Genomic DNA, 61,949 nt, shown 5'->3' with positions numbered 1-61,949 from the left:
TTGGTTGTTGAGAGCTCTCTCTCTCTCTCTCTCTCTATATATATATAGTGTGTTTGTTTTGAGACAGTCTCCCTTTGTCACCCAGGCTGGAGCACAGTGGCTCAGTCTTGGCTCACTGCAACCTCTGTCTCCAGGGTTCAAGTGATTCTCCTGTCTCAGTCTCCGGAGTAGCTGGGATTACAGGTGTGCGCCACCATACCTGGCTAATTTTTTGTATTTTTAGTAGAAACGGGGTTTCACTATGTTGGCCAGGCTGGTCTCGAACTCCTGACCTCAGGTGATCTGCCTGCCTCGGCCTCCCAAAGTGCTGGGATTACAGGCATGAGCCACTGCGCCCGGCTGGGAGCTATATTGATTTCGGAGGATAAAAACCAAGTGTACAGGTTCCAGTCCAGTTGGCTGGTAAACATAGTAGGAACTGGTGCTGCACAGGCAAAAGGCTCCTTGTTTTTCAAGACAAAAATTGTTTTCCATGGTGAACATGTGGGTTAGCTTGTTGTTTTCACTTTCCCAAGTGGTTAAGGTTCCTGCTAAAGTGGCCAAGGGAAAATGTGAACCCAGCTAGTGGGCCCACCTTCGCAGTACTTAGACTGTGTATCCTTTAAAGTGCCCTTAACTAGGATTGGTTTCCATGAAAAGCATACAGGTTTTCTAAATGATGCAGTTTGGTTAACTGCATAGCCTACATGATTGTGTGAGGGTTAATTTCTAGGGTGTGGTTGCACTGATGACTTCAAGTTCCCAGGACCTGAACAGAATTTTGGCTTCTTTCAATACAAAGTGGCATCTGGAATTTTAGCTCTGCGTATGTTGATGTTGGGCCCCTAATGGGTTTCTGTGGGAATGCACCCTCAAAACGTTGCTCTGATAGGACTGGAGAGGGTTTACTGCTCATCCTGTCATTTTAACCTTTGTCATTTCCATAATTTTGAAGTCTTATAAGTCGTCCAGATTCATTAATTCAAAGGGAGTTCCTCCCTGGTAGTTGGAATGATAGGTCATTTTTTTAAGGACCCAAGATGGGGCTGGGATTGGGATGGCAGTATATCTGGATGAAGATGGGAGATAAACAAAGCCAACAGTCCTTTGCCAGAGCTGAGCTGGTGGTATTTAACAGTCTTTGCATTAAATTTAATGTTCTCAATAAATACCCAGAATCTATTAATTGCTAGAGGGGTAAAGCGAAGCTCTGTTGGAAAATGAAGCTGATTCCCAGTATGCATGGTCCCTGTGTATACTGGGTATATACTGGGTTTCCCTGTGTATACTGGGTGACCATTATAGAACAAAAAAATACTTATTTGCTATTTTGTTCTATAGAATGGGAACTTCAGGGAGTGGACACCTATGCTGTCAGGAATGCTAGTTAGAAAAATGAATTAAAACACTTCACATATTACAAAGGAAGTGATTCCATCTATTTGGACGAAAGCAGTTAAACTGCAAAAATATAAAAAATGGCAACTATTATCCAGTCTACAGTAACTATGCAACAAAGACACCAAGGAAAGTTGGTAGACATTTACGTATCTCACTTAAAACAAGTCTATAAAGTGGTTTATGGTTTATTTTAAGAAGGGTACATTTTAAGAAGGGTAAAATCAAAAGCTTGAACAAGTGTTGGATGAGCTGATGAGTTTGTGGCAATTTACTTTGTGAATACTGTGAGAGTTTGTCCAACTCGCTGTGCTTAGGTACTAGATGGTGAGGATTTAAAAGGTCAATGCAGTAACAGCAGACCAGCACTCAAACATATTTCTCTTCTATTTCCTACTTTTGAATAAAAATGTCAGAAGTGGGCGGTGGGAAAGGAACAAGCAAAGGAGTAATTATTTGAATAAATTTTTGGCAAAACGTGGGTGTCTGACGGGGAGGCTGTGCGGTGGTGACCAACGCACCCATTCGCTGGGTTTCACAGAGGCAGACTGAAGTCCAGGCTCTGCTGCAGATTAACTGGGTGGCCGCCAGCAAGTCAAGTGACTTGCTCTTCTGTGCACTGCACCTACATCTACTTGGGTTCCTCTCACAGGTATTCCTGTTTTTCTTCTTTCTTGCTCCAGGTTACATCTTGTGGCGCGGCGCTCTCGGGTAGTCTGTGGAGTGGCCCTGTGTCCCTCCCTGACCCCTGGAGGATTCCCTAAGGTCACAGTCATCGCCTCCATCCCATAATTGCCATCTCTTCAGGCTAATGCATAACAATTATCAAAATTTACAGAAGCCCCACGCTCTGAAGAGCTTCTGGAGGGGATACTACTCAAGCGGAGGAAGGCAAGACAAGGACCTCCTCCCGTCATCCCCTCTTCCCGGGCCTCTTCTGATAAGGAATATTTGTAGGTGGGTAAGAAGGGCAGCGGGGGGGCGTGAAGGCAAAGACAAGCTTTTTTTCTCGTAGGAACACAAATCTTCTGGTCTGGCTGTGTTTCCGGAGGCATTTCCAGAGGACCTAGCGAGGACCAACTTCCGGCTGCGACTTCCGCGTCTTCCGAGTTTCGAGACCTGCTGCTTCCGCCCGGAGTTGCTGTGGGCTCCAGCAGTGAGTAGCCACTTCCGCCAGGAGTCCCTAGCGAACAGGGCGTGGAAGCGGGTCCTGAAGTGGCCTCCTCCTACTGCCCTCCGCTTGCCCACGCGGGACCCGGAGCCCAGCGGCAGCGGCGGTCCTTGGGCCTGTGGAGAGGGGTTCTCTGTGGCCCAGTCCTGGGCCTGGGGAACCGGGAGGTGCGGGAGAGGCGCTTGGGCCTAGCCCAGCCCCAGCCCCAGCCCCTGTCTCCCCGCGGCCGGTGCCGGCGGCTGTAGGCCTCGCCGCGCCCACCCAGCCTGGGGCGGGCCCAGCCTCACCGCCCGGCCCGCCCCCGCCCCCCGGGCCAGCCCCGCGCCGGGTGTTTCCGCTACTCTCCCTGCGGCGGGGTAACCGCCTCGCACCTCCCGGGCTCGGTTCCCTGGCTCCGGCCGCGGGGGGAGCATGGAGTTTGCGGAGCTGATTAAGACCCCGCGGGTGGACAATGTGGTGCTGCACCGGCCTTTCTACCCGGCTGTCGAGGGCACCCTGTGCCTGACGGGCCACCACTTGATCCTGTCCTCCCGGCAGGACAACACGGAGGAGCTGTGGCTCCTCCATTCAAACATCGACGCCATCGACAAGCGGTGAGTGCCTGCCCCACCCCAGCTCCGCAGGGAGCCGGGGGTCCCCTGTGGGCGCCCCGGGAAACACTTCCTGGCGTTTTCCGCGCAGCCTGCCGCCCAGCTGGCAGGCAATGTGAGCCCTCTGTGGCCTAGAATCAGGATTTACCAAGCTGAAACCCGTCCAGATGGAGGACCCGGTTTCCATTAAACCTGGATGGAGTTCTCAGGGTTATCGTGTGGCTGGTACCATCCTGATGATCATTTCTGGTTCGTAACACCATGTGGGTGGATTTTCGGCATTGTCTTTATAAATTGCTGCTGCTTCTTGCCCCATCGTATTCCTTGAATCGGTATTGTCAATCACAGTTCATGAAGTTGTGATTGGATGTGATTTAGGTAAAGTCTTTACCATTTTTGAGGAAAACTAAACAGATTATAAAGTTATGAGTGTCTACATGCCACAGAACCATTTTTTTATTTCTGAAAAATGTTCACTTTATCGTATTTCTTATTTCTTACCTTCTGGGTCATCAATTTAATTCTCACTAAGGGAGATTCTGATGTCTTCTCTTCATCTTTACTCAATTCTGCTTGCTGAAAGAACAGGGTTGGCTCTCAAGGAAAGGCATGGACCAATTAACCTCTTTTTTCTTTTTGTACTCCAGACTTTATCTTTCCAAGGCAGTGCCTCGAAGTCAAAAAGTTAAACTTTCATCTGCATTCAAAATTCCCGTCTCCTTAGTGGCTTCTCGCTAGCCAGGAGAGGGCAAACTGATTATCCGTTTTACACAGAAGTATAAATGAATGACGACAACATTTTCTATTGCCTCACAGGATAATTTGGATATTAGGAAGATTCCTAGAGAGGATATGCCTTAAAATAATAATTTCTTTCTTTCTTTCTTTCTTTTTTTTTGAGACGAAATCTCACTGTGTTGCCCAGACTGGAGTGCAGTGGCCAATCTCGGCTCACTGCAACCTCCACCTCCCAGGTTCTAGCGATTCTTCTGTCTCAGCCTCGCGAGTAGCTGGGATTACAGGCGCTCGCCACCACACCGGGCTAATTTTTGTATTTTTTGGTAGAGATGGGGTTTCACCATATTGACCAGGCTGGTCTTGAACTCCTGACCTCGCAGTCCTCCTGCCTCGGCCTCCCACAGTTCTGGGGTTACAGGCGTGAGCCACTGCGCCTGGCCTAAAATAATAATTTCTAGTGGTAGAATTGCAGGCAATTTGGGTGAAGCAGTGGTAGATTGATTGATATGAGCAGGGGGCTCTTATTAGTCTTCTCAAGCCACGTTTTGCTGTATAAAGTCTTCAGTGGGCCGGGCACGGTGGCTCACGCCTGTAATCCCAGCACTTTGGGAGGCCGAGGTGAGCGGATCACCTGAGATCAGGAGTTTGAGACCAGCCTGACCAACATGATGAAACCCCGTCTCTACTAAAAATACAAAAAATTAACCGGGCGTGGTGGCAGGTGCCTGTAATCCCAGCTACTCAGGAGGCTGAGGCTGAAGAATCGCTTGAACCTTGAAGGCAGAGGTTGCAGTGAGCAGAGATCGGGCCACTGCACTCCTTCCTTTGCAACAAGAACAAAACTCCATCTCAAAAAAAAACAAAAGTCTTCAGTGGTCTCTCATTGAAAATCTAAACCCCTCAGTCATTCATGGCATTCTGTGTCCCGGACCTAGCCTACTTTCTCACTTTATTTCTTGCCGTTTCTTTTAACGAGCCCTTCTTGCACTTCCTTTCATGAACGCTTTTTACCAGCCAGTCCTCACCATTTGCTGGTGCTGGTATATGTCCTGTATTCTGTCATCTGTGTATTTTATTGACTTCTTCCTTCTGCTGGAATGCCTTGCCTCTCTCAAGTTTGTTAAACATTTGCCAAGTGCCTTTATGTTCTGGACATTTTATGAGGCATTTAAGACACCAAGATAAATAAAATATATTACAGTTCTTGTCTTTCAGGAGTTCACAGGCAATGAGCCTGTTACCCATCTATGAGTATTCAGTTTAACCATTTCGACTGCTATCTCCTTCACAGATTCTTCTGTTAATTCCACAACTGGAATTCATTTTTATCTCCTTCGAAACGCCTAACTGTGGCTTGGGCATATAGACGCCTAGGAAATAAAAGAAGGATTGACCGCTGAATGGTCAGTGATGCCGTTGAATACAAATGAGTAGTTTTCTCCATGAGCATCAACTGCCTTTCCTTTCTTATTTACCTTTTATCGTGGTTACTTTGCGCTCATTCGTTTCCTCCTGTGTACCTTGCATTTACAAGGTGCTGTGCTTTGTAGTAGATGAAGAAGAAGCAGATAAACCATGGACCTTTGAATCTGTTAAGAGAGAATGACGAACTGTCCACACATTTTCCTGGGAAGCAGCGTGGTGTAGTGGAAAGAGCGTAGGGGAGGCATCAGATCAGAGTTTGTTAAATTGCTGCTTTCAAGAAATCATTACATCCACCTGTTTTCCATGTGCACTGTCTGAGCTGTGTGGCTGCAGTGGTGACTAAGACAAGGTGCTTAGGTACTAGCCAGGGAGATGGACAATCAAGGAAGTCCAGAAATAAATATATATAATAAATATATATATTTATTTCTTGCCATTTCTTTCAACAAGCCCTTCTTGCACTTCCTTTCATGAACACTTTTTACCAGCCAGTCCTCACCATTTACTGGTGCTGGTATATGTCCTGTATTCTGTCATATTTATTATATATATTTATATTTATTATATATAATATATTATATATTTATTTTTTATATATATATATGTAAAGTGATGTCAGGTAATAAGTGCCAGGAAGGAAAATAACGGAAGAAGAGAGGATAAAGAGCACCGAGAGGCAGTTTCTTTAGAAAGGATTTCAGAGAAGGCAGGTGACATCTGACTGGAGACGGGAATGAAATGAGGAAGCTAGACATGTGAGTATCTGGGGGAAGAGCATTCCAGCCAGATGGAACAGCGAATACAAAGACTTGAGACAGGGAACGTGCTTGGCATGTGCAGAGAAGAGCGAAGAGGCCAGTGTGGCTGCAGGGCAGGGAACAGAGGGTACAGAAAGTCGATGGTAGAGACTGGCTGGAGGGATAAGCAGTGGGGTCGATGGTAGAGACTGGCTGGAGGGATAAGCAGTGGGGTCGATGGTAGAGACTGGCTGGAGGGATAAGCAGTGGCCAGACCGTGGAGGGCCTGCAGGCCACTGTAATGGTTTTCATGGGCGCCCTTGGAGAGGTGAAAGCTAGGAAGCAGCAGCTGATAGACGTTTCAGAAGGCAATTCTGGCTGCTGGCAGAAAATAAACTGTACAGGGGCAAGACTGGAAGCAGCAGGCCCAGCTAGGAGAGTAGAGTAGTTCACATAAAAGGTGATGGTAGGCTGGGCACGGTGGCTCACGCCTGTAATCCCAGCACTTTGGGAGGCCGAGGCGGGCAGATCACCTGAGGTCAGGAGTTTGTCACCAGCCTGGCCAGTATGGTGAAACCTCATCTCTACTGAAAATACAGAAAATAGCTGGGTTTGGTGGCTCACATCTCTGATCCCAGCTACTCAGGAGGCTGAGGCAGGAGAATCACTTCACCCTGGGAGGCTGAGGTTGCAGTGAACCGAGATTGTGCCACTGAACTCCAGCCTGGGTGACAGAGTGAGACTCTGTCTCAAAACAAACAAACAAACAAAAAACAGTAGTGTAGTCATAAGGAATCTGATTTGGGATGTGTTTTTGAAAGTGGAGCTGCCTTGCCTTGCTAGTGAATTGTAAATGAGGTGAGAAAGTCGTTAAGGATGACTCCTTCGGTTCTGCGTCTTACTAGACAAGTGCCTTTGGGCAAACTACTTAACCTCGTAGAAACTTATGTTTGAATAATGCCTTACAAGTCTGTGGAATACTTTCATATATATCGCTTACATCATTTTATTTGATCCTTTCAACATGCAGGGTTGTATACAAGTTTTACAGTTATACCTGTTTTTTTTTAATGGACCTCAGAAAATTGAGTTAATACTACTCAGTTGATGAGTCATCATTTTCATGATTGATTCCTTAAAAGGTTTCCTCTGTTGTTGATTTTCTTCGTCCTAATTTTCACTCCCATTTCCCGCCTCATCCACAATCCCTGTAGGCAACCATCTTAGTTGTTGCGATAAAATAGATAACACTGTTGTGTGTGGCTCTGTGCACACATTCATGTGTGAGTTTAATTTGCCTAACCTTGATTATGTTGTAGATCTTGTTCTGCTTCTTAATATTTTGACGCAATACTCTTTCAAGATCTCTTCATATTGCTGTGCGTACAACCATTTCACTGCTTCTGACAGCAGCATAGAATTCTAAAGTATCTACAAGAGCTTCCTTAACAGACCTTTTAGGTAACTTCCAACTCCCAGCTATCACAACCAACTATGGTAAACATACTCATTCATGTCCCTTTATATAGTCTTGTGCCATAATTCCTCTGAGACTGCCCCTAGGATGGGATGGAGCCGTAAAGTAGGTGCGTATCTCATTTCACAAACTAATTGCTTTCCAGAATGACAATTGCAGATTGCCTTCCCATGATGGTGCAGGAGAGGGTACCTCTTCTCCACTTTCTTACCAACATTTGGTATTGTCTTTCTAATTTTTCCAGTCTGAAGATTGTGAAAGTTATTGCTTTGTTTTAATTTGAATTTCATTAATTATTAGTGAGTTTAATTATCTTTGTATATGCTTGTGGGCAATATACTTAAATTTTTTTTTCCTTTCTGTGAATTGCCTAATTTCTGTGGTCTACTTTTAAACATTGGGTTTGTTGTCTTTCTCATGTTGATTTGCATGGGTTCCTTGTATACTTTGTGGGTATTCATTCTTCATTTAGGCATTATGAATGTTTTCTAGTGTGTCACCCATCTGTTATTTTTTTCTGTGGTGTCCTTTGTTGAATAGAAATCTTTACTTTTAATGCAAAACTTGCCAATGTTTTGCTTTATGGTGTGTGGCTTGTCTTAAGAACTCCTTTCCTGTCCCCAAATCACCAGGATGTTCTCCTGCATTTTCTTCCATAATAGCTTCATAGTTTTACTGTTCATTTTTAGGTCTTTAATTTGGTTTCTATCTTTGTTTCAAGTGTGATAAGAACCTATTTTTCTCCATAGAGCAAGCCAGTTTTCTTAATCCCATCACCTGACAACCCAGCCTTGGCTGGTTTATGTCAAGTTATCCTATATATATGGGTCTATTTCTGAGCTCTCTGTCGTAATCCATTGGTTCATTAATCTGTTCTTTTGTCATCATCATATTCTCTTTCCTTCTGTGGCTTTGTGATGTGTCCGAAAATCAGATAGTGCTGGTTGCCCCGCTTTCTTTTTTTTTTTTTTTTTAAAGTTGACAACTATGTTTTGACCTTTATATTTCCATGCAATTTTGGAAAACTTGCTATATTCATGGGATTTTTAAAAGTCTTTAATAATAATTGAAGACTCACAGGCAGTTGCAAAAATTGCACATAGAGGTTTTAGAATCGTCCACTCAGCTTCCCCTGGCGTTGACATGTTTTATAACTGTAGTGTAATCAAAATGAGGACAAAATTAGGACATTGACACTGGTGCAGTACTATTAACTAGACCACAGACTTTATACAATTTTCGTAGGATTTTTAAAAAATGAATTGTTTTGGATTTATAGATTAATTGGAGTCAAATTGACATCTTGACATCCATGAACAATATTACATTATTTATTCAAATCTTCCTTTAAGTCCCTTAGTGGAACTTTAAGAAGGTGTATATGCTAGGTGCTGTACTAGGAACTGAGGATATAGAAATTAATCAAATATGGCTTCTACCTGAAAAATCTACGAACCATTATAAGAAATAACCATATAAACTAGAAAGTTTAATAAAGCATTTTAAATGCTATAATAGGGATGTATACAGGGTATGGATGGGAAAATAAAAAGAAAATGATAAAATATAACTGAATCTCACAATTGATGTGAATTATAGGAATTTTGTGGAGCTCTTATGCTTTTAAAACATGTTTTTCTTGGCCCACTGTTCTATAAGTAACTGACTAGAAACATTGAATAAATGAATGGAGAATACCTTAATAGTTTATAGCATATTTATTCTGACATAAAGTAACAATTATTTTCAACTCCTTTAGTCATTCATTATACTTTATAGCAACTAAATAAAACCTGCCAGATTAACAAAACAAAATTCACCTTACAAAATGAGTTAGTATGACAAGCATAGATGATATGGAAATTTACAAGAGAATAACCATATGTCTTGTATATTTTTTTTTGTTTTTTTACTGACAATTTGGTTGTTGTGTGTCTTTCACTTCCAGCTGAAGCAGAATGACAGTGATTTTTAAAACAGCTTTATTGAGGTACAGTCGACATATAACACACTATATATATTTGAAGTGTAAACTTTGATGTGTGTTGATGTATGTACACACCCTGAAACTGTCACCATAAGTTCAAGATAATGAATTTATCACCCCCATAAGTTTTCTGGTGCCCTTTCATAATCCCTTCTTTCTTTTCTTTTCCAAGTAGTCACAGATGAGTTTGCATTATCTAGAAATTTATGTCAGTACATCATAAATCATGCAGTACTCTCTTTTGAGATTTGTCCATGTTGTATATATCAATAGTTCATTCTTTTTATCGCTGAGTACCAAGTGTCCATTGTGTAGTATTCCATAGTTCATTTATTCACCTGGTGATGGAAATGTGGGTTTCCAATTTGAGGCTATTAAATAAAGTTGTTATTAATATTCTTATGCAAGTCTTTGAATGAACATGTGTTTTCTTTTCTCTTGGGTGGCAAGCCATTTACTTTCCAGTGGAATGGCTGGATCAGATGTAGGTATTTTACTTTTTAAGAAGCTGCCCCAACTGTTTTCCAAAGTGCTTGTACCTACAGTTCTACATTCCTATGAGCAGTGTGTGAGAGTTCTAGTTCCTCCACATTCTTGTCAGCATTTGCTATGGTCTGTCTTAAATTTTAGCAATTCCAATAGATGTTAAGTGGTGTCTTATTGTGGCTTAAATTTGCATTTCCCTTATGACTATTGGTGTAGGGCATCTTTTCATATGCTTATTTGCCATCCCTATGTCTTTTTTTTGCTAAGTGACCATCCATATATTTTGCCCATTTGTAATGGATTATTTGCTTTCTTATTGAGTTTTGAGAGTGTATGTTTGTATATACATACACAGTCATGTGATTTATTATATATGTGATGGTAGTCCCATAAGATTATAATGGACCTGAAAAGTTTCTCTTGCCCAGTGACATTGTGTTTGTGGTGATGCCGGTATAAACAACAAATCTGGGCTGCCAGTTACACAACAACATAGGACATACAATTGCATACATCACATAATATTTATAAATGATCATAAACGACTTTGTTACTGGTTTGTGTATTTACTATATGATACTTGTTATTGTTATTTTAGAGTATACTCCTTTTACTTCTAAAAAGAATGTTAACTGTAAAACAGCCTCCGGCAAGTCCTTCAAGAATTATCCAGAAGAAGGCATTATCATCATAGGAAATGACAGGTTCATGTATGTTATTAATATTTCCCCTGAAGACCTTCCAGTGGGGCAAGATGTGGAGATGGAAGACAGTGACATTGATGATCCCGACCCTGTGTAGGCCTAGGCTAGTGTGTGTGTTTGTTTCTTAGGTTTTAACAAGAAAGTTTACCAAAAAAAATTTTTTAATCGGAAAAAGCTTATAGAATGAGGATATAAAGAAGGAAAATATTTTTGTACAGCTGTATGGTGTGTTTGTATTTTCAGCTTAGTGTTATTACAAAAGAGGCAAAACGTTAGAGATTAAAAAGTTTATAAAGTAAAAAAGTTACAGTAAGGTGAGGTTAATTTATTGTTGAAGAAAGAAACATTTTAACAATAAATTTAGTGTAGCCTGTTGATGAAGTCCTCAACAGCCTACAGGAATGCCCCGTGGCTTACCTTTTCAGCTCTTTAACCCTGTGTTTCAAAGAGCAGACATTTTACATTTTGAACATGTCCAATTTGTCAGTTTGTTCTTTTATAGATTGGGATTTTAGTGTCTTATCTAAGAAACCATTGCCTCACCTAAGGTCACAAATATTTTCTGTCATGTTTTCTTCTAGCAGTTTTATAGCTTTAGGTTTTACATTTAGGTAAAAGATCCCATTTTGAGTTAGTTTTCGTGTATGGTTCGTGATTAGAGATTCAAATTCTTTAAAAAAAAAAAGCTATCCATTTGTTCCAGCACCATTTGTTGAAAAGACTGACCTGTCTTCAATTGAATTGTCTTTGTGTCTTTTTCACGTGTAAGTGGATCTATTTCTGGACTCTTTTTTTCTGTTCAGTTGATCTGTTTATCATCATGTCATTTTCACACTGTCTTAATTACTGTAGCTTTATAGTAAGCCTTGAAATTATGTAGTGTTAGCCATACCACTTTGTTCTTATTCAAAGTTGTTTTGGCTGTTTGAAGACATTTGCATTTCCATATGAATTTTAGAATCACCTTTTCAGTTTCTACATAAAATTCTGCTGTGATTTTGTTTGGAATTATGTTGTATCACTGGGTGAATTTGGGGAAGAATTGACAATAAAAAGAAAATTCTGGGTACATTTACACAATCGTCATCTGCAAATAAAGGTAGTTTTACTTCTTTTTTAATCTTTTTTTATTCTTTTTACCTTACTGCACTAGTTATAACCTTGAGTGCAATGTTGAAAAGAAGTAGTGAGAGTGAACATCTTTGTGTTATTCATGATTTTAGAGAGAAATAGTTCAATCCTTTACTGTTAAGTGTGCTATTAGATTTAGGGGTTTTTCTGTGGGGTTTTTTGTAAATGCCCTTATCAGGTTGAGGAAGTTCCCTTCTGTTTGAAGTTTGCTGAGAAATTTTTGGTTTTTCATGTTTTTAAATCAGAAATGGATGTTAGATTTTGTTAAATACTTTCACTTTTTTTTTTTTTTTTTGAGACAGAGTCTCAACTCTGTCACCCAGGCTGGAGTGCAGTGGCTCAGTCTCGGCTCACTGCAACCTCTGTCTCCCGGGTTCAAGCAATTCTCTTGCCTCAGCCTCCTGAGTAGCTGCGTGCCACTACGCCCAGCTAATTTTTTGTATTTTTAACAGAGACAGAATTTCACTGTGTTAGCCAGGATGGTCTCGATCTCCTGACCTCGTGATCCACCCGCCTTGGCCTCCCGAAGTGCTGGGATTACAGGCGTGAGCCACGGCACCCAGCCCTTTTGCTTTTTATAAATTGATACATAATATGTATCACTTGGAAGTAAGGGAAATCTGAAGTGAACTGTTTTCCTATGTTCCAGAAATATCTCTCTACAAACACTTAACACATTAGTTACAGATCTTTTCCCTATTCTTTGAAATAAGGCCCCAAATAATCTCCATCGAAACAGCTTAATGTGAATTACTTTATATATTTGAAATTAAAAAAAGACATATATTGTAAGTAATGTATGGCTCACATTTTAATGATGCAGCCTTGCTTCTTCCTTAATTAGACTAATTGAGGAGAAACAAGTTAATATAGATGGTAACTACAACTATATTCTCTTTTGAAAGAAATAATGTATTTAAAGTTAGTAATGTATGTGTTCCTAAACATGATTTGCAATTTCTTACAGATTTGTGGGATCACTGGGTACCATCATCATAAAATGTAAAGATTTTCGAATTATTCAGTTGGATATTCCTGGAATGGAGGAATGCTTGAATATAGCCAGTTCCATTGAGGTAAGTATTTTGGAAGCAAAATCTAATGAGACATAATTTTATATTATGACTCAGTGTAGCTCTTCCATTTCTTCGTTAGATAATTTAGTCATGTTCTCTGACTCAAATACTGAGGACTGATAGGAAAAGCCTCACCCTGGTTCGTTGTTATATGAGTGTAATGGGACTTTCTTGACTTCCAGCAGTGTCTGGTGTTACTCATTTTATGAGTAGCTCAATTCCATGAGTTGCTTGGAATTCCATGGAATTGCATTTCCGATGGCTTTATGGAATTTCCACGAGTTCATATTGGTTAAATAACAGATACTGTTTCACTTGAGTGTGTATGAGTTCTTATTTGGGGAAACCATTAGAAGAGGTTCTTGGGAGAAATTTTAAAGTTTTGCTTGATATTTTATGTTCACTATACAAATCTCTGTGCCAAAGACTGTAAACTTCTTTTTCTTTCCTTTACTTGAGGTTTGTTCAAGTAAAATCTTATATGGAATTGTAAACCAATAAAATAGATACAGTTAGAATTGCTTTTAGTCACATTACAGTGAGTAGGTAGAGATTGGGGGGACCTAGAAGCCCTCATTGACTCGACTATTCCCACCTGCCCTCTACAGAGTTCCTTAGAGACACTGCAGACCACTAGTGAGTTAACCAGTGCACTGTTCACTTCTCTACCAGGTTAGCAGCTAGAAGTGAAATTGTTTCTTCTTGAATATACTAGTATATCTTTTGTAATAAATACAGTTCTAAAAATTTGAATAGAAATATTAATTACAATATTATTTTACCATATTATTACATATATATATATATACATTATTACATGTATTAGTATATTATTGAACAATAGCACAGTTTGATTCTTGATTTTACCACATGGTAGCTTGTGACCATTGGTAAAGTACTTAACATCTCTCTGATTTGTTTTCTACTTTTTATAAATCAAGGATAATAGTACCTATCTTTTAGGGCTGTTGTGAGAATTTTATTAGTTGATGTGTGTAGAATGCTTAGTATAATACTTGGTAAATAGCAGCCACCATTTGAGGGTCCTCTATCATTACTTACTATAATTTTATGGTGATGCTTTTTTAAAAAAATTGTGGTTAGAAAACACCTAACATAAGATTTACAGTCTTAACCGTTTTTAAGTGTACAGTTTAGTAGGGTATAAAACTTTATTCACATTGTTGTGCAGCAGATCTCCAGGACTTTTTCATCTTGCAAAATCGAAACTCTGTGTTAAACAACAACCCATTTTCCCCTCTCTCCAGCTCCTGAGAACCCCCATTCTACTTTCTGTTTCTCTGAATTTGACTACTATAGGTATCTCATATAAGTAGAATCATAGCACATAGTATTTGTCTTTTTGTGACTGGTTTTTTTCGCTTAGCATAATATCCTCACAGTTCATCTGTGTTGTAAATTCTGACTTTTTAAGGCTCAGTAATATTCCATTGTTATGGATGTATGTGGTAAGACTTTTAAAAAGTTATTTCTTTTCTAAAGCAAGTAACTATCACCAGTGATTATAGTTTTTTGTTTGTTTTTAGTAATCTGAATTTTCACGTATCAATTAGCTTAAGACAGGGTGTGTTTGCTTTATATAAACAATATTGAATATTGGTTCAGATTACAAATAATAGAAATTTTACTTGGTTAGTTTAAATGGAAGAGCTCACACTGTTTTCTTTCCATTCTAACCAACTATTTTGATGTACACTGAAATTTTAAATTGCCTTATTTTAAATTATTGCCACTAAATTATATCAATTAATTTTAGGTTTATAGTACTTTCTAGACTACTATAGGAACATTGATTTTTTTTTCCATGTTTGTGTAACTAATCTGGACTTTGTGTCCAAAAAATGCTATCAGCTTAGCTATTAAAAATGGGTAGAAAGTCTTAAAAATCTAGAAGTAGGATTTTAGTGATTTTTAAAACAGGAATAGAGAAATAGAGGAAAAACTGTTATAGTGCTAAGTAAATGGTACATAACACATTTCTTCCTGCCTTTGTTGAATTTTACTTAAGGAAATGAGAAGATGAACTGAACTGTTTGTCTTACACATCCGTCATTTGGAAGTCATGCATGATGTTGATTTGATGTAATTTGTTAAGTTGAATGAGAATGCATGTAGTTTATAGACTGTTAAATTGAAATAATGTCCCACTATTTGGGCATTTGGGCAGAGGAACATTACCCACTTCCTTTGAGCATGTGTGTGTTTGTGGGTTTTGTGTTTTTTTTTTTTCAGTTAAGAGATTGGATTTTCACCGACCAGTCTTCGTTTTTCTTATTCCTTTATGACAATTGATCTGTAAGATGACTGGCTGGTTGGTGTCAGAGATGCTGCCTGTGGTGAGGCACAGTGGTGAAGAGAAAGGGGAAGTGTGCTACCCACTTACTGACACTGATCAGTTGTTTAAGTAGCTGTATATATTTTAAAGCTCTTTAGAAACTGACTCATTATATAGAAGCCCTTAGGACTGAAAAGAAGCCATAAATTATGAGCTCATTTGACCTCAGAAAATGAATGCTCTGTTAAATGTTCTTACAGCACAGTAATTAACATAGCGAACCTGTCCTCTGTCCTTTTCCTGGCACACAATCCCTCCTGCTAGCCCTCCACCCTTCCCCGAATACATCTGGACACGATTTATGAGTAATAATTGAATTTTTCATATAGCATAGCTGAGCTGTCCTTTGTAATTAGGAGTCCATATACTCAAATATATTCTGCTGCCACACGTAGAATCCCATTGGAAGAATAGCTGGCAAGTGCTCCATTCTCTAAATTGTAGCAATAAGTTGGTGAAGCTTTTTTTCTGTGTTTCACCTGCCTTTGGAACTGAAATGTTTTCAGTTCTCTCGGCATTAATGTGTTTAAAGGAAAAGACCTCTTTCTAGTGACATAAGATCTCAAGATGAAATATGAGTGCTTATTGCCTGTCAGAGTGGTTGCTGACTTGCATTTAAAATAGTGGTGGTTCTGATTGATGGTAGCCCTGAGTTATGTCAGACATGGACACTGGCTGTTTTGCTTCTGTTTGATGTGATTGGCAGCCAAAGACAATATAGATGTAGGAAAAAAATATATGTATATTTATATGGATAATGGATTATTCAGCCATGCTTCTCTATATTTTGTTTTATGAGGTAGGAGAGAAGGTTTCATGATTTATAGATGGATAGAAAAATAACTTTGGATGGAGATGTTTTTGCTAAACTGCTGAGCTATATGTCCAGTCTACTATTGAGTAGTCATGGGCCTATCCTTTTGCATGCCTGATCTTCCTCTGACCTGGAGGGAGATAAATGCATTCTGAGCATTGCTGTTGGGCCTCCTTCTCCTGTCCAGGTGAATGTCTCCATCATTCCTGCAGTTTGAATTATGCTAATTGATATGGTATCCTTTCCCCGCCGCCCTGCCCCCCCCCCCCCCCACCAACCTCCACTCATAGAAATACTTTTTTCCATAATCCCCCTGTCAGAAGGGTGAATCTGCCCGGTGATAGAGACTGTTCTTCTGTCTGTTCCTGCCATCTACTCAGGTTTTCCTATGTCTGTTTTCCAGGATTCAAGTGCTCCAGGTAAATATAGGCCCATTTGGGGATGATAGAGTTATTGCCCCCATTTGAGAATGGATCCCTGCAGCATGAAAATATGATGATACATGACCAAATGGCATATACCAGTCTAGGATGAGAGGAAATGAACATTGATGGAATTTCTACATATGTAGAGCATGTCATAGCTGAAATTGGCCAGGTGTGGTGGCTCACGCCTGTAATCCCAGCACTTTGAGGGGCTGAGGCAGGCAGATCACCTGAGGTCAGGAGTTCAAGACCGGCCTGGCCAACATGGTGAAACCCCATCTCTACTAAAAATACAAAAAAATTAGCTGGGTGTGGTGGCAGGCACCTGTACTCAGGTACCTGAGTAACCCAGTACCTTATTTGACTTGTGAAAATGATCACTTCTTTTGAAGAGTAATAGGGTGAAGTTGACTTATCCATTCCTAATCTTAATATATTTAAAAGGATTGAAGCCATACAGAATATGATCTCTGATCACAAAGGAATTAGATTAATAATCTGTAATACTAATCCCAGCTACTCAGGAGGCTGAGGAAGGAGAATCGCTTGAACCCGGGAGGCGGAGGCTGCAGTGAGCCGAGATCGCACCATTCTAGCCTGGGTGACAAGAGCAAAACTCTGTCTCAAAAAAAAAGCGGGAATTACTTTAGATTTTATTATGTGCCAGACACTGTTCTAAGCCTATTACACACATTATCTCTCTTAATGCTTCAACAACGCTATGAAGTAGGTATGTTATTTCCCCCATTTTACAGTTGAGGAAACAGGCATAGAGTGGTTACATGACTTTCCTACTGCACTGCTAGGATTTGGAATTTCAGTCCGGCATTCTGATTCCCACCTGACTGTAGACCTCTAAGCTGTATCATCCTTTTTTACAGTTACTAACCCACCCTGATTTCAAATAATTTACATAAGTTTATTTAGGTAATAACTGGATTTTGAGCCAAGACCTTACTGACTAGCCAAAAACTGATCCCCAGAAATACTTAGACCTTTTTATTAAGCTTTATTAAGTGATGTCAAGAGGTATTATTTGATTTTTCTTCTAGAATTGGTATGCACATTTTTTTGTTTTTTTTTTTCATCCTGTCAACACTTTTGAGTATGTGTTATGTGTCAGATGCCTTGTTAGATACTAGAAGCAAAGAAATCAGCTTCCATAAGACTCTAATTGTATCTAGTGATAAACACAATGTTAGAGAAACATACTGGATGCCCATCATTATTAGACCATGTTTGCTTAATACTAATTTGTCAGTTAGAATATGTTTCCAATTGTGGGTGTTTCTTTTTTGTCTTTCTTTTCTTTTGTCTCCAGGCATTGTCTACTCTGGACTCCATCACTCTGATGTACCCTTTCTTTTACCGTCCTATGTTTGAAGTGATAGAAGATGGCTGGCATTCCTTCCTTCCTGAGCAAGAATTTGAACTCTTTTCCTCAGCTGTGAGTTAACTTTTGAGAACTGTGGATTATGAGAAGTAACCCAATACCTTATTTGACTTGTGAAAATGATCACTTCTTTTGAAGAGTAATAAGGTGAAGTTGACTTATCCATTCCTAATCTTAATATATTTAAAAGGATTGAAGCCATACAGAGTATGATCTCTGATCACAAAGGAATTAGATTAATAATCAGTAATACTAAGATATCTAGGAATACCCCCAAGTATTTCTAAATTAAACAGAACACTTGTAAATAATTTGCGTGTCAAAGAAATTGGAAAACATTTTGAACTGAATGATAATGGTAATGTAACATATTGAAATTTGTGGAATACAGATAGCTAAGGCAGTGTTTAGAGATAAACTTACAGCTTTAAAATTTTTACTAGAAAAGAAAGAAAAGTCTAAAATTATTGACCTAAGCACCAATTTAAGAAGCTAGAAAAAAAAAGCAAAGTAACTAGAAAGAAAAAATAATAAAAATAAGAGCAGAAAGCAATAAAATAACTAGAATAAGTAAGTTTGGCAAAGTTGGTTGATATAAGATCAGTATACAAAAACAAATTGAATTGGCACCAACCAATCTGACAATGAATAAAATATTTAGGAATAAATTTAACAAAAGAAATTCAAGATCTGTACACCGAAAGACACAAAACATTGTTGGAAGAAGTTGCAAGAGATCTAAATAAAAGGAGAAATATACTGTGTACATCTGTTGGAAGACAATATGGTTAAGGTTAGTGGTTGGCTGACTTTTGTGAAAGACCATTAGATAGTAGATATTTTAAGCTTTGCAGGTCATGTGGTCTCTATTGTAACTACTGAACTCTGCTGTTGTTGCATGAAAAAAGCAATCAGATGAGACATCAATGAATGGGTGGTGCTATGTTCTAATAAACTTTATTTGCAGAAACAAGCAGCAGGCTGGATTTGGCTCATTAAAGTGGCAGTTCTCCCTAAATTGATCTGTAGAGTCAGTGCAATCCCTGTTAAAATTCTAATAGATGTTTTTGTAGAAATGGACAAAATGATACAAATTTTATGGAAATGCAAATTTAAATATATAAGTTTATATGGAAAGTCAAAACAGCTTTGAGAAAACACTTGATTACTGTAAAGCCACAGTAATCAAGAGAGTATGGTATTGCTGTAAGGAAAGACATACAGACCAATGGAACAGAATACAGGGTACAGAAATAAACCTTCCCCTTAATGGTCAGTTGATTGTTGACGAAAGTACCAATACAATTCAATTGGGAAAGGATAGCTTTTTCAACCAATAGTATTGGAACAATTGGATATCCATATGTAAAAAAGATAAACCTAGACCCTTACCTCATATCATCCACAAAAATTAACTAAAATGTATTATAGAACTAAACATGAGAACTAAAACTATCAAACCTCTTTAAGAAAGCACAGGAGAAAATCTTTATGACCTTCAGTTAGGCAGAGATTTCTTAGATATGACACCAAAAGTGACTGAAAGCAGGTTAGTGATTTCCTAGTATTGGGTGTTACACAGGTGTATATAACCGTCAAGACCCATGAAATTGGGTAGTCAAAATGGATTCAGTTTATTTTTTATAAGTTTTGTCTCAATAAAGTTGACTAAGAAGAAGATAAAAGAATAATCTAATGCAAAGGTTAAGTAGCTGATTAGAAACAGCTAAGGAGAAAATAAGTGATTTGGAATATAGATCTGAAATAATTACTCAGAATACGGAACAGAGAAGGAAGATGGAAAAACAGAGGTTAGACACGTGCATGCATAATAAAGGAAGAAGATCCAATATTTATTACATGGGAGTTTAGGATAAAAGATGATAGGGGCTGGGTATGGTGGTTCACAACTATAATCCTAGCACTTCAGGAGGCTGAGGCAGGCAGGTCACTTGAGCTCAGAGAGTTTGAGACCAGCCTAGGCAACATGGCGAAACCCCATCTCTGTGAAAAAATTTAGCTAGGTGTGATGTCGTGTGTCTGTGGTCCCAGTTACTTGGGGGTCTGAGGTGGGAGAATTGCTTGAGCCCAGAAGGTTGAGGTTGCAGTGAGCAGTGATCATGCCGCTGCACTCCAGCCTGGGTGAGAGAGCAAGACCCTGTCTCCAAAAAAAAAAAAAAAAAAAAGAAGAAGAAGACCAAAAAAAAAAAAAATGATGATAGAAGAAAGAAAGACAATATTCAAATTCAAATACATAATGGTTGATAATTCTCCAGAATCAATAAAAGTTATTGAACCCTTAAGTTGACGTATCCCAGCAAATACCATACAAGATAATAAAAAAATCTTTAGACATGTTGTTGTTCAGCTACTGAACAATAAAGCAAAGAAAATACCACAAAGTTAAAAGACAAATGACCTGCATGGTGTTAGATTAACAGAGGAAAAAAATTTGATCAATATCTATTCATGATAAAAGCTCTTAGAGTTGGATTTGAAGGAAACTTATTTAATCTTATAAAGGGGGGCTACCAAAACCAAAAACATAACGAAAGCAAATCTTGTATCATTCTAAGTTCAAGAATGAGGCAAGGATGTCCATTATCACTACTCCTAGTCAGCTCAATAAGACAAGAAGGAAAAATACAGGGTATAGGGATTGAAATGAAGGTAGAAAAATTGTCAATATTTATTGATTATATGCTTGTCTACATAGGAAAAGGAAAGAATCTTGAGATCATAGGCATTTCTCTACACCAAACACAATTTTGAAGAGATGCAGTTAAAATGCAACAAAGATTATTGGGTTTCTAGGAATATATCTAAGAAAAGATAGTAAGACCTTTATTGAGAGAATTATAAAAATTTGTGGAAAAAATTTTAAAAGCTTAAACAAATGGAGAGACAATATACTTACGGATAGAGAGACTGAATATTCTAAAGATGTAACTCATTCCCTCCGATTTATAAAGTCAATACAATCTTAATAAAAACCCCAGTTGGTTTTTACATTGAATTTGATAAAAGTTACACGGAAGACCAAAAGACCAAGAGGAGCCAAGTTACTCTTTGAAGAGCAAAAAGGTGAGAGGAAGAGACTTGGCCTACTAGACACCAAACTTATTTTAAAAGCTATAGGAGTTACTAAAGTGGACAAGTGGGACAGGATAGAGAGCACAGTACATTTGGACTAACAGAAGCGGCATTGCAGATTAATGGAGAGCCCTGTCATTCTCCAGAGTAGGAAATCAATAAATAATATATCATAGTGAAAATTCAAGAAATAACAGTATTATCATGTTGTTTAGAAATGTAAAGGTAAACACCAAAAAAGCTAAAAATGTTGAAAATGATTGCCTTTGGGGAAAGCAAATTGGGATGGACTAGCAAGGAACAGATAACTACATTTTTAAAAAAATAATAAATCTTTAGAAACTGTGTTTTTTAAAATTAATTAATTTATTATTTTTTAAAACCGAATCTCACTCCAGTTGCCCAGGCTGGAGTGCAGTGGCGCTATCACAGCTCACTGCGGCCTCGACTTCCTGGGCTCCTGTGATTCTTTCACCTCAGCATCCTAAGTAGCTGGAACTACAAGTGTGTGCCACTGTGCCTGACCAATTTTTGCATTTTTAGTGGAGTTGGGGTTTGGCCATGTTGCTCTGGCTGGTCTTGAACTCCTGGACTCAAGCAGTTTGCCTGCTTTGGCCTCCCAAAGTGCAGGGATGATAGGTGTGAACCACTGTGCCCAGCCTAGAAACTATGTTTTTAAACTGGTAACATAAATCACTTTGAAAAGTGAAAAAATTTAATTAAAAATGTGATACTGTATCTTATAAAAGCATTTTTTAAAAGTAATAATCTTGTCTGTTAGTACATCTAACATACTTTTTAGCTTTATCTTCCTGCTATTGTAACCCATGGTTAGGCCAACTTAGATATACGGAACATACTGAAATTTACATATAATTTGATTTTTTTTTTTTATTGTAAAACCTTTTGACAGTCTTCAAGCTGTTTTCAGTTCTGATGTTTAAAATAAGTTGTCATTTGATAGTTTTATATTGTATACTTTTAGTCCTTAGTTTATTCAGTTTGAAATTATTTCATTGACTCCTAAGCTTAACCTTCCTTAGTATTGAGTTGTTACTGTTTTAAGAAAGGTGTTACCAATCTTAGTACATTTTTTACCTTTTTTAAAATAAAGGAACAAAGGACTTGATATAGATAGTAGCTGTGTTCTCATTTGTTCTGGGGATGCATTATCTGGAGTCTTACAGTCTTACTTGTGCTTTAAGAGGATCATTAACAAACTAAATGGGACCCAGAAAAGGAAGAAGTGGGATGATGTTGGCCATGATAATTGTGGACGTGCTTAATATATTTAACTTGGAGAATGGAACACTAAGGAGGAACAGCTGTCTTTCAAACATTTGATGGGATACCGTGTAAAATAGGGAACTTGTACCGTGTTGTCTGAAAGTGCAGTAAAAACCAATAGAGGGAGCTACAGAGCAACAAGTTTTGCTCAGTGTGAGAAAGCACTTTCTAGGAACTGGTGATACCTAGCAATGCAGGAAGCTGGCCCTGAACCATAGAGCTCCTTTTCTCTGCAGCTACTTACATATAAGCTAGAGATCCTCCTGTTAAATTCCTGAGAAATGGCTTCTTCATCGGTGAAAGTTGACCTCTAAGGTCTTTTAAAATTTCTCAGATAATTTTGTGATATTGAGATAGTTGCTTAGCTTTGAAGTATTTTGTGTTTTTCAGACCAGTGAATGGAGGCTAAGCTATGTCAATAAGGAATTTGCTGTCTGTCCCTCTTACCCACCAATTGTCACAGTGCCCAAATCCATTGATGATGAAACTCTTCGGAAGGTAGCTACATTTCGACATGGAGGGCGCTTCCCAGTACTAAGCTATTATCACAAAAAAAATGGGATGGTAAGTGCACAGCACTACTGCTTGATGTACTGAAAGGCTTGGGTTGGGGATCTTTTCATAGAAATGGTCCCTTTTTCTATCTGTCTGTTCACTGAAATGATTGTCCAGGTCTCCACCACAAGGGCTTCCTTCATGTAAGCTTTAGGGAATCAGGAGTAGGGTGTTTTCTGTGGTGAGGATGTGATGCTGAATTCTTTCCATGATCCTGCTCAGCCGTATAAAAGCCCTGATAGCTTTATTTCCAGGACACTATACAAAGGAAACTAGTGTTTATTTAATGCTTACAGCAACATTCTTCTGGTAGAAAAATGAGAAATTTCTCTGCTCAGAATAATGGTAAAATACTTGAATTTTTCTTAACAACTTTCCATGTGAAAGGTGGACCAGACGTATTTATTTTCAAAGGTGAAAAGAGTGATGCTCATGTCATTTAGTCACAACTCTAGTAAACACTGAAGTCAGGATTAAACAAGGAGTTAAGATAACTACCTTGTAATGGTGGTCTCTTGAAAGAACTCTAAACCATTCACCAGGGAAGAGATTAGTATAATAGACACTGATTTCTAGAGAAAAGTTTCAAAAGTAAACATTTCCAGATAAATAGTTGGTAGGGTAGTTTTTAGAAACAAGTAGTTAAATCCTGAAAAGGATGGTAGAGGCCATTGGAGAATAAATAATAGACAGTCAGCTTCTGAGGTATTCAAAATGATTTCCCAAACAATGAGAACAGTGTTTGAACTTTTAAATTTTGCCACTGGTGCCTTTACTTCTTATAATTCTTGTTAAAACCTGCCAACTCTGTGTACGTTTAGTTGAAGTCAAGGTTTACTGGCTCATAGGCCATTATTGTCTTTATTACAGGGCCAGGTCTACAGGTATTTGATTCACACACTAAATAAACTGGAATATTTTATCTTAAAGAGGTGATATAATTTATTATGTGACAGTATTTTGAGACAGAGAAATTGTGTAAAAGCTTAAGGCTTATCTTTTAGTTATTAACTATTGTCAATACATGCAAATATTTCTTTGTTTGTGGATCAAATCCATCTCCAGAGTGTAACACAATTGTTTTTGAGATACTCTTAATCTAGCTAATTTCTTTCTGTTTTCAGAAACTTTAAAAGCAACTGCTGTTGAAGTTTCAGCTTTATTGTGCTTCTAGGTAATTATGCGAAGTGGTCAGCCACTCACTGGCACAAATGGGAGGAGGTGCAAGGAAGACGAAAAGCTGATAAATGCTACCCTCAGGGCTGGAAAGCGTGGCTACATCATTGACACCCGATCCCTGAACGTGGCTCAGCAAGCTAGAGCCAAAGGAGGTGGCTTTGAACAAGAAGCTCATTATCCCCAGTGGAGGCGAATTCATAAGTCCATTGAGAGGTAAAAGATTCCAAAGATAGTAAGGACTCTTATTAGAAGCGAATTATAGTGGGTAAGCCCTTAGCCATTTGAAAATCACAAGTGCTCAAATTAACCTCTGCATTAATTTAGGGTCAATGGTTGGCTAGCCATCTTCTCATTTTTTTGGTCAGCTCTATTAAGGTTTGATTGACAAATAAAAATTATATGTATTTGTGATGTGCACTGTGCTATTTTGGTATACATATACATTGTGAACTGATTAAATTAAGTGAATTAACCTATCACCTCGCGTAGTTATCATTTTTTTGGATGGTGAGAACATTTAATATCTATTCTCTTAGCAGTTTTCAAGCATACAATATATTATTTTTAACTACAGTTACCATGCTGTACAATAGACCTACAGAACTAATTCCTCCTAAGTGAAACTTTGTAACCTTTGATCAACATCTCCCCATATCTGTGTCCCTCCTACCCCGACCCCTCCTGCCACTTTCTCTTCCTCTGGCAACCACCATTCTACTCTCTGTTTCTATGAATTTAACTTGTTTAGATTCCACATATAAGTGAGTTCATGCAGTGTTTATCTTTCTGTGCATGGGTGCCTGGCGTATTTCATATAGCATGATGTCATCCAGGTTCATCCATGCTATTGCAAATGACAGGTTTCCCCTCTTTTTTATTTTTATTTTATTTTTTTGAGACGGAGTCTTGCTCTGTCAGCCAGGCTGGAGTGCAGTGGCACGATCCCAGCTCACTGCAATCTCTGCCTCCCAGGTAGAAGTGATTCTCCTGTCTCAGCTTCCCAAGTAGCTGGGACTACAGGTGCCTGCTACCACACCTGGCTAGTTTTTGTATTTTTAGCAGAGACTGGGTTTTGCCATGTTGGCCAGGCTGGTCTTGAATTCTTGACCTCAAGTGATCTGCCTGCCTCGGTCCCCCAAAGTGCCAGAATTGCAGGCATGAGCCGCTGTGTCTGGCCTACCCTCTTTTTTAAGGCTGAATAGTATTTTATTGTGTATTGTGCCACATTTTCTTAATCCATTCATCCATTGACAGGCATTTAGGTTGAATCCATATATTGACTATTGTGAACAGTACTGCAGTGAACATGGGAATGCAGATACCTCTTTGAGATCCTGATTTCATTTCAGATATTCAAAATATTTACCCAGAAGTGGGATTACTGGATCTTATCGCAGTTTCATCTTTAATTTTTTGAGGAGCCTCCATACTGTTTTCCACAGTGGCCATACTAATTTACATTCCCACCAGCATTGTACAGGGTTCCCTTTTGTCCATATTCTCGACAACACTTGTTAAATCTTGTCTTTTTAGTAATAGCCATTCTAACAGGGGTGAGGTGATATCTCATTGTGGTTTTGAATTTCATTTCTCTGATGATGAGTGATGCAGAGCATTTTTTTTTTTCAAATACCTATTGGCCATTTGTATGTCTTCTTTTGAGAAATGTCTATTCAGGTCTTGCCCATTCTTTAATCAGGTTATGTGTTTTCTTGCTGTTGAGTTGAGTTTCTTAGATATTTTGGATATTAACCCCTTATCCAGTGTGTTGTTTGCAAATGTTTTCTCCCATTCCATAGGTTGTCTCTTTACTCTGTTGATTGTTTTGCTGTGCAAAAACTTTTTAGTTTGATGCAGTCTCATTTGTCTATTTTTGCTTTTGTTGCCTGTGCTTTTGAGGTCGTATCCAAAATATCTTTGCCCAGACCAATGTCAAGAAGCTTTTTCCTTATGTTTTCCTCTAATGATTTTTACAGTTTCAGGTCTTATGTTTAAGTCTTTAATCTACTTTGAGTTGATTTTTGAGTATGGTGTGAGGTCAGGGTTGAGTTTCTTCTGCATGTGCATACCCAGTTTTCCCACCACCACTCATGGAAGAAACACCTTTCCCCATTGTATGTTCTCAGCAACTTTTTCAAACATCAGTTTACCATAAATGCATGGATTTATTTCTGGGCTCTATTCTGTTCCATTAGTCAATGTGTCTGTTTTTATGCCAGTGCCAAGCTGTTTTGATTACTTTAGCTTTGTAGCATATTTTAAAATCAGGTAGTGCGTGAGGCCATCAGCACCAGGGCTTTTCTTTGATGGGAGATCTTTTTAATCTCCTTACTCATTATTGGTCTGTTCAGATTTTCTTTCTTCATGACTCAGTCTTGGTAGGTTGTATGCTTCTAGGAATTTATCCATTTTTTCTAGATTATCTAGTCAATTTGTTAACGTGTAATTGGTCACAGTAGTCTCTTATGATCCCTTGTATTTCTGTGATATCAGTTGTAATATCTCGTCTTTGTTTCTGATTGTATGCATTTGCGTTGTTTTTCTCTCTGTTTTTAGTGAAAGAACCTTTAGCTAAGGGTTTGTCAGTTTTATCTTTCTTTTTGAACAGCCAGCCTTTGTATTTGATAAACGAAAGCTGTGCTCTTGGAGGCCTGCAAGAGTCCCTTTCACTAGCAGTCTTTCTCTGAACCAGCCCTGTGGTCTCATCACCACAAGGCCACCTCCTCTGCAGGTAGATCAGCAGTTGCTACACTGAACAGATTTGCTACATCTACTTATATTTTCCTAAGTCAAAGACTTTAGAGATTTAATTTCTCCCCATATCAACCTATTTTTGCACGGTTTCCTCCACCTATAGTCTCTTGTTTGTACCGTAAAAGAGTGATTTATAAGTGTCTCTAGGTGGGTGAATGGGAGCTGTAGCTAGAAAACAGTGGGATCCAAGCTGGGTTGGGTAAGGCTGCTGATGGCACTGGGTCTCTAATGTTAGATGGGTGGGAACAGGATTGCAAATGTAAGTGGTGCTGTGTCTCCTGACCTGTCATGAAACGCAGGGCTCTGGCCTCTCCTATAGTCAGATAATCCAGGTATGTGAACTGGGTTTAATCTGTTCAGATAAGGAATAGGTTACCATGGCAGGCATTTTAAGCCTTTGCAACAATGTTTAAATATTAGTTTTTCAACCTTTAATCCTGAAATTACTGTATAGCAGGGTAAATATTTTTATAGTATTTTGAACTACTTTTGCTCTTAGATATGTTGGAGGCTGAATCTTTGGTTTGGTTTTTTTATCTTTCTATTTTCTGGGTTTGTTATTTTTTACTTTCTTGTTTTTAAAAGGTATCACATTCTTCAGGAGAGCTTAATCAAACTTGTGGAAGCTTGTAATGACCAAACACATAACATGGACCGATGGCTCAGTAAGTTGGAGGCCTCTAACTGGCTGACTCACATCAAAGAGATTCTGACAACTGCCTGCCTAGCGGCTCAGTGCATCGACAGGTAAAGCGCATTTCAGCGTTCCTGAGCGGAACGTGCGCTGATAACTAGACTTTGTGTTTATCTAGACATATTTTTATAGATTATGTGAAAGTTTGCGGTAAGTTACTGTGTAGGCTAGTCAACACCATCCCATTATTGATGAGGTGTGTGCCTAGCATCTGGCATTTAATAGATAATGTTTGTTTAATAAATATGAAACATGTACATATACATGTCTTCTATGACACAAATTTTTAAGTACTAATAGACCTATTTTTTTTTTTCTATTACACCCTTAAATCATGAATTTGCCAATTTTTTTCTTAAACTGTGAAATAGAATGAAAGGAAGTTTTCTTATTTTTTCTTAGAGGAGCGAACTTACCTCCTTACTTTTGAAATATCAGCGAAAGGAAACATGTAATTTTGTTACACAGTAAAATGATCCTTTCTAATCTCCGGGATATCTTATTTCAAACTACTTGATATGTGCCATTACATCTGGATCTCAAGTTGAGAACACCTAATGGTAGTGATGTTGAGTATATGAAGTGATTTTAGTTTATTCACTCAGTTAAAGGTTGCTAATCCTTGAGTCTTGTGGCAGAAGACTTGAACAGAGGCAGAAGGATTGGCATAAATTCTTGCAGAAGCTTAGAATGCCCTTTTTAAGAAGGGGATTCCACTGAAACAGTAGGTAGGTATAAGTATTATTGCCACATGGATAGATGGCACTTTTCTTTGAGACTTTAACTTGTTTTATGGATGCTTCTAAATTAGGGAAATATATACCTAGTTTGTTATGGCTAGAGAGAAATTCATAATAGAATGGGTTGCTGAAATCATTTGGTAAGTTAGCAACAGAGCCATCCATCAACAGGTAAAGTCCCTTGGGGTCAAGATTGCCAGGCATCCCTGTTCTTTCTGTTTTAGGCGTTAGGTGAAGCCCATTTAGCTAATAAACTGTGGGAATTAAAGACCAAGGTTACACAATGATTTTGTTAATACTGAGGGTTTTGTTTCTTTTTAACCTAAGTTTACCAGATTTCTCCTTACATTATGAGTACAGAGGCTTCGGTTTTTTTTTATGAAACAGGAATTGTAATAAACAGTTATCACCACATTGTCTCAATTTGCAGCTGTAATAACACGATGATACAGATTGAGACACCCCTCAGTGCAGAATGCAGAACAGTTCTCGTGATCTCACCTTCATTTAGTTTGAGCTGGCCGCCTTAAAGACAGAGACTTCCAGACTCTTGGGAAGGTTCAGGGTTTTGGTTTATTTTGCCATGTTTGGGTCCCTTTTTCTGATATATATTAGCCTATTATTTTCACCTCCATACAAATTTGCCCTTATAATTAATTACTGAAAACATAAAAATAGACTTTAAATGAATTGAATTCAGAATATCCCACAGATAATTAAGGTACATATGCAACATGCACAGAAGCCTTAAAGTACATGCTCATCCCCTTCAGCCTAGTCATTAGGTTTTATCCTGAGAATGGGGTTAACCTAACCATAAGTGACTTCAAGGAAATCTGTTACTTTTAAATTAAGAACGCCCAAAGAATTCAACAGAAGACAAAAAGCTAAGTACATCATCTATAGTGTAACAAAAATTGGCATAACCCAAATGTCCAACTATAGGATTAAGTAAATTGCAGTTCATCACTTAATAGGATATTACACACAGGCACACCTTGGAGATGTTGCAGGTTTGGTTCCAGAAAACCACAGTAAAGCAAATCACGCAATAAAGTGAGTCACATTCATTATTAATATTTGGTTTTCTAGTGCATATAAAGTTATGTTTACACTATAATGCAGTCTGTTAATTGTGCAATAGTATTATGTCTAAAAAAAAATATACATACCTTAATTTAAAAATACTTTATTGGTATTTGAGGTTATTGGCCCTGGTAGGGGGCCTTGCCTCCCCATTGATGGCTGCTGACTGATCAGGGTGGTAGTTACTGAAGCTTTGGATGGCTGTGGCAATTTCTTAGACAAGACAGCAATGAAGATTGCCACATCAATTGACTCTTCCTTTCATGAGAGATTTCTCTGTAGCATGTCATACCGTTTGATAGCATTTTACCCACAGTAGAACTTGCAAAATTAGACTCAGTTCTCTCAAATGCTGCCACTGCTTTATCACCTAAGTTGATGTGGTATTCTAAATCTTTTTTTTTTTTTTTTTTTTTGTCATTTCACAGCATCTTCACCAGGAGTAGATTCCATCTCAGGATACTACTTTTCTTGCTCATCCATAGGAAGCAACTCCTTATTTTTTCAAGTTTTGTCATGAAATTGCAGCAATTCAGTCAAATCTTCAGGCTCCTAATTATTTATTTATTTATTTAGGACACAGGGCCTTGCTCTGTCGCCCAGGCTGGAGTGTAGTGGCAGGATCACGGTGCACTGCAGCCTAGAACTCCTGGGCTCAAATGATCCTCCCACCTCAGCCTCCCAAATAGCCAGGACTACAGGTGCACACCACCACAGTCAGCTAATTTTTCTTTTCAATTTTTAACAGAGATATGGTCTCTGTTTATTGCCCGGGTTGGTCTCAAACTCCTGAGCTCAAACAATCCTCCTGCCTCAGCCTTCCAAAGTGCTGAGATTACGGGTCTGATCCACTACACCCGGCATTTTTTTTTTTTTTTTTTATGAGACAGGGTCTTTCCCTCTGTCACCCAAGCTGGAGTGCAGTGGCACAGTCATAACTCACTGTAACCTCAAACTCCTGGCTTCAAGCAATCCTCCTGCCTTGGCCTCCGTAAGTGCTGGGGTTACAGCATGAGCCACCATGCCCCGCCTTCAGGTTCCACTTCTAATTCTAGTTCTTTTGCTATTTCTGTAACATCTGCAGTGACTTCTCCAGTAAAGCCTTATGCCCCTCAAAGTATCCGTGAGATCTGGAATCAACTTCTTCCAAAATCCTGTTAATGTTGATGTTTTTACCTCCTCCCGTGAATCACAGATATTTTTAATGGCATCTAGAAAGGTGAATTCTTTACAGAAAGTTTTCCATTTACTTTGTCCAGAAACATCAGAGGAATCACTAGCTAGGGCAGCTGTAGCCTTAAAATAAAACTTGAAAGTTGAAATTACTCTTTGATCCATGGCCTGCAGAATAGATGTTGTTTTAGCAGCCACAGAAACAACATTCATCTCCATGTACCTCTCCATCAGAGCTCTTAAGTGACCAGGTGCATTGTCAGTGTGTAGTGATGTTTTGAAAGAAATCTTTTCTTCTGAGCAGTAAGTCTCAACAGTGGACTTAAACTATTCAGTAAACCATGCTGTAAACAGACATGCTGTCATGCAGGCTTCATTGTTCCATTTATAGAGCACAGGCAGAGTAGATTTAGCGTAACCCTTAAGGCCCCTAGGATTTTCAAAATTGCAAATAATCACTGGCTTCAGCTTAAAGTCACCAGCTGCATTTTTTCCCTAACAAGAGAGTTTGCTTCTTTCCTTAAACCTAATGAACCAGCCTCTGCTAGTTTCCAACTTTTCTTCTACGGCTTCCTCACCTCTCTCAGCCTTCATAGAACTTTGTAGAATGGAGGAGAGTGAAGGCCTTCCTCTGGATTAGGCTTTGGCTTAAGAGAATATTGCAGCTGGTTTGGTCTTCTATCCAGACCACTCAGACTTTCTCCATGTGAGCAGTAAGGCTGTGTCACTGTATCATTTATGTGTTCACTGGAGAAGCACTTTTAATTTCCATCAAGAACTTTTCCTTTTGCATTCTCAACTTGATTAACTAGTGCAGGAGGCCCAGCTTTTGGCCTGTCTCAGCTTTTGACGTGCCTTCCTCACTAAGCTTAATCATTTCTAGCTTTTGATCTAAAATGAGACATGCTACTCTTCCTTTCATTTGAACACTTACAGGCCATTGTAGGGTTATTAATTGGCTGGCCTAATGTCAATATTGTTGTGATCCCGGGAATAGAGTGTCTCCCTGAAGAGAGAGAGTCAAAGGAACAGCTGGTTAGTGGAGCAGTGAGAACACACACAGCATTTGTCGATTAAGTTCACTGTCTTATATGGACGTGGTTCCTGATGCCCCCAAAACTTGCAGTAGAGTAACATCAAAGATCATTGATCACAGATCACCGTAACAGTTGTAATAATAATGAAAACTTTTGAAATGTTGTGAGAATTACTAAAATGAGACAGAGACACAAAGTAAAACATGCTGTTGGAAAATGGGTGCCAGCATACTTACTTGACGTGGGATAGCTGCAAATCTCCCATTTATGGAAAACGCAATATCTGTGAAGAGCAACCAAAGGAAGCTCCGTGAACGAGCTGTGCCTGCGACTGTTATTATCTTAGTTCTGAAGATGACGTACAAACATGGAAGGCTACGATTGTAGAATAAGAGTGAGAATAGAGGAAATTGCCTCTTATTAAAGCTGTATGTAGTATATATGTACATGGGTAAAAACTGACAGTAGTAACCAAACCTGAAGCTTTTGTGTGAAGGTGGTGGTTTTTATTTTTTCCAAAGTTTCCTTCATTGTTTCAACAGAAAGGGTAGAAGAAGGGGAGGGGAGAAGATGTAGTAAATTTAGTTTTGGTGTTTTCTTTCATTCTTTTTAGAATAATGGGGTCCCAGACACTTCTGAGTCTCATTATGCAGTGGTATCTTTACCACTGACTTTCTAGATTGACAGTTTTATATTTGTTTTTTTCCTGTTGTCATGTTTCTCAAAGTGTGGTCTAGGTCTCATTTTCCAGATTGAATTACAGTTTATGAAGGTGTCCTTATAGTCAGCTGATGGTGGAAAGGTAGAGTCAAACTCAGAAAAATAATTTTAGTGTATGTCTGTAGGTTTGATGAGAAGAGGCTTTAACCAACGATTAAAGCAGAAAGGGTAAATGCCTTCTGTGATAAGAGCTGCTTTTTGGTTTTGTAAAGGGAAAGAAAAATTCAGCTAAAAGGTTCTGTGAAATTTGTTATAACTTAAAGAGGTCTTGCCATGTGAAATTTGAGATTCATTATAGTCATATTTTTTCCCAAGAGAAACTTATCTATCGTATGCCTTAGATTGAGATTTAGGTTCTGAACTCTACAAGTCAGAGCAGAATGTTATACTCAGTACACTGAATAGACTGAACCCAGTAGACTAAAATGTTGTGCTCAATAAACGCTTGTTATTAACAGAGTTCATTGACCATGTTGGGCATTTCCCATTTGTACTCTTCCCTGACTTTCCTTTCAGGGAAGGAGCATCAATATTGATTCACGGAACAGAAGGAACTGATTCCACACTCCAGGTGACCTCCCTGGCCCAGATCATCTTGGAGCCAAGAAGCAGGACCATTCGTGGTTTTGAGGCCCTGATTGAAAGAGAGTGGCTGCAGGTGAGAAGAGCTGTTTGATTCACAGAGGAACTGCTCATTGATGCTGTGATCCTGGTTTGTGTGGTAGCTGACATAATGTGTGAAATTTTGATTGATTAAAATTTCTAAGTTGTGTGTTTAATTTCATGCAGGCCAGTTAATCTGTCATCTCCTCGTTTCTGGATGTCTCCTTGCCTGTGTTCCTCACTTGACACTTCCTTCACTTGGGAAACTCTTGTTGGCTGTGCTTTGTCACATATAGGAGAAATACAAAGAATGGGAAGCATAGTGTGGTCTCCCAGAAGCTGGGTCTTGACGGATCAAAGACATAAGCAGTCGGGGAAGAGGGAGTGGGGCCTGTAGTTGCGAGGAAAGCACTTTAACCCTTTCTGCCTTTTGCTCGTGCTGCTCCACCCTGTGAAGCTTCTTTCACAGATAAAACTGAGTCATGTAAAGTTGGATGGCTACCAAAATAAAGGTCTCACTCATAACAGGGATTGATATCCTCCACAGAGATTACTTTTCAGTCTGTTTCTACTGTGTAACCTGGTAAATAATTGTACTTGAACACAAATGCTTACATATCTTGAAAGCAGACATTTTTCTGGCAAAAAGAATATCTTGCTCCTCTGGTTACAATTCACATTTATTATGTACTAATGCTGTTACGTACACCATGTCCACCCTGCCTGACAACTGACCTTACCTCTGTTTAAGTCAGACCATCCTAAGTTTATGCTCCATATTTGATGAAAGTCTATTGAGCTATATTCCTCATGACGCATAGTAGACAAACGAGTATGACTGACTGATTTATATGTTATTTTAATGGATATCAAAATTCTGTGAACCACTGTAAAATTTCTATGGCATTACCTTTGTCACATACAGTAGTAGAAGGACCCAGAGACAAAGCAGATCTGTGAAATTCCTAGCAAAGTATGATTTGTGTTAAGGTCAGCATTTGGGTTCTGAACAAGACAGGTAAATGAGTCTTAAATTTACTTTGGTCAGTAGATGGCAGACTCTTGCTGTTCATTTTGGGAGAAGAGGGTAATTAAGGACAGCTTTATCTTCCGTAGAAAAGTACTCATAAAGATCTTTGAACACAATAACTTTTCATATATAATTACAGATTTACTATCAGAGCTGACATTATAAAGTTGACCAGAGTTCCATATCTGTGTCCACTTAAGATGAGGCTTGTTTAGTGTACAACACAATCTACAGTGTTAGACGGAGGTGATGATTCTTCTTTGTTTGTACTGAGTTTATGTTCTTTGACTTTGCTCCAGATTTTGTAGACCTAGAAAGGTTTATTTTGTAAGTTTATTATTACTTAAGTTCATTATTCTTCCATAGGATATTCCCAGGGCAGTGCCGTTCCTGTGGTCACACCTTAGCTGCACAGCCTCATTAAGGATTTGGAAGTGTGTCTTTTTCCTTAGTTGCTGCAACTATTTATTTTATACCAAGAAATCATTGATCTGTACAACAGCTACCCTAATTATATGATGTTCCAGGTACTAGGAGTGTCACTGGAATTGTGTGTAGTGGTGTCGGTAGAATGCTGTGTCTTGTGATCTCACCAGGATATGACTGTCACGCCTCCATCTTCCCCCTAGGCTGGTCACCCGTTCCAGCAGCGCTGTGCACAGTCAGCCTACTGTAACACCAAGCAGAAGTGGGAGGCTCCTGTATTTCTTCTCTTCTTGGACTGCGTGTGGCAGATCCTTCGTCAGTTTCCCTGCTCTTTTGAATTTAATGAGAATTTCCTCATCATGCTCTTTGAGCATGCCTATGCCTCACAGTTTGGAACATTTCTGGGCAACAACGAAAGTGAAAGGTGAGTACACTGCTCACATGGGGACCTTTCCTTTTCCGTTGTTTTGGCTACTTCCTAAGTAGTCAAAATCTAGGAGACCACAATTTGGCTCTATATTAAAATTATTGATAAAAAGGTAGAGGCTACAGTTAATTATAAGTTAAATGACCTGAAGTATATTCTTATTATGAGACAATCTCATGCTAGGTGAGAGTATGTCCTAGACTTTGTTCTGTTAGGTTAAAATTAGTCCATACATGAATTAAGGGGCAACCATGCTAAATGTTAATTTCTTTACATAGGATCATAGTATCTTTCATGTGGAAAAAGCCTTAATTTATAATTCAGCTTTTCCCTCTAATTTTATTAAGAAAGTAAGATCCAGAGAAGTTAAGTGACTTTTCTCAGGACATACAGCCAGTTGGTCATCAAAAGTGTGGCCTAGAGCAGCGATCCCCAACCATTTTGGCACCAGGGACCAGTTTCGTGGAAAACAACTTTTCTGTGGATTGGGTGGCAGTGGGATTGGTGATGGTTTTGGGGTGAAACTGTTCCATCTCAGATCATCAGGCATTAGATTCTCATAAGGAGAATTCTCATAAAGGCACACCCTAGATCCCCCGCATGTGCAGCTCACAGTAGGGTTTGCGCTTCTATGAGAATCTAATGCTGCTGATGATCTGACAGGAGGTGGCAGTACACGCTCACCTGCCACTCACCCCCTGCTGTGTGGCCAGTTCCTAACAGGGCACAGACCCTTACTGGTCCATCGCCTGGGGTTTGGGGATCCCTGGCCTAGATTACAGGTCTTCCTCCTCCTGCTCTAGACTTTGTTACACCTAGAAACTGTCCTCAGGCCCAGAGTGACAAGCTCACCTCACAGCCCAGGCACCATCAAGTGTATAGGTTCATTTAGAAGATTTGCATCAGAATGATCTTTCAGGAAGGTTGCCTGGTAATCTCTTTAGGATACAATCACCAGGCTTCGTTGCCTCATTGCTGGCAGCCACCATTTTCTAAAGCATGTGTTGCTTAGCCCTGGACTGTACTCTGGCAGGGAGGGACAGGAGGGATTGGCAATTTCTATAGCCAAGGAAGTTTGGCGAATGTGGCATAATATCCTCCCCACTTAGAGGGTCACAAACACATAATCATTAAAGGCTTTAAGACACCCTTCAGTAAAGCAGTGTATATAACTTTAATTCAACATTTAAGAAATGTGTTTGATGATGATTTTTTTTTGGTGTTATACCTGTTAACATCCTCAGGACTAGCTTCCAAGAAGGGATCAAAATAGATTCCCATTCTGTTTCCCAGTTGGTAGAGCCTGCCAGCAATGCTGAGTGGGAAGGATTCTGAAGTGGTGTCAGGCTCAGCCAGAACAAGTTCAGTGGTTGGCCGGCCATGGGCAGGGGGCACAGGGCTGGAGGCAGTGGATGCAATAATGTCCTGTCCTTGTCATCCCTGGTTCCTGGGAACATAGCGTAGGACATGCTATCCCAGCAGTTAAAGTCCAGTGCCACAGAGGCTCTGTGATTATGTGGATTATTTTTATTGCTAGCTCAAAAAGAATGCACTAAGTTGCACGTAGCTCATAAATAATCGTGGTTTCAGAGACAAACTGATTTTATAATAAAATTTCAGCTTAAACCGAGTCTTATGAGAATTGAATGTATTATCTTTTTGGTTGATGTAAGGTTTACCACAGACTATCTTTCAATCTGTGTTAAAATGTATTTTTTTCTAAAATGTGGCGATTGACTATTATCCTTCTCTAACAGTTTATTATGTGATAAAGAGTGTTCCAGGGTTTTAGAATTATTATGAAGCCTGTTCATTGTATGTGGATATAGATTAAATATGTATTTACGTCAAGATTCACATTGATATTTCATCTTTGACAATGTGTATTTTATGTACATGTAATTTATTTTCCCTAAAAGCTAAGTCTCTAAAAAATTTTAAGTTTTGTTTGAGATTTGACTCAGCCTCCATTTTAAATATTAATATGAGCATAAAAAGGATACAGTGGACTTTGGGGACTTGGGGGAGGGACAGAAGGGGGACAAGAGATAAAAGACTATAAATAGGGTTCAGTGTATACTGCTCGGGTGATGGATGCACCAGAATCTCACAAATCGCCACTACAGAACTTACTCATGTAACCAAATACCACCTGTTCCCCAATAACTTACGGAAAAATTAAAATTTAAAATTAAAAAAAAAATTAGAAAGTGGTTATCAAACAGTGTAAATAACGAAGACCCTGGGGGTCTTTCCAGGCATTCATATTTGTAAGCTATCCTGGTTGTTTCTGCACAACAAGCCCTTTCTTACAGAAACTAGAAAAATAAATAAGACATAAATGTCAAAAAGTGTATAATTTTTGTGTTTATATTATAGGCTTCTCAGAAACAAAAAGGTTAGAAAGTTTTTTTATACTTAGCTATTTTTAATTAAAATAGAATCCCAAATATAACAAAGAACTTTTGTGTACAGTAACGTTCTCTGGGTTAAGGTTTAACACCAAACCCGACGTGACCAGATTCTGTTTTTATCCTCCTGCCAGCTTCTTGGAAGCCTGTAAAATACTCTTTGTTTTGTTGTTTTTGAGAGCTCTAATGCCGATTGAGCTTTTTGACAAATCTGTTTATTTTTCAACATGTTGTTTCTCTACTGAAAGTCTTGTATTCTATCTTCTTTCATACTGAGAAGAAATTGTCCTAGGAAGAGGAGAGCTCAGTAATGGTTGTTATAAATTAATTACTTTAATGGCAGTGTTCTTTCTTGACCAGATGTAAGTTGAAGCTACAGCAGAAGACGATGTCTTTGTGGTCCTGGGTCAATCAGCCCAGTGAGCTGAGTAAATTCACCAATCCCCTCTTTGAAGCCAACAACCTTGTCATCTGGCCTTCAGTTGCTCCGCAGAGTCTTCCGCTGTGGGAAGGTAAACCACGCATCCTTTGCAAACTTCTTAACGGTCAGGTGTGCATGCGGCTGCCTGTGAGTGTGTGCTGTTGGTGATGTATGAAGACAGTGAGCTGGACATGGCCCTCAGACCTGTGTGAATTGTCATTCTTAGTGTGGGCATGTTTCTCTCTTTCAAATCAGTTATCTAGCCGCACTTTTTTTTTTTTTTTCAGTTCCCATTGAGAAATTAACAGTGTTTCTTTACATTGCTGTTTATGTTGGATATTTTTTCTAGATAAGAAAGTACATTACTCTTTGCTTAAGGGAGTTGGTAGGTAGTTGGGACATGAATAAATTGTAAGCTCCTCAGGGAGAGTTTCTATCCCTTAATGAAGCAGTCATTAGGATAGGTTCTTGTATTAAATGGTATTAAAGAGTTACGTGGCTGGGGATTCCAGTAAGTTTTTATAAATGGGCACAAAATACCATCAGTGCAGTAACACAGATATTTCATTGTTCTTATGGGACTATATGCTTAATTTTTAAATCTATTCTAAAGTAGATTTTTTATATACACTGATTTTTCCAGCTATTGAAGCTTATCCCCTTAAGTATTGAAGCTTATTAATTAAAACATAACCAAAATCTGGCCAGGTGTGGTGGCTCACTCCTGTAATCCCAGCACATTGGGAGGCTCAGGTGAGTGGATCACTTGAGGTCAGAAGTTCAAGATGAGGCTGGCCAACATGGTGAAACCCCATCTCTACTGAAAATATAAAAATTAGCCAGGCCAATTTGGTGGTGCGGGTCTGTAGTCCCAGCTACTCAGGAGGCTGAGGCAGGAGAATCAGTTGAATCTGGGAGGCAGAGGTTGCAGTGAGCGGAGATGATGCTACTGCACTCTAGCCAGGGTGACACAATGAGACTTTCTCAAAAAGATAAAAATAACCAAAATCTATCTAAACTATGTAGTTTTTCATTAAACAAAGACTCTAAAATACCATTTAATTTTTAAAGTTATTTTGAAGATAATAAGCACATATTTATTCATGTTTATGTTTAATAGCATAAAGTATACATACAAGAATGGTAGCTGTTTGGTAAATTAAACCGAATTACCATTAATGCCAGTTGTAATGCCGTATTCTAGTATGTTATACTCTCAAAGGCAATTCATGTGTGGAAAACTATTTGCCCTTTGTGGAAACGGGTCTCAGATTGCTTTGCCTTCTCAGTCTGAGACCAAGTCAGTTTCTGTCTCTTCTCTGGATGTCAGCTGTCACGTCTAGTTCCTCTTGGCTTATCTGCCATTAGTGGCTTCCTTCCACCTCAGTTCATGCTTCTAATCTTATCTATTGAAGTGTCCCCTAGTTAGCATTGTGGGGAAATGGTCTTAGATGGTCTTGAGGTTCTGGATGTGAGCTTTAGTGCTTTGATTTGTGAAGGGTTGGTGACTGCTCAGAACTTCTCTTTGCTTACTTTCGTGATTGTTGTCACAGTCAGTACAGGGTTTGTGATCTCTTAAATGAGAGGTTACAGTATTCTTCCTGTTTAGGACTTCTGGGACAATGTACCTAAAAGCCACTGTCACATTTAATAGCTGAAATGAGCATAGCTGTTTGGGAGAAAACCCACATTGGGAGCTGGGTGGCCTGAAGGATGATTTAATTGCTTTGTACCAAACCTCCTTGTGGAGCTTAGAGATAAGCGATGGGATGAAATGCTTGTTCTGTGGATTAAGTCCTGCCATGCCAGAGTTTCAGTGTGTGTTTCATGCTCCTCAACCTAGAGCTGGGAGAAAAAGAAGCTCTCTATTAGGTAAAATCCTATGGTACGCATCTATATTGAATGAGACTGCTCTTCGGCCTTAAAATGTCTCTCTGCTGTTTACATTTACATCACAGCTAACCATTAATATTTAGTAATTCCTGAATTAGAAAAATCAACATGGGTGGGTCAGGCTTTACGCTGTGGTTCTGCTTTCCCTTTTCTGATACAGCCTGACGTTGGGACCTGCATAGAAGGGCTCATTAGGACCCATGGCAGTTTGGTTTGTAGAGAGTGTTTTAATGAATCATAAAACGTTTGTGAACTTGCCATCCACTGACATGGTGCAGCCTGGAAGATTTTCATGCCTCCTTACTTGAATATCTGTAAGGCATTATTTTGGTATGATACAGTTAACACAGGGCTATGGAGAGGAGAAAATACTTCCTTTTGGTTCATAATAAAAGGATAATTATTATTATTTGGGGAAAGAAGCAATTGCCTGCAGAATTGAAAGATTGCCTCTCAAGTAACAGGGAGAGAGGCGTGTGAGCACGTGTGCTACAGTTCAGGCTTTCAAATAACAACATATGTGGTTCTGCTTTTACTGTAGCTGTCACTTTTCAGGTGAAAATGGCTTCACACATTTAAGGGATCTTACATGTCTGAGCAATATTCTATAATTATAAAAATAAATGATTTATATTGTGAAATTGGAAAGTTTGTGACATTGTAAATTATCATCTTGTTTTCCTGAATATATCATAAAATGGTATTTGGATCTATTTGATAATTTTGTGGGATATTTCTGAAGAATCAATGAGCATGTACATACAAGTAGTGACTTTTCAAATATTGTATTCAATTGCATCCTTTTCAGTACCTCAAGATTCCTGTATATTTTAGAGTATAATAAAACACAGATGTGAGTTGTGGCAACAAAAGAAAAAAGAATGTATAATACGTAAATTACATCTTATCCACAAATGTAATTTTAATCCATTGTATATACCTTTCTTCCTTCTGTTTTTCATTCCTGGATTCAATAGGTATTTTCCTACGTTGGAATAGATCCTCTAAGTATTTGGATGAAGCATATGAAGAAATGGTTAACATCATTGAATATAATAAAGAATTACAAGCAAAAGTCAATATCCTTAGAAGGCAGTTGGCAGAACTGGAAACAGAGGACGGGATGCAGGAGAGTCCCTGAAAGGTCTCCTCGCACCCTTCGCAAGGACCTTCCTGGGCCTGTGTCCGCCGTTCTCTCCTTGTGCCCTTCAGTTCACTTTTACACGGTAGCCTTGAAGTGAGGGCTTTAGATGTGGGACCCCTCTAATGTAATGGATTTCTTAATACTGTATGAATAATGAAACTTACTATCATAAACCATGTTTCATGTGGCCTGTTAGGGCCTGTCACTTTGGGAGCCGGAAGGAGGTGCTAGTCATTTTATTTTTACGTGAAATAGATGACCTATTTAATGCCATTTGTGTTTCATGCCATTTTATCCAAAGCTTTTTCTCTGTGTCCACTCTCCAAACAGCATTCTAGAGCAGTCAAGGACACAGCTAATCTCTCTAGGGACTGTTTGGTGGTTTAAAAAAAGGGTCAGACTTTTAAACACTCTGACCATAGAAATGTTTTTCAAAATGGCAACAATGGATAAACCAAGGATTTTGTGTTTAACAAGCCATTTCCAGTGTCTTTGCCACATAAAATAGCCATTTTCTTTAAAATAGTTTTGGACTAACGAAGCTGAAATCTATTCTGTCTTGTTTGTCAAGAAAGGAAAATCTGTTATTCAAGGTAAATTATTTCTACAAGGGCAACAGGTATGGTCCTCCGATATTTACATTAGGAAGAGTTAAATTTATTTTAACGTAGACACTAAAAGTATGTGCAATATAGAATTAAAGTAGGAATTTGTTACTGATTGAGAATTGTTACTGGTGAATTGGTTTTCAGGTTTTGAGCATACATATACAATGTGTATCAAATGCTGGTTGTAAAATTAAACCATCATCTAGAATAGAGTTAATTTGTTATAATCAAGCTACAAATAGGTTTTCTTAAACCAGAGATGCACTGCCCTTGTCTAAAGTTCTTATTGCACTGGTTTATATGTGTATGTGTGTTTTATTGTGTGTTTTTTTAATTTGTAAGTATTCTAAGAGTTTACTAATACTAAGGTTAAAATTTTCATGTTGACCTGAGCCTTTTGCAAATTTGTTTTGGCTCTATTGATTGGTCCATTATGTGTTAGGCAAATATAACTTAAGTAGAGGGGGAAGTTTATGAATATAATATAGCTCTGTGTTTTAAACCTCAGAAACAGATTTGAGTGTTTCAGTGTTATAGAAACAGTGATGACTATTCATGCTCTGCTAGTCTATGCCTGCAACTCCAAATGTTTGTGGTTCAGTATTTCCCACCTACACTTCTGGTTGATGACATTGCTCATTTTAACAAATACGACCAATTCTAGTTTTTCTTTAAAAGGATAGTTTATGAGTAATCTTTAAAACCATTTCCATACCATCTGTATATAACCATTTCGGTAGAGAACACACTACACTGAACCCTGCTTTAGAGCTGTGTGTTGAGCTAAAAATATAATTTTTTTAAAATCGACTAGCAAAATCTATGGCCACACTGAGAAGCCTTTGAAAATGGCAAATACTTTTCATCACCAGTTGCCCAGTTCATCTTTCTTCTGCTTCCTCAGCCTTGTAGCAAAGGCTACACAGCAGCCCACAGTCCACAGTCTTTTTGGGAAAATTTGCCTGCCGCCTTCTTTAAGCTTAGTTTATCTTTGACTTACTTTCTTTGCTGTAGTTATGAACCTTGGGGCATTAAAATCCCATGGCAAGGAGCATAAGAGATGTTCTCGTAGCTCTGCATTGTGTGAAATGTCCATCTTAGTTTTGTTAAAAAAAAAAAAAAAAGGAAACAGCCTCACTTTTTTGTGGTCCCTCAGAATTGCTTGCTATGTCTGTTAATACAGCTGACCTTTTTGTTTTCTTCTCTTTTTGTCTGAAGATTGTGTATGAAGGAGCCTTTTCTTCTCAGCTAACAGGCGTATAAGGAAAACCATCTAGAGAGTTTTCTTTAGAAGTGACTCCCATTAGCCTGGTGTGGTGGTGTGTGCCTATAGTCCCAACCACTAGGGAAGCCGAGGCAGAAGGATCCCTTGAGCCTAGGAGGTTGATGCTGCAGTGAGCTATGATCGCATCAGTCCACTCCAGCCTGAGCAACAGAGCGAGACCCTGTGTCTAAGTAAAGAAAAAGCCAGAAGTGAGTCCCACTGCTTCTGTTGATCGGCCATAGGGCTTCCATGGGTGGAAACTTGCGAGGGAGTTTGTATTAGGTCTGGTCATGGAGAGATTGTGTGCCATCAAGGTAGACCTGTCTTCCTGATGCACATTTGCTGTGTGAGCCAGAGTACAGTCATAGCACGGTATTCGCATTTCGTTTTCTCTGTCTTACTGAGACAACAATCTATACTGTTTTGGTAAGTTTGCATTTTAGTATTAATTTATAATTAGGGATTGTTCAAACTTCAGATCTGTTTACAGGTTGTAAAAATAAACTTCGGTATCAGTGCATCTACAAAAGTGTTATTTGGTAATCCAAATATTAGAGTTTTCCCAAATCCAAAAACTGTCAAAAATAAGTCCATTATCAATATAATTTGAAGAGGATTTTTAGTAGTACTGTTAAGTTCGTGCTTTCTTGGATGAGAAGAATAAATGACACGGATACACTGCTGAGAAGACGCTCGTTAAACATTGCGTTGGAGAGTTGCCTTTGATAAATGTGGTATTAAACACTTGAATGAAGAGAATGGTGGCAGAATGAGTGAGCAAGCAGATTGCCCCAGAGGGGCCAGTAATAATCACATGAGGGATAATCAGATTCCTGCGTATTCAGCATCTTCTCTATTCATGTGGAGTGAAAGCTGGTTTTTATATGGGAGATACATAAAGTAGGCCCGCAAAGAGTATTTTTAAAATACAAAGGATCACAACAATCCTCCATCGAACATATAAGCATCCTCAGATTTAAATAAGTACTTTTTTTTTTTTTAAATCAGAAGAACATTGTTGGTTGATTATATGTTTTTAAAAACCTGAAGCTTTTTTGGTGGCAGGACCTTTCAATAAATATTTATTTGGTCAAAATTTTTTATTTTGATTTATTAAATGGGAAGAAAGCAAGCAGAAATAGTAAAATTCAGTAGGTTTAAAACAATCTATAAATGTATTTTATTTCCAAGGAAACTTAGGGTCTCAGAGCAAGATTTTAAAGTGATTTTTGAGAAGACTTGGGGGGACAATAATAGACATTCATGTCAAATCCCATATGGGGGATTTTTAAACATTTCTTTGCACTTTGAGGCCTGATTTAGAGGTAGAATTTTATTGCTTTTTGTTTTAAAGGATGAAATTTTGTGGGATTTTAGTCTTTGATTCCGTCAGTATTTGGTTTATGTTAAATAAAAAATCAGTATCATGGAAAAGATATGACCATAATTTAGTCTCCTCAAGTGAAAAACAGGAGTAATGTTTAGTTGCACTTTGAAAAATCTGCTTCAAGGCATAACCCTTGTAGTTGTCTGGTTTCAGGGATAGCTGTTTGAATTGTCAGTCTAAAGTAGGTCATCAGGTTCACTTATTATCAGACCTTAATCTGGGATAAAGGTTTTGGTATTTGCCCACTTCTAGATAGAATGAATGAAAACGACACAAGGGTTTTATGAGCACTCTTTATCAGAAAGGTATTTCCTGGACCAAAAATGGGCAATAGTTACAATAGTTGATCCTGCGTTCTGGAAGCTTTGAAATTTATCAGAGAATGAAGTCATTTAGTACATCTGATAAAGTGTTTTGTTGTTGTTGTTGTCGTTGTTTTAATTGGGCAACCCTCAGAACTGAAGAGGTTCAGAGAACTTTCCAGGTTTATACTATACCTCAAGACCACATAGATTAGCTACTGCTTATACTTTCACATGGGCTAGGCCTGTTCTCCTCCTCCAGACCTAGTATTCTAAGTTATTACCATGTAGTATTTTTATGTTACCCATCATCTTTAAAAACATTATAGGCCGGGCGCGGTGGCTCACGCCTGTAATCCCAGCACTTTGGGAGGCCGAGGTGTGCGGATCACGAGGTCAGGAGATCGAGACCATCCTGGCTAACACGGTGAAACCCCGTTTCTACTAAAAATACAAAAAATTAGCTGGGCGTGGTGGCGGGCGCCTGTAGTCCCAGCTACTCGGGAGGCTGAGGCAGGAGAATGGTGTGAACCCAGGAGGCAGAGCTTGCAGTGAGCCGAGATCGCACCACTGCGCTCCAGCCTGGGCGAAAGAGTGAGACTCCATCTCAAAAAAAAAAAAAAATCATTATGACTCTTTTCTCCATTTACATTTATTCTCAGATGATAAAATATATACTGATACTATAACTTACTTATAGTAACAGTTTTCTTTATTTTCTTAAATAAAACTACTTCTACCTTCACTTGGTCTTTATAATCCACTGTCCACAGCATCTTCCTTTAAACCAATAGTCCCAGAAGAGACCCTCTGAAATTCTAGGACTGAGTATTAAAATGCCTGAACATGTTATCTAAACCCTTTTTAAGAAACTTAATGTCCTAGCTCTTGAACTACACTGTGGAACAGTAATTTGTGCCCAATTTAGTGGAAGATAATGAGGCTCACTGTAAACACTACATTGTCCTGCAAAGTAATTCTGATAGTTTACTGACTTCTAGAGCCATTCTCTTTAACCGTCTGCAGGTCTAAGGATTAACTATATTTGTGATTTGTAATAAAACTGAGTTGTACAACACTGCCTGTGTTTGTCTGGCCAAGACATTTGCTTCACTTTTTAAATGCACGTTATCTTTGGAGAGGTCAATTATTCTACAAAATACACCCTAAATCTCATTGTTTAAAACCTTATTAATCTAATACCATCTACACAAAAAAATGTTGTACTTGCAGAACTTAGTTTATAAAAACAAAGAATGTGTATTTCTTCAATAGCCGGGTATTTGGATTGTTCTCTTGATATATTTGAATGTGACTCTTGGATTTAAGTGCACTATTATTCATGGCTTACACAATAAAATTGCACTGTATGGCAAATGTGTCTATAATGTATGCTTTGCTGAAACCCCAAGAGTGCTGCAAGGTACAGGTTTCCATATTGTGAACCTGTCTACACACACACACATATACATATAGTCTTAGGGGAAAAAAAAGCAGAACTTTTGTAAGTCTGTGTCACATTTTAATATTGTTTGTAATACTCACTAAGTGATAATTTCTCCTGTACCCTATAACTGTAATCATTCACCTTGGGTTGGCCGGTTTGTCAAGCTTGGTTTACTGAATCAAGAAACAGTCTTGTCGAATGTGGTACTGTTCTTAGTTTGTAATATTTGTGTATGGTGTTCCTCTGCCTCAGAGGACAGTTGCACAGATGGCTAATGTTAAATTTCTATAGACGATGGTAATAAAATTTGAATATATTTAAGTGCTAATAAATTAAATCTGTGGGCTTATTTTAATTTTTTTCAAATATTGGTGAAGGTTTGGATGGTGTTTCAGTTAAATCTATGTATTTTTTACCTTACATTTTGAAAAAATTGAGATCTGCAAAAAGGCTGCAAAATAGTACACTGATCTCCCTAGATTGTTCCTAGATTGAATGATTGGTAAAATTTTCCACATTTGCTTTAATACCACGTGTGTGTGTTTGTGTGTGTGTGTGTGTGACACTGTTATTTTGCTGAAACATCTGAGTTAGCTGCAGACATTGTGACCCTTTCTTCTAAATACTTCACAGGAATCTCCCAAGAATTAGGAGTATGTATTCTACATATTATTGATTTAGTATGTATTAATACATACAGATGACTCAATGAGGGTAAAAGGAAAGCTCTTTCTTAGAGTAGAATGCCAGCTATTAAATGTAGGAAGAAAATGGAATTAGAAAGCCACTATTTGGCAAATTATTACCGTAATCATTGACTTAGGCAATGCCCAACAGTGAATGGCAAAACCAGCAGTTGAAAGTTTGTGAAGAACAGAATATAATCTCCAAATAGCCTTCCACAAAATACTTACAAGTTACAAAGGAGAAAATACTAACTTTATAGTGAAAGGAACTGGTAGATACCACCTTATCTCAGGAAAAGTTAACATCATTAGTAATGGGACATATCAACATCATGTGCCTTCTGATATGGTCCATCCAGAAACAGTACCACTGTTGGAGGGAAAAGCAGTCTTAGGAGTTTTATAGTTTAAAATCTTACATTTAGATCTTAATACATTCTGCATTAATTTTTGTATACCGTGTAAGGTAAGGGCCCAATTTCAGTCTTTTGCATATGGATATTCAGTTTTTGCCAACACTTTGTTGAAGAGACTGTCCTTTTCCCATTGTGTGGTCTTGGTATCCTTGTTGAAGATTATTTGACCGTATACATATTAATTTCTATGCACTCTATTCTGTTCCATGTGTCTATAGGTTAATCCTTGGAAGGCTTAGGCGGGAGGATCATATAGGGCCAGGAGTTTGAAACCAGCATGGGAAACATAACAAGACCCTGTCGCTACAAAAAATAAAAAAATTAGCCAGGCATGATGGTGCTCATCTGCAGTCCTTGCTAGTCAGAGGCTGGAGTGGGAGGACCACTTGAGCCCAGGAGTTCCAGGATACGGTGAGCTATGATCATGCCATTGCATGCCAGCCTGGATAACAGAGCCAGACTCTGACTTAAAAAAAAGAAAGAAAGCAGATCACTTATTTTGTATTTAGGTTTGTCTGATGTTAACATTGAAAAGTAACTGAATATATAGACAACTACATCCTTCAATAATTATAATAATAAACCCTAGGAAAGGGTGAAAGTCTAACTCCCATAGCACATTATAATATTGAGATGTTATAATAAAAATATCACAAAGCATGCAAACAAATGAGAAATCTGGCTCATTCACAGGAATAAAATTAATTGAAAGGAACTATCCTTAAGGAATCCCAGACTTTGGACTTACTAGACAAAGACTAAACAATTGTCTTAAATATGCTCAAAGAGTTAAAAGACAACTAAATGAAATCAGAGAAATGATGTTTGAACAAAATGAGAATATCAATAAAAATATAAAAATTATAAAAAGGAACCAGGTAGAAATTTTGTAGCTGAAAAGTGCAACAACTGAGATGAAAAATTCACTAGAAGGGTTCAATAGGATTTTGTTTGTTTGTTGTTTTTTGCTTTTTTTTTTCCGAGACAGAATCTTGCTGTCGCACAGGCTGCAGTGCAGTGGCATGAGCTCAGCTCACTGCAACATCCGCCTTCTGGGTTCAAGCAATTCTCCTGCATCAGCCACCCAAGTAGCTGAGATTACAGGTGCATGCCAGCACACCCAGCTGATTTTTATATTTTTAGGAGAGACGAGGTTTCACCATGTTGGCCAGGCTGGTCTCAAACTCCTGACCTCGTGATCCACCCACCTCGGCCTAACAAAATGCTGGGATTGCAGGCATGAGCCACCACGCTCAGCCTTCAGTAGAGTTTTTGATTAGGCAGAAGAAAGGATCAGCAAATTTGAAGATAGAATTATTGAAATTATCCAGTCTGAGGAGCATAAAGAAAAAGAATAAAAATAGTGAATAGACTTAAAGACTTGTAGGATACCATCAAGTGGACCAGCATATGGTTTATGAGAGTCCTAGAAAAAAGCAAAAAAGTATTTTAAAAATAAGGGGCTGAAAACATCCCAGATTTGATGAAAGACATAAGTCTAGAAATCCAAGAAGCCTCTACAACAACCTCTAATACCAGAAACTCAAAGAGATTCATACCAAGACACATTATATGAAAACTACCAAAAATCACAAAGAATCTTGAAAGTAGCAAAAGAGAATCAACTCATCACATTACAAGGGATCCTAAATGAGATTATCAACTAATTTTTAATTAGAATTTATGGAGGCCAGAAGACAATGGGATGATATACTTTAAATGTTGAGAGAAAATAACCTGTCAACTGAGAATTACATATCCAGCAAAACTGTCCTCCAAAAAATAAGAGAAAAATTAAGACATGTCTAGATTTTTAAAAAGCTTAGGGAGCTTGTTACTGTGAGATATGCCTGACAGGAAATGCTAAAGGGAGTCCTTCAGTGAGATGAAAGAACACTAGACAGTAATGAACCCATGTGAAGAAAGAAATATCTCCACGACAGATAAATTCTAGGGCAAATATAAAAACCAGTATTATTATAACTTTAGTTTATAACATCAGTTTTTATTTTCCATAGGAATTAAAACACAAAAACATAAAAAAGCAATTACAAATCTATGTTAGGGAGCTTGTTACCAGTAGATTTGCCATACAAGAAATGCTAAAGGGAGTCCTTGAAGGTGAAATGAAAGGATGGTAGACAATAACTCAAACCTGAGTGAAGAAGTAAATATTTCTGGTTGCTGTGGTTTGAATGTCCCCTCTAAAATGCATGTTGAAATTTAATTGCCATTGTGATGGTATTAAGAGGTAGAACCTTTAAGAGATGATTAGGTCATAAGGGCTCTGCCCTCATGTATGGATTAATGCCATTATCATGGGAGTGAGTTATCATGGGAGTGGGTTCCTGATAAAAAAGATTCTGAAATTCAGCCCTGATCCTTTTCTGTCTCGCACACTCTCTTGTCCTTCCACCTTTTGCCAGGGATGAGGCAAAACAAAGGCCCTCACCAGATGCTGGCACCATGCTCTTGGACTTCCCAGCTTCCAGAGCCTTGAGCCAGATAAACTTCTTTATGAATTATCCATTCGGTGGTACTCTGTTATAGTAGCAGAAAAATGGACTAAGACACTGGTAAAGTAAATACAATGGCAAACATTAAAAAAAAAAACAGTATTATTGTAATTTTGGCTTGTAACTCCACTTTTTATTTTCTAAGGAATTAAAAGACAAAAGCACAAAAATAAATCTGTTATTGAGCACTCAATGTATAAAGATTTGGGACACCAATAACAAAGGATGTGGGACAGAGCTGTATAGGCATATGTTTTTCTATACTATTAAAGTTAACTTGGAATCAGTTTAGATTAGACTGTTTAAACTTTAGGTTGTTATGTGTAATGCTTATGGTAACCACAAGGAAAATATCTATGGAAAACAAGAAGAAATGAGAAGGGAATCAAAAGACATCACTACCAAAAATAAATAAACTAAGCACAAAAGACAGTTGTTGTGGGGAAAATGAGGGGCAAGAAAGTAACAAAACATACAGAAAACAAGTAATAAAACAGCAGAAGTAAGTCCTTATCAGTGATTACATTAAATGTAATCACTTTTCAATCAGAAGGCAGAGAATGACGGAATGGGAAAAAGAGTGATGTCCCATATATGCAAGGCTGATTTAACATTTAAATCAGCCTTTAGTTCAGCCAATCAGTTAATGTAATCCATAACATCAACAGACTAAAGAAGAAAAACCACATGATCATATCAGTAAATGCAGAAAAAGCATTTCACAAAATCCAAAACTTTACTCTAAAACTCTTAGTAAACTAGGAATAGAGTGGAACTTCCTCAGTTTGATAAAGAACATCTAAAAAAATTCTGCAGCTAACATACTTAATGGTGAGAAGCTTGCCTGCTAATATCAGGAACAAGACAAGCCTGTCCACTCTCACCACTCCTTTCAACATTGTATGGGAAGTTATAACTAATGCATAAGACAGAAACAGGAAATAAAAATATACAGATTGGGAAGTAAGAAACAAAACTCTCTTTGTTCACAGATGATATGATTTTCTATGTAGAAAGTCTAAAAGAAGCAACCATAATCTCCTAGAACTAATAAACAGGTATAGTAAGGTTGCAGGGTGCATGGTTAATTTACAAAATTCAATTGCTTTCCTATCTGTCGGTAACGAACAAATGAAATTTGACATTTAAAAATATTATTTACATTAGCAGCTTCCGAAAATTAAGTACTTAGATATAAATCTAACAAAATATATACAAAATCTACATGAAGAAAGCTACGAAGTTCTGATGAAGGAAATCAGAGACGAACTAAATAAATATAGAGATATTCTATGTTCATGGATGGGAAGAATCAATATTGTCAAGATATCAGTGCTTCCTAGCTTGATCTAGATTCCACGCAATCTCAATCAAAATGTTATTTTGTGTATAGTGACAAACTTCTTCTGAAGTTGACGAGAAGCAAAACCGATAATAGCCAACACAGTATTGAAGGAGAAGAACAAAGTTGAGGACTGACAATACTCAACTTCAAGATTTATTATAAAGCCACATTAATCAAGACCATATTTCTTGCCTAGCTTCTGGTACTTTGCTGGCAGTCTGTGGCATTAATTGGCCTGTAGAAGCATTACCTTGATCTCTGCCTTCATCTATACATGGCAGACTCCCTGCCTGCATGTCTCTGTGTTCAAATTTCCCCTTTTATTTCCTAGTCTTATTGGATTATATCACACCCTAATGACCTTATCTCAACTAATTACATCTGCAATAACCCTGTTTCCAAATAAGGTTACATTCTGGGAGTCAGGACTTCAACACGTGAAGTTGGGAGGAGGACACAATTAAACTCATAAGAAATACCATGGTAGTGAATAACATTCTATCCTCAGAAGTATTACAGACAAGGAATGCGTAGCTGCATACAGAATATATACATTTTGGTGAGGACAGATCACTCCTTCATGATAAAAGAGGTACAATGTAATCAACCTTCTACCAGGTGGCTGGCTGCTTCCCACCCTCAGAAAAGAGTGCCATATCAAGAGCTCAGCATTAGATTCTGGTGTTGATAGGTTGGGTAGTCAGCAGTGGCAGTAGCCAGATTGGTCTTGCCCAGAGGAAGTCCATGTTGCTGAGTCTATGCATAGCTTCCATCCCTACCAGATGACTACTTTGTGTCTGGTTCCATTAACCAGGACCTGGGGTGGCTGGAGAAAGAGGCTGACTGATCCTTTGGCTCTATGACCCATAGGCTGTGTCAGCGTGTCCACCTGATTATTGAAAACCTCCTCTGTATTAGATTCCCTTTGGTGAACATTCACACTGAAATATAAAATCTTCACACTCTATGCCCAGTCTGAAAGATGTATTTAAAATACTTCTTTAGTCTTCCTTGACATTAACCTTCCAATCTTGTTCTTTACAATTTCCTGGCCAGCCAGCCAAACCATTAGTCACTGTCCATGAATTGATGTAGATAAGTACTTTTGGCCATCTCCAATGCCAGGAAAGTGAGGAAATATATCCTTAAAGTTCTTTGGAATATTTCTGCTCAACAGGTCCAATATTTTTATTCCTCTGTGTGCTGGTCATAAGGAAATCCTCAGGACGCCAATGATGCCAGCTAAAGGAGAGCAGGCAATGCAGCAGAAGTGTGAAAGGGATCGGAATCACCTGCGCATACAACTTTCTAGTGCATTCTGGACTTGCTCAAGCGCCATCCACTATACCATTTCCACTTGGGATGGATTGCTATTGTATGCACCCAACTGTTTAGCTTGGAAAGTCAGATAACTCCCGGTTCATAATGGGTACCTCAGGTTGCATGAGTTCTTGATGACCCATGGTCTAATAGCAAGCCAGAAGCTGTTTTTCAAAGAGAAACTGGTAATCTGCAGAAGGGGGCATTGCTTTGCTGCTAAATCTTAGAGTTCTGGATTGTTATCTACTGGGACTTGTCAGAGGCTACATACAGCATTCTTATTTGCCACAGACACCAAATATCACTAGATTGCTGAGTAGCAATGCAGCTTGCACTGCATTCTAGACTTGTTGCCTAGACTTCTCTTGCTCTCGTAGCCACTCAGAACCAGCAGACTGATAGGTTACTTTATAGTAACTTAAGTAGCTCTAAGAAATATACTCAAATGTGATATATGTTGCCTCCAAAATCCAAAAAGGCTCATGATGCATCACTGCACTTGGTTTTTAGTAATAGGTGGTAGAAGGTGCAGCAACTTCTCTTTCACCTTGGATATCTTGACATTCTCCAGATCATCACTCACCAATAACTTCATCAAATTGGCAGGGCCCTGAATTTTCGTAGGGTTTTTCCTCTACCCTCTGCCTTGCATACATCTTCCTTAGACATCTCAGGTACTTGTCACTTCCTGTTCATCAGATCCAATCAGCTTCATGTATTCAATGAAGTGGTCCGGTGTGATAGTCTAAGAATGTCAAAACAATTGAGATTTCTGCATTCTATATATGGCAGAGACCAGGAGTGTTGACATATCCCTGGGGCAAAACTGTGGAAGTAGACTCATGGTCCTACTAGGGAAAAGCAAACTACTTCTCATGATCCTTGAGAAAATAAATTTTTAACACATTTGCCGTATCTATCATTGCATTCTAGGTACCAGTGACTGAATTCATGTGCTCTGGTAAAGGTAGAGAGACAGATTCCTGTCACTTCCTACTCTGCTATCTTCTTGATTTCCCTCTTGAGGTTGAGTCTTCACAAGATAGTACCTGTCCTCCTAGGATTTACTGCCACCACCCCTCAAGGATTCTATGACAATGAATATAAATAGAATCAAATCTCAACATGGTTCCTGCTGTAGTTTCCCAAGGAATTGTTCACAGCAGCTTCAGGACCTGGCTAATATGTCCAGGGAGAACATGTCTGGGAATGGATCTTGAGGGAGCACTGGGAGTTGTGGGAAAAAGATTGGGAAAGGAGGAGTAATGATTTGGAGACACTGTCCCATGACTCAGAATTTAGCATCCTGGCAAGGACATCTGGAGCTGATGCTTGGAAAAATGATGGTCTTTAGTAAATGAGGTGGGGATGCCAGAACTTCCTTGGCAAAGTATTGAAGAATGAGTCAAAAGGCACGTGGAGGTGGGTATGATTGCATGAATTCATTATATGGACCAGCTTCTGTTGTTCTCCAGAGGGTCCAGAGGTCTTCCCATCATAATAGCAATAAGAAATGTGCTAGTGAGGTGGCACTGGCCTTTTTGGGAAGCTCAGTGGTGGTGACCTTTGTAGGCTGGGGTTCGTTGTAGGGTAAGTGGCTCTATTGAACCGGGCTCCATAGTGTCAATGGTGAGGATAGAATTTCAGAATAGCAGAGGATAGATGGCAACAATTAATCTTCAGTGGAAAGGTAGACATAATTCGTGTAACGGGAAGCAAAGCTGGAATGGTGACCAGGGGAACCTTTTCCACAGCGATCTGTGGCAATGGCCAATAGACCACGACATTCCTATGGATGAGACTGGCAGCCAATGAGGTCACTGCTTTGCCTTATACAAAATATGATCAAGAATGGGTGAGTGATGTCAGCTGGCACGATGTCAGCTGGCGTGATGAAAAATTACATTTTTTACTCAGTTTCTAAATCTGAAATATTCTAAGACGCAGAGTCTATGGATTGAGGAGAGATAGTTCCTTTTAAGGAGTGACTCTGCAACACCATGGCAACTTTAGACAGTAGCCATTGCCCTGAATCCTTCTCCAAAGAGACATGTGGTCACTTACCAGAATAATTTTATGCTAGGAAGAAGGGAATCCATAGCTCTTTTGAGGGCTATTAGATATAACATCTGAACTGATAATGCCATGGGACCCCTGATGCCACCATGACTGCTTTTAGAGTAGGGACTTATAGTGTCCAGGTTATAGGACGCTGTGTGTCCCCTGTGCAAGGCCATGTCACAGTGGTAGAGATTAGCACCATTCTCCAGGACTAAAGGATGCAGGGGTGTCAATCCCCTTAACATTTCTTTTTAATTCATCAGTCTGATCCCTGCAAATCCAGTTAGGTCATGGTGGTTGACAGTGATCTATTGTAATCTTAATTAAGTGGTAGCTCCAATCACAGCTGCTAGGCCCAGATGTTGCACCTTTACTAGAACAGACCTACAAAGCCTCTGAAAATTAGTGTACTATTTATCTGGCAAATTTGTTCTTTTCAGAAACTATTCCCTTGGAAGAGTCAGTATACATTCATGATATGGCCCCAGGCCTTTAATAATCATTCATTCTCTGTCATAATACAGTCCAAAGGGTCCTTAATCATTTGGCTGTTCTGTAGAACAGGAATCAGCAAACTCAGATCTGTAGGCCAAATCTGGCCCGCTGCCTGTTTTTGTAAATAAAGTTTTATTTGAACGGCCACACTCCTTTGCTTATGTACAGTAATGTCTGTGGCCACTTTCACTCTATGATGGCAGAGGTGAGTAGCTGTGACAACAAAATAAAGTATTTACAATCTGTCCCCTTACAGAAAGTTTGCTGACCTCTGCTCTGGAACATCAGGCTGCTCCCTATGTTGGTGAATCATGTTTGTCAGAGCTGGGGAGCAGAAGTGGTGAGTAGGTTGGGTGCCTCGGTAAGACTCATGAATTCCAGAGGATGGAAGATAGACCTAGAAAAGATTCAGGGGCCTGCCACATTGGTAGAGTTTTTAGAGGTCTGGTGGTCTGGGCATGATGAGGCATCCTTTTCAAGATAAAGCCATTAACTTATTCAAGCTTGCACCTCCTACCTCTAAGAGACAGGCACAGCACTTGGTTAGGCCTCTTCTATTTCATAGTAGATTCACTCATGAGAATACCACTGGATCCATTTATCAGGTGACTTGAAAGGCCGCCAGTTTTGAGGGGGGCCTCAAAGATCAAGAGGAGGCTTTGCAGTGAGTTCTAGCTGCCATACAAGCAGCTCGCTGCCTTGGGCCATGTGACTCATGCATTGGACATCATGGTGCTGGAGGTATCCATGTAGCTAAGTCTTCTACCTGCATTGAGGAGCAATGGTTGCCTAGCTGTGTGGAGTGGGGAAGGCTTCTCCAGGGGCCTGCTGGAGGGTGATTTCCCCTTTTTTAGGGGAAAGGATCTCTGTTGGGTATGGGGTACCAACAAGGGCTAAGATGTGAAGTGTAAGTAAAGGGCACATTGTATTTCCATTTTGACCTGGTGGATGTTTTGAGTCTGTTCATAAATACAAATATTCAATGAATATCATGCATATATCAAGTTTTCTCATCAAGAAATTATTGTTATTATTGAGACAGGGTCTCCCTCTATTGCTCAGGCTGGTGTGCAGTGGCATGATCATGGCTCACTGCAGCCTCGACCTCCCTAGGCTCAATTGATCCTCCCACTGCAGCCTCCCAAGTAGCTAGGACCACAGGTGTGCACCACCACACCTGGCTTTTCTTTTCTTTCCTGTTTTTTTGAGACAGAGTTTCCCTCTTGTCACCCAGGCTGGAGTGCAATGGCATGATCATGGCTCACTGCAGCCTCGACCTCCCTGGGCTCAATTTATCCTCACACCTCAGCCTCCCAAGTAGCTAGAACCACAGGTGTGCACCACCACACCTGGCTTATTTTTCTTTCTTACTTCCTTTTTTTTTTTTGTGGGGTTGGGGAGGGGCGGAGTTTCCCTCTTGTCACCCAGGCTGGAGTGCAATGGTGTGATCTCGGTTCATTGCAATCTCTGCCTCCCAGGTTCAAGTGATTCACCTGCCTCAGCCTCCTGAGTAGCGGGGATTACAGGTCCCAGCCACCATGCCTGGCTAATTTTTGTATTTTTAGTAGAGACCATGTTGGTGAGGCTGGTCTCGAACTCCTGACCTCAGGTGATTCGCCCACCTTGGCCTCCCAAAGTGCTGGGATTACAGGCTACAGGCATGAGCCATGGCACCTGGCCTTATTTTTCTCTTTCTTTTTATTTATTTATTTGCATTGTTTGTAGAGATGGGGTTTTGCCATGTTGTCCAGGCTGGTCTTGAACTCCTGGGCTCAAGCAATCTTCCTGCCTTGGATTCCCGAAGTGCTGGGATTACATGCATGAGTCACTGCACCTAGCCAAGAATGTGTTTTCTAATGCTAACTCTGTTTGGAGATTTGCTTAAATCAAGGTGACTCCCCTATCTGTCAGAATTTTCAGATTCATTTAATGACGGTGTTACCTTCTCCAGAGAGGGATAAGGAATTGGGCCATGTGGTCACGAAGTTTGAGAAGTCTCAAGAATTACAAATTGGAGAGCTGATGATGTGTTGCGGCATGAGTCCGAAGGACTGAGCATTAGGAGAGCCGATGGTATAATTTCCAGTTTGAGTCCAAGTCTAAAGGCAGGAAAAGACCAGCGTCCCAATGACCATCAGGCAGAGCTAGTGAATTCTCCCTTACCCTGTCTTTTGTTCTTAGTCAGGCCTTCAATGGCTTGGATAAGACTCACCCACATTGGGGAGGGCAGTCTCCTTTATTCAGTCCACTAGTGTAAATGCTAATCTCATCCAGAAATATCTGGAAACCCTGTGGCCCAGTCAAGTTGATATAGAAAATTAACCATTCCAACGACAACGAGACAGAAACTGCAGTACACAAAGAGAGACTGGCTTATGTCTTATCACGTGCCATGCCCAGACCAACTTGGGTTACCGAAGTTTTGTCAGATAATTTGTTTATGGCTATGTGCCAACATTTAATTACAATCTTGTATATTGGGAAAAGATCTCTAATAGGCCAATTCAAAGGTTTACTCTAGATAGGGACATTTCATGGGAAAGGTGAATTATTAGAGCAACAGTCCACAGAGCATGGTCCCTGGGCCAGCAACATGAGCCTCATGTGGAAACTCACTAGAAATACACCCTCAGACGCCACCCTATCCCTACTGAATAAAAAACTCTGGCATAGGGACCAGAAATCTGTGTTTTAACAAGCTCTGCAGGTGATTCTGTTACATGCCGCAGTTTGATAACTACTGGACTTGGTAATAATTGTTAGGCTAAATGTTTAAAGAAAAAGTCTGGTTCGACGTCACCAGCTTCCTAACCATCAGCAGTCAACCAAGAGGTGGAGGTTCGTAGGTAACTAGCTTATCAGAGCAAGTCGTAATCAAAGAGTCCATGAAGCAGTTTTTTGTTTTGTTTTGTTTTGTTTCGTTTCAGAAATAGTAATTTCTCTCTAGAAGGAGGTTGTGAATTACAGGACATGGCTTGGATTTTTATTTTAGATGTTACCAGCATTGCTTTCATTGCTTCTGCTGGAAGGTGGAAATCTTCAAGGGTCTAAGTAATTCTTAGACCAATGAAGGGTCAAGGCTGGCCTTTTACAAATAACGGAGAAAGAGGGTGTCCATAGCCTACAGAACTTTCTCTCAGAACTTCTAGGTCAGTGCTGTTCTGTGGGAATCTAATATGAGCCACATATATAATTTAAAAATTTCTATTAATCACACGAGAGTAAAAACAGGTGAAATGAATTGTAATATGTTTTATTTAACTTACCTTACTAAAAATATTTTCCATTTAACATACAATATGAAATTCAGTAACAGATAGTCACATTTTTAAACGGTATATCTTTAGAATCTGGTGTTTGACAGCATATTTCAGTTCAAACTAGCTACGTTGCAAGGATTTAATAGCCCTATGTGGCTAGTGACTATTGTATGGGACATTATCGTTCTAGACCCTCTACTCCTGCAACTGGAAGGGGAGACCTGGTGCTTTTATTTATTTATTTACTTTTTCATTAAATAACTCAGGACAGAAATTGTGGCTTGATGATGTAATTTACTTGCATGCTTCCTGGGGCTTAATTTCTTTAGTCATTCTGGGCATAAGTCCCTGTCCAGGCAATGCTATTAGACCTTATACGGAAAAGCCTCTCCCTTCATATTTTAAAGCACTGTGGGATCTTGAAGCATGGAATTTGCATATTTTGTCCATTCTTCCTGAACCACACATCTAGGTATCTTAAGCAAACAAACTAAAACAGAATGTTTTGATATGCCCTGTTTAGGAACTTATGGTCACAAATGTATCACATTCTTTAATTGCATACGAAGAAAAAATCTTTTCATTTAGAAATTTAAGCCTGTAATCGATTTTCTATGAATGATTTCATTTTCCCTCCTTTTCCTTTTTCCTTTACTGAATTTTATTTGTAATTCATTACTTTCTATTAAGTTTTGCAACAAAGATTTGATTCAATATCCAGTGATTTTGCTCATTTCAGGTTTAAACCATTTCTCCCATTGTCAGTTGACTTTCGTTAAACCATTTATCCCATTGTCAGTCTACTTTTGTGGTCATTATTTCTACAAAGTATATTTTTCCCAAGTGAAATTTTACGTATAAACATTTGTCAGGAAGCTCTTTAGTCATTTTTACCAAGTAACAAATTTTGCTTTTTTTTTTCTTATCAAGATACTTTTTAAAGTTTTTATTTTAAGATCTTTTTTGTTTGTTTTCTTTCTTGAGATGGAGTATTGCTCTGTCACCTAGGCTGGAGTGCAGTGGCGCGATCTTGGCTCACTGCAACCTCTGCCTCCCGGGTTCAAGTGATTCTCCTGCCTCAGCCTCCCGAGTAGCTGGGATTGCAGGCACGTGGCACTAAGCCCGACTAATTTTTTTTTTTTTTTTTTTTTTTAGTAAAGACAGGGTTTCACCATGTTGGCCAGGCTGGTCTCAAACTCCTGACCTCAAGTGATCCACTTGCCTCAGCCTCCCAAAGTGCTGGGATTACAGGCGTGAGCCACCATGTCCGGCCAACATCATTTTAGACAGACAAGGTTGCAAAAATAGTAGAGTTCCTTTGAACCCTTCACCCAGTACCCCTTATATTAACCTCTTACATAACCGTAATACAACTCTAATGGAGAAGTAATCTATAAGGTAGTAAAATGGGCACTGTACTATGAACTAAACTAGAAAGTTTATTCATGTTTCACTGGTTTTTCCACTGATGCTCTTTCTCTGTCCCAAGATCTAATCCAGGATTTCACGTGACAGGAGTCATTGTCTCCTTAATCTGTGACAGTTCCTTAGTCTTCCTGTCTTTTGTGACCTTGAGACTTCTGAAGGGTACTGGTCAGTTATCTTGCAGGAATGTTCCTCCATTTGGGTTGTCTAATGTTTTCTCATAATGAGATTGTGCATTGTTGGGCAGGAAAACCTCCAGGGTCCTGCGCTCTTCCCAGCGCCTCCTCTGTCAACACGTTTCTGGAGAGGTAAATCTGGGTCACGTGGTTAAGGTGGTGATGCCAGTTTTCTTCACTGCACAGTTACTATTTTTCCCTTTGTTATTGATAAACATCTATTTTGGGAGAGATGCTTTGAGACTATGCAGATATCCTGCTTCTCCTTAAGCTTTGCCAGCTAATTTTGCCACATCTGGGGACCCTGCCTGCAGCAATGACTGCAGTAGTGTTTCAGTGGTGATTTGCCATGTCTCTCATTCCTTCCGCATGTATTAATTGGAATTCTGCAAGAAAGAGTTGTCGGCCAGGCTGCAGTGAGCTGAGATCATGTCACTGCCTTCCAGCCTGGGCGACAGAGTGAGATCTTGCCTCAAAGAAAAAAAGAGTTGCCCCTTCCCCCCATTTAGTCACTCATTCAGTTATTTATTTATATGAATACAGACTAGAGGCTATTTGTACTTATTTATTTTTTTATTTGGGTTTGTGATTTTAACGCCAAAATCTCAACCCTGAAAATGGAGAGAAATTCTGAATATTATCACTCCCTAAGTTAGGACAGAAACTTACTTTGCAGACAGAAGCCAAAGGGTCTGAGGAGGACACAGGCTCACTGGGAGGACTGGAGAAGCAGCCTGAAGGGGCAGAAACCCAAGGCGGTCCTAGAGCCAGGAAGCCCTTGGCAGTGTCCCTGGGCGGGACTGGCCTCAGAGGGCCTCTGCTGGTGGGGACAGGATTTAAATCTCAGATAGTGTCTGCCCCTTAACTGAGGAGGGCAAGGACTGACACCATTCACTTCAGCCTCTTTGCATGGGGAAGAGAGGAAGTAGATGCTAGGTAGCCAGAAACCACCCACTTTTCAGTCCCTGGAATCACCCCTTCCCCTTGTCCTCTCCCCAAGAACAAAGGTTGAAGCTATGCTCTGTGCCCCCGCCCGACCGCCCGCCATTCCCCAATGCAGACCAGAGGCAGTATCAGCGGATCGCTCTACTCCGCAACGCTCCCACCTGTAATCCTGATGCAGGGCAGGTGAGCCCCAAAGTGGAGCTTCCACCAGGAGGGTTCTTGGCTTTGCCCGGGAAAGAATTCAAGGGCAAGCCAGAGGTAGAAGAAAACAGCTTTACTGAAGAGGCAGGGTTACAGCTCCGTGACTGCTCCTGCAGAGCAGGGCTCGCCCATAGGCAGAGAGGAGCAGCTCAGGGCAGTTTTGCAGTCATGTATATATATATATATATATATATATATATATATATATATATATATATATGCCCACTTTTCATTGCATGCAGATTAAGGGGCGGTTTATGCAGAAATATGTAGGGAAGGGGTGGTAATTATTGGGTCACTGCCATGGAAAGGGGCGGTAACTCCCTGGTATTGCCATGGCAACGGTAAACTGACGTGGCACCCTGGTGGGCCTGTCTGATGGAAAGCTGCTTTGGCCCTGACCTTGCTTTAGTTTGTCCTCAATCTGGTCTGGTGTCTGAGCCCCGCCTCCTACCTCAATCCCACTCAAGGCGAGCTTGATATCCTCTTCCATCCACCACCAAGTTTGTGGAGAACGAAAAATACCTCCTCATGATATGATAAGGAGTATTACAAAGGGCAGCGCAGCAGGCACAGGTTGCCTGGGTCAGCATTCTGGTCCCCCGTGGCCTTGATCCCACCTCGTCACGTCTCTGGGGGTATCGTGGTCTCGGTAATCTCAAGTTTCTTGAGATGCCAAAAGTCTGAAACCCCCACCTCCCTGGGCAGTTCGGTAGACCACAGAACCGTAGTCATTTTAGATGGCATTAATAACATTTCAGGCGGGGAGACTACGCTGAGCAGAATGCACGGTGATCATGACCTAGTCGACACATTTCAAGCGGGCCAGAGGCAGAGCCATCTTCAGGGATCAAGTCAAAGGAGAAGCTGAAAAAACGGGGCCTGGCTAGCTCGCTAAACAAAACGAGATAGATTTCACAAAATCACAGATTCTTAATGTCAGAAGACACCTTAGAGTTGTTTCTCCCAAACCGAAGGCGCCTGTAAGTCACTAGGGGATCCTGTTAAAATGCAGATTCCCTGGTTCGGTAGGTCTGGAGTGGGGGCTGCTTTGTCCAGAGACCACACCTTGGGTCCAACCTTCACAGCACAATGGAATCGCTTTAAGAGCTTAAAAAAATACTTACGTCTGGGCTTCTCTGTCCCTGTCCCCCCAGCCCCAGGGATTCTGTCATTTGGTCCGGGGGCAGCCTGGGCGTTTGGAGGTTAAAAAGCTCCCAGATGATTGCAATATGCAGCGGAGTTTGAGAACCAGCGCCTTGGACTCTCGCTTCTCAAGCTACTGCGCGCACCGGCGTCCCGCTGGGGTCGCGCGGGCCCCACCACCAGAGATGCTGACTCAGCAAGTCGGGAGGGGTTGCGGTGCGACCTGCCAATTTGCATTTCCAACCGGCGCCCAGGTGACGCCGACTCTGCTGGTCTATGGTCTTGGAAGTCACCTAATTTTTCAGCGATGCCTCCCAGCTGGGGAGGCCAAGAAGTGCCTCGCTCAAGGTCTCCCCACACCCGACCTCCAGACCCTCAATCCTGGGCCA

General features: G+C 39.4%; 1 protein-coding gene across 1 annotated transcript; it reads left to right on the top strand.

The window, feature by feature from the left end:
- The first annotated feature begins 1,554 nt into the window (after positions 1-1,554).
- On the top strand, positions 1,555-42,297 carry MTMR9 (myotubularin related protein 9). Its single transcript, XM_002818807.5, has 10 exons — positions 1,555-3,141; positions 12,791-12,899; positions 17,816-17,941; positions 22,658-22,831; positions 23,997-24,214; positions 27,341-27,502; positions 32,722-32,863; positions 34,468-34,688; positions 37,463-37,614; positions 40,394-42,297. The coding sequence occupies exons 1-10, from the start codon at positions 2,960-2,962 to the stop codon at positions 40,555-40,557; spliced, it is 1,650 nt and encodes a 549-aa protein (XP_002818853.3). The 5' UTR covers positions 1,555-2,959; the 3' UTR covers positions 40,558-42,297.
- Positions 42,298-61,949: the final 19,652 nt, after the last annotated feature.

The sequence above is a fragment of the Pongo abelii genome, chromosome 7 (assembly GCF_028885655.2).
Source record: "Pongo abelii isolate AG06213 chromosome 7, NHGRI_mPonAbe1-v2.0_pri, whole genome shotgun sequence".
Classification (NCBI taxonomy): Eukaryota; Metazoa; Chordata; class Mammalia; order Primates; family Hominidae; genus Pongo; species Pongo abelii.
The sequence above is the reverse complement of the archived record's forward strand: the minus strand, read 5'-3'. Positions and strand labels throughout refer to the sequence as shown.

What these genes read in the sequence shown, in the direction of transcription:
- MTMR9 (XM_002818807.5), top strand. Translation starts at nt 2,960, where the DNA reads ATGGAGTTTGCGGAGCTGATTAAGACCCCGCGGGTGGACAATGTGGTG. An exon ending in ATCGACGCCATCGACAAGCG is followed by an intron (nt 3,142 to 12,790) that starts GTGAGTGCCTGC and finishes AATTTCTTACAG; the next exon opens with ATTTGTGGGATCACTGGGTA. An exon ending in GAGTCTTCCGCTGTGGGAAG is followed by an intron (nt 37,615 to 40,393) that starts GTAAACCACGCA and finishes TGGATTCAATAG; the next exon opens with GTATTTTCCTACGTTGGAAT.